The sequence below is a fragment of the Rhineura floridana genome, chromosome 3 (assembly GCF_030035675.1).
Source record: "Rhineura floridana isolate rRhiFlo1 chromosome 3, rRhiFlo1.hap2, whole genome shotgun sequence".
Lineage (NCBI taxonomy): Eukaryota > Metazoa > Chordata > Lepidosauria > Squamata > Rhineuridae > Rhineura > Rhineura floridana.
In genome coordinates, this window is record NC_084482.1 from 85,788,883 (window position 1) to 85,853,468 (window position 64,586).

The 64,586-nt window shown below is 41.6% G+C and overlaps 1 protein-coding gene across 4 annotated transcripts; it reads left to right on the plus strand.

The window, feature by feature from the left end:
• The first annotated feature begins 15,721 nt into the window (after positions 1-15,721).
• On the plus strand, positions 15,722-59,500 carry SPDL1 (spindle apparatus coiled-coil protein 1). Of its 4 annotated transcripts, XM_061616810.1 has the most exons (13): positions 15,724-16,025; positions 26,106-26,211; positions 28,606-28,787; positions 31,048-31,224; positions 37,709-37,903; positions 38,276-38,425; positions 39,323-39,421; positions 41,622-41,732; positions 42,854-42,994; positions 44,099-44,208; positions 45,383-45,570; positions 46,252-46,546; positions 58,822-59,500. In XM_061616810.1, the coding sequence occupies exons 3-13, from the start codon at positions 28,617-28,619 to the stop codon at positions 58,973-58,975; spliced, it is 1,791 nt and encodes a 596-aa protein (XP_061472794.1). In that variant the 5' UTR covers positions 15,724-16,025; positions 26,106-26,211; positions 28,606-28,616; the 3' UTR covers positions 58,976-59,500. The 4 variants fall into 4 exon arrangements, with proteins under 4 accessions (XP_061472790.1, XP_061472794.1, XP_061472792.1 ...); XM_061616806.1 differs by lacking the exon at positions 58,822-59,500 and having other exon boundaries at positions 15,722-16,025; positions 46,252-47,137; XM_061616808.1 differs by lacking the exons at positions 15,724-16,025; positions 58,822-59,500 and adding an exon at positions 16,488-16,512 and having other exon boundaries at positions 46,252-47,137.
• The last annotated feature ends 5,086 nt before the right edge of the window (positions 59,501-64,586 follow it).

The following is a 64,586-nucleotide window of genomic DNA, read 5'->3' on the forward strand; positions in this document are numbered from 1 at the left end:
CCGATTTGTTTCCGGGCCAGATTCAAGGTGCTGGTATTGACCTATAAAGCCTTACACGGTGTGGGCCCGCAATACCTGATGGAACGCCTCTCCCGCTATGAACCTACCCGTGCACTTTGTTCGTCATCTAAGGCCCTCCTCCGAGTACCGATCCATCGAGAAGCTCGGAGGGTAGTGACAAGATCCAGGGCCTTTTCGGTGGTGGCCCCCGAATTGTGGAATAGTCTCCCCGAGGAGGTACGCCTGGCGCCTACGTTGATATCCTGTCGGCGCCAGGTTAAAACCTTCCTATTCTCCCAGGCGTTTTAATGTATTTTAATACGTTTTAATGTTTTGGTCATTCTAATTTATTTTATTGTTGTTATATATTTGTATTTTATATTTTGTGACTGTTGATTTATTGTATTATTTTATGTTGTACACCGCCCAGGGAGCCTTTGGCTAAGGGCGGTTTATAAATTAAATTAAATTAAATAAATAAATAAATAAATTTGAATGTTTTAAAATACATGTCTTTAACTGCTTTTGGCAAGAATTTTATTGTTTTAATTCTTTCTGTAAACCGCTTTGAGATTTTTTACAATAAAGCAGTATATAACTGTTGTAAATAAAATGCATAAATAAATTTTGGAGTCACTGTGGCCGTTGGTTCTCTTTCCACTTTTAGGCACAAAGGAATCTGCCTTATACCGAGTCAGGCTATTTGGTACATCTAGCTCAGTACTGATGACATGGACTAGCATTGGCTTTCCAGGATTCCAGGCAATAGTCTTTTCCAGAAATTGAATTCTGGACCTTTCCATGCAAAGCATATGCCCCAGCAATGAGCTACAACCCTTCCCCTGTTTAAAAAAGTATCTTTTAAAATTGTTCTTTTCCATTCACTCTTGAATGCACATCATACCTCAGGCAGATCCACACCATTCATTTAAAGCACATTCAACACCCAATTGAAGCACATGAACAGGGCTGGTTCTAAAGGGCGGCCAGGTTGGCACTGGCCGGAGGGCCCCGGAGCTACGGGAGCTCCTGAGGGGCCCTCTGCTCCCTTTCTGCGATCCACGGCAGGAGCCGCGGATCGCAGGATAGGAGCCACCCGCCGAGCCACCCACCATCCCCCTGCGTCACCTACCTTGCTCTGCTGTTCTTTGCGGCTGCACGCGTTGCATGCGCAGGGTTGCCATCAATTAAGATGGCAGCTGAGGTTTCAGTAAAGGACTGAAGCCTCTGCTGCCATCTTGGTTGATGGCAGCAATGCGCATGCTGCGTGCCATCAACCAAGATGGTGGTAGAGGCTTCAGTCCCTTAAAATACCTCGGCTGCCATCTTGTTTGATGGTAACCCTGTGCGCACAGTGCGTGCAGCCGCAAAGAACAACAGAGCAAGGTAGGTGAAGGGGGGATGGCGGGCATGGCGGGCAGCTCGGCGGGTGGCTCAAAAGCTTTGGACTGTCTTGCGATCTGTAGCACGGCTCCTGCCACGGATCGCGGAAGGGGAGCGGAGGGGCCCAGGGCAGGCTGATGCCCAGGGGCCCCAGCATTCCTGGAGCCAGCCCTGCACATGAATCCCACCACAGAATCAGAACTGTAACTGTGAGGGAGAAACGACACTTCCCAGGATTCTTTAGGGGAAGTCATGCACTTTAAATGCAAGTTGGATGTGCTTTAAATGTATTATGTGGATCCACTTAATAAATTTTACCTGCATGTAAATTGTTTTAATTAATTTTTCAAAATGCAAATGAGTTATAAAGTGTAGTGGGTGACCATGGGCTACTCACCATCTTTCAGCCTATCTGCCCCTCAGGATGAAAACAATAGAGAACCATGACCACCTCAAGGAAGGCATACAGTTGGGCCCCACTCATACAGCGGGTTACGTTCTCGACCCTCGCTGTAAAGCGGAACCCACTGAATAGAATGGTGCGCAATGCCTGAAAACAGCCGTAAAAGTGGAATAAGTACCGTATGAGTGGGGCTTTAGTCTAATTGCGTCTAATTGAGTGCTGTATTAGCGAATTGCTGTATTGCGAAGCGCTGTAAAGTGGGGCCCTACTGTACTTAAAATGTAGATGAAGTTTTGTACAACCATAGTGTGAAATTGGATACTTATTGGGACACAGTATGAAGAAATATTTACATAAGCATGACTATCAAATATGTTTACTATTTACACAACCTGTAAAGCTATTTATAGTGCAATCCTATGTTCGTTTACTCAGAAGCAAGTCCCAATGTATTCAATGGGGCTTTTTCAACCAGGGAAAACTGCAGCCTCAAGTGACAAGGAACTTGTTCTTTTAACAAGCCTTTTAAGTTGAGACCTTATTCCGGTCTGTGTCTGGGTTGGAATTGCTTTTTAATAATTTTTAAATCTTTTTTTTTAATGTTTTTAAAGCTTTTAAAATGTTTTTAAAGATGTTTTGTTTTAATATATTTTAAAGTCTGTTTTTATGATTTTTAAAGTGTTTTTAGTGCTTTTGTTTGCTGCCCTGGGCTCCTACTGAGAGGAAGGGCGGGCTATAAATCAAATAATAAATAAAAATAAATAAATAAACTTCATTCACCCAAACCAAAATTCAGAATCATGCCACTTTAAGCTGTTTTGCAACTGTTTATATTTGTTTTGTGGTTATTGGTTTTTAAAGGGATTTATTACTTATTGTGAACTGCCTTGGTTTCCAATCACCAACCCTACCTCACAGGGTTGTTGGAAAGACTCCATACACACACACACACACTTGTAAATATACACCCCATATAATAGTTTATTGTCAAACCAGTTGGTCATTGCAGAATATTTTTTTAAAAATCAGTATTAGTTTCCTACATAATAAAAAATGTGGTACCTAGGTAAACCCTGCCTAATTACTTTAAAAATAGGATTGGAGAGAGAGGGAAAGATTTACAACACAAACACAATTCTTTGTTATGTTTACTCAAAAGTCCCATTAATTTACAGCACAATCCTAACCATGTCTACACAAAAGTCAGTCCTAATGAATTCAATGGGGTTTACTCCAGGTACATGGGGTTAGCATTGCTTTACTCCCAGAAAAGCAAGTATTGGATTAAATACTTTCATATTGCCAAGGTTTCCAGAGCACTGCCCTCTCCAACAGTCCAGGCTCTGACTCTTGCACACAGGAGAAAAAAACCTTTAAGCTATATTCTTACTCAAACTGAAGATCTCAAAGCCACTATTTCCTGACGTTGCAATTAAGCCTAGGCACTGCCTGTGTCAACAAATCACAACCCTGGCTTCACTTATTGGCTACAATCCTGAAAGGGCAGGGTTAGAGGAGCTGCTATAACAGATCCTTTAAACAGATTTAACAGTTGCGGGGGCGGATGACGTTTTGGTGTATATCTCGGAAACCAGACCACTTAGAAACTTAATTTTTTAAAAAAATTGATCCTGAGAGTCCAGAGGTTAAGGTGACTTACCTGGAGACCCAGAGGGGACCCCAACAGCCAGAAACCCTAGCTGAAACCCGGATACCTGGTAATCCTAGTTTGGAATGGGAGATCTTCTGGGAAATGTACATATACTACCTTCAGCCCCATCAGAATATAAATGTAATAAAAAAGGGAAGGAAAGCAAAGACATGAGCAATATGAAAGAATCAAAGTGTATGTTCTGGAACAGGCAACCTGAATATTGAATCATTTTTGAACTTCAGAAAACTAGACTATGTACTTAAGAAAACTTGAAGGATTAAAAGTAACTAATAATGGTTCATTCATTAAAATGAAAGCAAACATGAACTTTCAGTTCCATTGGTGAAGTTCACATTCTTTTGAATGAGCTCTTGGCACATTTTTTCAATGCAATGGTACATTATAAAGTGGCTTGTTTTATACTGAAGTACAAAAATGACTAAAAAGCTTGGCTCTTTACACGTACAGTGTTTATTTAGTTTCTGATTGAAAGCCATAAGGATGGGCACTAGAACAGTACTTAAGTGCTTGTGATGTTCAATCATAATGCAGCTTCATCTTGTTAAATCGCAAACTCTGTGCTAGAAAAATTGACTTTTTGTTAAGAAAGTTGGATATCTGCCTAAATGGCACTTGGCTCCTTCTGCTGCTACCCCTTTTAAACTCCTTATTTTATTTTGAGAAAAGATCATGTTAGGTGTCCCAGCCTTCCTCGATCATTGAATAAAATGTGACATAACTACTTTTTTGTTGTGTAGCCATATGGAATATGTGAAATTCCATACCACTATTATTACTGTCTACTTTCAGTGTATTCCCAACATAGCAGAATAAAGGTCTGGAATCAGCTCCACAGCATACTGGGGCATTTGCTGGGGCCCACACGGTTTTGTTAGGAAGCACCCACCACCACCACTTAGGCTTCCAGTTACTGCTGCAGCTGTGGGAGAAAGGAGGGATATACATTTAATAAATAAATAAATAACCCTTGCCTCCATACCTACCAACCTACCTACCGGTGCAGACTTACCCAATGCAGAGGCAGCATGGGCCACACAGCAGCTCAGTTCCTGATATATTGCAGTGCTACAAAGCCCATGCACACATGTGATGAGGAAGGGAATGCTGGTGGTTTTAGCAGTTCCACCTGGAGCACAAAGTGGCAGAGGGTACTGAGAGGAGGAAGATTATGGACATGGGTAAACAAAATCTGTCAAACCCCTTAAAGTCTATAGTTTAGTTAGTAAAGCAATGACACACTACAAGTCCATAACACTAGAAACTGTAGACAGAAGGCTCCAGTCCCAAATTACTAGTGTTTAACTGTATTTGACAGGAAAAAGGAACGCAGAAATCACCCCTTATTGAAGAGAAGACTGCTGGAACTCTTCCAAATATTTGTTGTGACTTTATTTAAAATTGCCACAAGTTAGATTGCTAATTTCCAAAATGAAACAGTTACTTTCCCTCCCTGTACATTTCCCCCTAATGAAATAACATTGAATCCAGTTTCATGAAAGACTACCGTTTTTATTAGTACATTATTTATTTATTTATTTATTTAATTTAATTTATATACCGCCCTAAGCCCGAAGGCTCTCTGGGCGGTGTACAAAAAGATAAAACAAGCACAGTGTATAAATACAATAAATACAATAAATCAAGAAACAAAAACAAACAAACAATAAAAGAACCAAACAACGTCCAAAATACAAATAATAGTGAAATACTGTTAAAATACACTTTAAAATGCCTGGGAGTATAAAAAGGTTTTCACCTGGCACCGAAAAGATAGTAGCGTCGGCGCCAGGCGCACCTCATCGGGGAGACTATTCCACAGTTCGGGGGCCACCACTGAAAAGGCCCTATTTCTAGTCACCACCCTCCGAGCTTCTTGATGGGATGGCACTCGGAGGAGGGCCTTAGATGTTGAGCGCAGTGTACGGGTAGGTTCATATTGGGAGAGGCGTTCCACCAGGTAGTGCGGTCCCATGCCGTGTAGGGCTTTATAGGTCAAAACCAGCACTTTGAATCTAGCCCGGAAACAAACAGGAAGCCAGTGCAGACGGGCCAGAACAGGTGTTATATGAGCGGACCTTGTGGTCCGCGTCAACAATCTGGCCGCTGCATTCTGGACTAGCTGTAGTTTCCGAACAGTCTTCAAGGGCAGCCCTACGTAGAGCGCATTGCAGTAGTCCAATCTAGAAGTTACCAGAGCATGAACAACTGAGGCGAGGTCGTCACTGTCCAGATAACGACGTAGCTGGGCTACCAAGCGAAGATGGTAAAAAGCATTCCGTGCCACTGAGACCACCTGGGCCTCAAGAGACAAGGAAGGATCGAAAAGAACTCCCAAGCTACGAACCTGTTCCTTCAAGGGGAGTGTAACCCCATCAAGAACAGGATGAACATCCACCATCTGGGCAGAGAAGGCACTCACCAACAGCGTCTCAGTCTTGTCTGGATTGAGCTTCAGTCTGTTAGCTCCCATCTAGTCCAGTATCGCGGCCAGGCAACGGTTTAGCACGTTAACAGCCTCACCTGAAGAGGATGAAAAGGAGAAATAGAGCTGCGTGTCATCAGCGTACTGATGACAACGCACCCCAAAACTCCTGATGACCGCACCCAGCGGCTTCATGTAGATGTTGAAAAGCATGGGGGACAATACCAACCCCTGCGGGACTCCACAATGGAGAGTCCAGGGTATTGAGCAATGTTCCCCAAGCACTACCTTCTGGTGGCGACCCACCAAGTAGGAGCGGAGCCACTGCCAAGCTCCATACTGGTAGTAATCTGGAAGGTTACGTGAAGGTGAGGATAGGGGCATTGGGCATGGCCATGTCCCCACTCTCTCTCCCCCACACACGATTGTTAATCATATGCGGGGAATGCTTTAATATGGGGCTCCAGTGACACACAATTTGGGACTTTGTTATGTGCAAAGTGGGCCAAAGCAATAGTTAGAGGAAACACATTAACACCCATACTAAAAAAAATTGTATTAGCTCTGAGGAAGTTTTTGGAGAGAGATGATTACATCTGAACTGGGCTTTTACTGCACTATTCTGCACTAGCTGAAGTTTCTATTCTGAATAGTCTTCAAAGTTAGTCCCATGGAGAGTGCACTATAAAAGGAATAGGCACAACTGGTGAACCAGCTGAAGCTTGCAAAAGGCGTTCCTACATTAGGAGCAGGCATACATAATAATTGAGGACAACAGTTTAGTATTTCATTATTTTCAAATAACAAGAGTCTTTTGTTTTCTTATCATAAGCTTCTCTGCTTTCAGTTCTACTTCATGGACATGAAGCAATTTGAATGCTTTAAAGTCAATTAGTGTTTTGTGCTGAAAAAAAATTGGTTGACTGAGGTGGGTGAAGGATAAACATTCTGGAAGAAGAGCATATCTGATGTTCTTTATGTGTCTGTACATAATATATTACAATTTTGAAACACTACTTCCACTCTTAATACCAAAACAAAACAGAGCAGCAGAAATCGGCACATAAAGTCAGAGGACTTTAAGAGGGTGCATAGAGCTTCATATAGAAAACCAAAAGAAGGAGGAAGACCAAGAGACATAATACCAAGATTTCAACAAACAAAAGTTAAAGAAGTGCTAACTAAGAGACCTGGGAAAGATTGAATGTGAGGGTCAAAAATGTGAAATATTCCAGGACCTAAGCAAAGAAGCTCTGGAACAGAGTAGGGATTTCAAAAATTACACAGAACAACTGCAATCAAAAAAATGAATTATAAATGGGGGTTTCCTTTTCATTTAATAATATGTCATGAAAACATGCAACACTCAGTTTCAACACACAAAGAGGCACAGGATCTAATGAGATATCTAAAACTGGAACCAGGGGAAAGCAACTCATCAGACGCAGAAATGGAGGGTGGTGAAGAGAGGGAGAGAGGGGAAGGGAGGGAATGGTTTACTCGAGGGGAAAAGAACAAATGCTATAGTAAAAGCTGTAAGGGCTCAAGTGGTAAAAATCACTAGCAATGAAAGGAAAGTATCTTTATAATAACAAATACAATGAGCAAATATTTTAATCTAGTTTGTGTAAATATCCTATTTATTCTGTTAATGGGGGAAGATTAAGGGGGAAAAGAAGGGGATTATTATTATTATTATTATTACTTCTTGATTGACTAATCTGAGTTAATGAATTACCCAAATGAATTTACAACAAAAAACACAATGTGTGTGTGTGTGTGTGTGTATGTATGTATGCATGCATGCATGTATGTGTATATATATATATATATATATATATATAAACTCTATCTTGTATCAACATTTTATTGATCCAGTTTTAAAAAGGGAAGGGGGGGAGAATAGAAGGGGAATAGGGAAAAAAAATAAATTACTAAACCTTAATTAATTACCCCAATGAATTATTCCAATACATGGATAAAAATTAAAACTTTTGAGAGGGGAAATAACCAAAAATAATTGTGCAGTCTGATAATCAATATACTAAAGTAATATAATTTGATACCCATCAGTTTAAAGATTTCATATTGTCTTCTGTATAATGAAAGGAATTGTTGAACTGATCTGTATAATTATTCTGCTGCTCAAATATAAGTATTTGAATCAATTAATTCATAAACTGAAACAAACAGACTATATGACTCTGTGTGGGCATGCCACAGTCTAAAGGCTTCACTAGACTGGATGTGATAAAAATGGAACTTGAACATTAAAAATGACTTTCACAGAAACTACCTAAATATGACTTACAGCCTTTAAATATGTGAATTTATTGGAAACTCAGAGAACTCATAAAAATTGAATTGGACATTCTTTAAGTCGATCCCGACTTATGGCGACCCTATGAATAGGGTTTTCATGGTAAGCAGTATTCAGAGGGGGTTTACCATTGCCTTCCTAACAAGAAGAAAATATTACATCGCAAACCTTCAGACTTTGCCAATGACGGAAGAGTTCTGTAGTTGGACTCTTACAAATGATAAGTACCCTGGTTATAGTTATTATTCTGTCCACTAGCATTACGATGATTTAACAATATTATCAAACTATTAGGGAAAATGGAGGGAAATAGTAGATGACAAGAGGGTTAGATGGATACTTTGAAATATTTAAGCTTTGAGATTTGGGGGGGGGAAGGGCTAGGGATACACCTACCTGAGTGGACATCCTACATAATGGAGATGGTGGTCAATCTCCATTGAGGCTTCTTCCTGGTAAAATGTCTAAGGGATGGGTCATTTATTTGCTATTTAGTGTTAAGTTAAGTAAATGATTATTTTTTATTTTACATTTCATTTTTAATTTAATTTCATTTAATTTTATTTGTAAACCCTTTCTGGAGAGAGTTACTGATATTATAATTGCTAAACATTGCCGGTATGGTTACAACGTAATACTTTTACAAAATATTTCTAATAGCTTGGATTTTCTAAACAACAACCGATGGCATGTTCTAAATTGACAGTCACAACATGGAACAGCATGTAAAACAAGGACTAATCTGCAATCTAGTACTTGTGTACTCAGAAGTAAGTCGCATTGGGTTTAATGGGACTTACTCCCAGGCAAATGTGTATTGTGTACACACTTACCTGGGAGTAAGTCCCATTGAACCCAATAAAGCTTACATCTGAGTAGACACGTATTACATTGCAGCCTTAGTTTCCTTTTCCCCATTTTAATTCTGCCTTCTGTATCTTCACAACAGCCCTGTGAGGTAGGTTAGGCTGAAAGTTAGGGACTGGCCCAAGGCAATAAATAAACAAAAACAACGATGAGTAAAAATTTAAAATGTGAAAATGCTCATGCTCAGAGTATTTTTGTCACTCTTTGTCAAGGCTTTGTGTGTGGGTTTCTTCCTTTTGCCTGAAAATGTCATATTTCATACTGTTACAGATGTTTTTTTAAAAAGAAATTGCCCAAATTCTGTGATTGTTGGTTTTTTTACTTAAGTTCTTTGCATGGTTTAGGGGTGGCATTGCAGGAGATCAGGCTCTTATGGACAGCTGTGGGGCAGGTAGAAATTAAATGGAGTAAGCCTTTTTTGAATGAAAATACACTTATAGGGAAAACTTCACCTGTTAATATTCTATCTGTCAGACATCTTATTACTTGCGTGTGCCCCCCTCCCCAGATTTATTTTTGATTTGTGAATGCCATGACCATTGCCATTTCCTCCCCCCATTTATCTTTGCAACAGTCCTGTGAGGTAGCTTAGGCTGAGACGAAATATGTACAAAAGTGGCAGTTGGTAGTTGTAGTTGGCACTTAATAAAGTATAGCCCCTGAAATGCTGAAATGTATTCTGGTGGAGTCCAGTCCTATATATGTCTACTCCAAATTAAGCCTCATTGAGTTAATATTTAATATATTTATTGAGATGTTCTCATTAGTTCGTTGTTTATTATTATTATTGCTACTTATATACTGTGTATATTTATATGTTAAAAATAAAAATGCTACTTATTTGCTGGGAAATTGAAGATTTTTATCTAGGCCTTTTTATAAAGTGTTTGGTTCTCTTATTGTGACACATTTAAATGTTTTTTTCTTTTCTTTTAATAATGTTATTTGTTATTTAATTTTGAGAATTGCATTATTGTATTTATGCTTTATGATGTGTTATATTCATGTTTTTGTAAGCCGCCTTGAGGGCCTTTTGGCCATAAGGCGGGATATAAATTTAATAAATAAATAAATAAATAATAAATAAATGGATTAAGTATATAGGATTGCAGATTAATTTTTACCTCTGAAAGGAACACACTGTCAGACTTAGAATTTAAGAGACATATTTTTCTGGATGTTTTTGAAACAGATGGGTAGGTGGGAAGGGAGTTGTGTTAATCTAATTGGGTCTTCAACATAGTGCCCTCCAGATGTTGTTGGACTACAACTCCCATCAGTCTCAGATAACATAACAAAGCTGAAGTTGGTTTCTAGTTCCCAGATCCTTATTTGCTTGAAAGTTCAAAACACTAAAAAAAGAAAAGTTCACAGCTACAACAACTCCAAGCCAAAGTTAACATGTCTCTGAACCCCAAAATATATGTCAGGGTACCTCATATCATATATCACTGTGATCTGGGGACTCTCCCCATCAAGAATAACAACAAATTTATTCAGTCAAAATTATCAGGCTTCTGAAATGCTCATAAATACATAATGATGTCATAAAATCATAAAAAATAAGTAACTAGGTGTGCCCACCCCACAGTCTGTTCTGTGCCAGGACAACTCATACACCCCAGGGAAGGGGAGGGTGTCCTCTGTGAGATGCCAGTGCATCCCGCCTGGCTCAGAGCTTTTGCTGGGTGCAAGCAGGGTTGCCAGGCTCAGGGTCTGAGAATGATTCTGTATCTTTAACAGAAGAGAAAATTCAGCCAAGTGTAGGTTTTCTTGCAACCCTGTAATGGGAAAAACCACAAGGTGAAATTCTCCCTTCCCCCTGCACAACTTTTAAAGATACAGAAGACCTCTTGATTGCCAGGCCCGGTTTTGTCAGGGTTCAGTATCAGCTTATTCCTTCCCATCCAGCCACTCACCGACTCCAGGCACTTGGACAGGTTTTCTACAGCCAACCTTGGTGAAGATGTAAATGAGAGATAGAGCTGTGTGTCATCCACATATTGGTGACACTGCAGCCCAAATCTTCTGATGATAGCCCCCAGTGGCTTTATATAGATGTTGAATAGCATCGGGGAGAGGATGGAACCCTGCGGCACCCCACAAGTGAGAGGCCAAGGGTCCAAAACTTCATCCCCCAATGCTACTCTTTGGTGCCTATCAGGGAGGAAGGAACGGAACCACTGCAGTACAGTGCCCCCTATGCCTAATCCCTCCAGGCAATCCAAAACGATACCGTGGTCAATGGTATCAAAAGCCACTGAGAGATCCAGGGGGACGAGGAAGGTGCATTCACCCCTATCCAACACTCTCCTTATATCATCCACCAAGGCGACCAAGGCCATTTCAGTCCCATGTCCAGGCCTGAAGCCCAACTGAAATGGATCCAGATAATCCGCTTCCTCCAAGTGCGCTTCCAACTGCTTCGCCACCACCCGCTCCACCACCTTGCCCAAGACTGGTAAATTTGAGACTGGGTGAAAGTTATTCAAATCCTGAGGATCCAAGGAGGGCTTCTTTAAGATTGGTTTTATTACTGCCTCCTTGAGAGCTGATGGCATCACGCCCTCTTCCAAGGACATGTTTACCACCGCCTTGATCCCTTCGCCCAGTCTGTTCTTGCAGCTCATAATGAGCCACGAAGGCCAAGGGTCGAGTAAGCAGGTGGTTGGCCTTAAGGTTGGAAGCACCTTGTCCACTTCCTCGGAAGGGAGAAGCTGGAACCGATCCCACAATACCGGAAAACCATTGGCCGCCTCTGGCTCACTCACTGTATCCACAGCGTGTGGAATCACACTCTTTAGACGATCGATTTTATCCGCAAAGTGTTTTGCAAATTCATCACAGGAGGTCTTGGAATGTCCCATTGGTTCCGAAGCAACTGGACTGACCAGGCTTTGGACCACTTGGAACAGCCTCCTGGGACAGCACTCTGCGGATGTAATAGAGGCAGTGTAGAAAACCTTCTTTGTTGCCCTCATCGCCACGTGGTAGGCCGTTGCAGCTGCTCTAACCCGTATCCGATCGTCATCAGAGTGGGTTTTCTGCCAACGGTGCTCTAACCGTCTCACCTCCCGCCTCAGAGTTCGCAGCTGTGGAGTATACCATGGCACGGTCTGAGTTCTATTCAGGGGGAGAGGGTGTTTCAGAGCCACCCGGTCTAATGCCCCGGTGATCGCCTCATTCCACTCCTCCACCAGGGATTTGACCAAGTGCCCGTCTGCAGGTTCCATAAAATCCCCAAGCGCATTCAGGAATCCATCAGGATCCATCAAATGCCTGGGGCAGATCATCCTAATGGGTCCTTTGCCCCCATGGAGGGTGTGTGGTATCGAAAGGTCTACTCTCACCAAATAGTGATCTGTCCATGACAAGGGGGTAAGAGATAAAGCCCCCACTTTCAGATCACTCCCCTCCTCTCCAGATGCAAATGCAAGGTCAAGTGCATGACCAGCTACATGGGTGGGCCCCATGGAAATAAGGTGCCCCTGTGATGGCGGCCTCAGCATGTACGTTGAAATCCCCCAACACCAGCAATTTGGGGATTGCACCCGTATATCTGAGACCACCTCCAGCACCTTGGCCAGGGAGTCCGCTGTGCAGCGGGGTGGATGGTACACAAGCAGAATTCCTAAGCTGCCCTTTGGGCCCAGCCTCCAGTACATGCAGTCCATAACCCTGGTCACATGGAGAGGAGGTCTGGTGAGAACCAAGGACCCCCGATAGATGACTGCCACTCCCCCTCCCCATCTTCCGACCCTCGGCTGCTGCGCATATAGGAACCCAGCTGGACATATGGCCTCAAGGATGGGAGCCGCGGCCTCATCCAGTCAGGTTTCCGTAACACATGCCAGGTCCAAGCCCTCATCCAATATCATGTCATGGATGAGAGATGTTTTTTGGGCTACGGACCTGGCATTTCACAGCAGCAGCCAAAGGTCAGAGCATGGCGTCCTGCATCCCCCAGCTATCTTGCGGTGTTGCGCAGGCACAGAATAAGGGATAGATATTACGTATCTCTCCCTAGTTCCTCTTTTCTGATGTGGCCTGCCACCAGCATCTGCCGTCCAGCCACCTTATATCTTGGCCTCCCCCCTTCCTGCCAACACTCCCCCCTGATATACACATGCCCCCAGCACTAGGGTCCACAACTCAGGCAGGCCACCCACCCATAAAATCACCCCAAACCGACCCTTAAAACCACCCAAATAATGGCACTGAGTGTTTTGCAGAATAGTTTCCAATGGACGAGGAGTGTCTCAGTTTGCACAAGATAAAACAGTGGGAGGTGAAATGTATTCTAGCAAAATTCTCGGTGTGCTCTATGTTTTTAATGAAGTGGTTTAAACAGAGCAGGCTGAAAACATGTGTCCTCTTTTTTCCAATAGCTAGAGTCATTGCTGAAGTAGCAACATATTGCAATCTGTCTGATTTTGCATTAAACTGCAGCTTCAGATTCAACTGTTAATGCACCAAAAAAAATAGAACATAACCTCCAATTTGAAACACAAAAGGCTGTCTTCACCATCATATGACATTGACCAATAAAATGGCTTTGAAATTAATAAAAATAAATTTGACACAGATTTCTAGGATGAATAATGAGGGAAATAAAAGTTTCTAGATTAGATTCTCTGTAGAAACATTAATAACACAGGAAAGAAGCAAAGTAAGAAGAACACCAACAAACATACAAAAATATAATTCTCCTACCATATGCTCAGAGGCATGTTACCAAATTCTTCCAAGCTACACAGGAAGTGGATTGGATTGTGAAAGACCAATACAAATTGTGTTTGCATTTTGACCAATTTGTAGGGCAGTCCAATATCTCAGAGAGGAGGTCAGGTCTCCTGCTCCCCTGGGGCATTCAGTATAGCTGCCCAATTTCCCTGCTTTTTGAAGTTGGATAGAAATATCTGTGGGCTATAGGTACGTTCTTAGACCGCAAGGTTTTTTGCCTATTAGTGAATCTCTATTGTAAGTATAGATTAGGCTAGTTAGTTTTGTTATTTTTATCTGGGACTGTAACTCTCTGTATTTTACCTAGTCCTCAGGGGTGTGGGTTTTAAGGAACTATTTTGCTGCTATATTTGTGTACTTATATTTTATTTAATAAAAAGCTATTTCTTATTTACCAGTGTTTGTTCATTGCAGGCGAGATTTGGTTAAGTCCAGCACCTTGGCCAATTAGCCATGAACTACAGTATATTTGGGTATTTTGCGTAAAGGCTCCAGGAGAAGGAATGTACCTATGGCTCTTGTATTTGGAATCCTTGGCAGATCTATCTCTGGCACTTTGGGTTTCCCCTTGGTCCGGAGTGGGTGACTAGGATTAAAGGGGTGGTGGCAGTCTACCTACCTTGCAGGGCTGTTGTTGCTTTATTCAGCCCTGGTAAGGGAGGCACACGTTGTGCCTTGCCAGGATCAATTGCCCTGGGTTTTGGAATTGAGTCCTGGGACTGAACTGGCAGCAGTGGTTCATTTTATTTATTTATTTATTATTTAATATGTATCCTGCCCTTCCTCCCAGCAGGAGACCAGGGCGGCAAACAAAGCGCCAAAAACACTTTAAAACATCATAAAAACAGATCTTAAAATACATTAAAACAAAACAGTGTTAAAAACATTTAAAAAAAACAACTTTAAAAAAGGGTTAAAAACATTATTAAAAATCATATTAAGCAGTACTAACACAGATGCAGACTGGGATAGATCTCAACCTAAAAGGCTGGTTGAAAGAAGAAAGTCTTCAAAAGGCACCAAAAAGATAGCAGAGATGGCGCCTGCCTAATATTCAAAGGGAGGGAATTCCACAGGGTAGGTGCTGCCACACTAAAGGTCCATTTCCTATATTGTGCAGAACGAACCTCCTGATAAGATGGTATCTGCAGGAGGCCCTCACCTGCAGAGCGCAGTGATCGACTGGGTATATAAGGGGTAAGACGGTCTTTCAGATATCCCAGTCCCAAGCTTTATAGGGCTTTGTACACCAAAACTAGAACCTTGAACTTGGCCCGGAAGCAAATGGGCAGCCAGTGCAATTCTTTCAGCAGCCGGATGACATGTTGGTGATACCCTGCTCCAGTGAGCAGTCTCACCACTGCGTTTTGCACCAGCTGCAGCTTGCGGACCAACCTCAAGGGCAGCCCCACATAGAGCGCATTACAGTAATCCAGCCTAGGTTACCAGTGCGCAGACAACAGTGGTCAGGCTATTCCAGTCCAGAAACGGCTGCAGCTGTCGCACCAGCCAAACCTGGTAAAAGGCATTTCTAGCCACTGAGATCACCTGGGCCTCTAGCAACAAAGATGGATCCAGGACCACCCAGGCTATGGACCTGCTCTTTCAGACGTAATATGACCCCGTCCAAAGCAGGCAACTGACCAATTATCCAAACTTACTCAATTTCTGAGATTTTCAGATATGCAGGAGAAAGCAGGCTTTCTGACTTGCAAAGGGCTCTAATTACTGCCTTGTGACTCACAACCCTGACTTCACTTATTGGCTACAAACCTGAAAGAGCAGGATTAGAGCAGCCAGCTACAAGCTCATTTACCTGAAGTTGGGGGTGTGTGTGGCTAATATTTTGGTGTATATCTCAGCTGTTGTAGAGCATGCTTAATGTGACTAGCGTACTTTTTGCCAGGGAGTAACGAAATCCCTCCAATGCGTCAGTTGCTCTTACAGAACACCCGCGATCAGTTGAGCTTTGGTAAAGTGTAAATGCGAACAGAAACTTGTCGAGCCAAGCACAGTATCGCTTCGCAGCGCGCGCAGCCTTCCTCCTCCCAAAAAATCTGGGTTCCCCCACAAACGGAAGTAGTAATTATCGCGAGACTTGGCCTATCTCGTGGGGAGACTCGGGACGAAATTTAAACGGAGAGCTGTAGAGAGATACTGAGACGCGTCTTTCTTCGTAGCCTGAAGTGGAAACGTTTCGAAGGAGACGTGGGTGAGCCGGCCGTTAAAGGGGACGAGCGTACTTTGCTTTCTTTTCTGTCTTGCCATTTGCCTTTCCTGTTTGCTGAGGAAAATGGGCAGGGAGGGGGCGTGTGGTGGTGTTTCTTTTTTAAAAAAATGAAAAGTGTGAGTGAGTGAATGAATGACGAGAAGGGGTTGTTTCCTCAAGGGGTTGTATCTTTGTCTCCATTCCTCTTTCTCAAATTGCTTTCCAGCGTTGCTTATTTTCTTGGGTGGGGCTAGAACCACTTGTCTTTCAGTGGCATAGGGAAATTGGGGGCGCGGTTCCAATGATTTGGAGCCATTGCAGGCTTTTCTGGAATGCGGTTAGGATACCTATATGGGATATTTATTTATTTATTTTATTTTATTTAATTTATATACCGCCCTAAGCCCAAGGGCTCTCTGGGCGGTGTACATAAAATAAAGCAATCAGGAATATATAAATACAATAAAACAATAGAATCAAACCAACAAAGGTAAACAAAAATAATCAAACAGTAGCAAAATACAACAATACATATAATAATACGCATTAAAACTTGCTGTTGGAATACCTGTATGGGTTAGGAGAAGTAGAAACTGCATCATTGTTCTGTTTTAAGTTAGGAATATGCCTTTCATCCTTCCTAAACTATTTTCAAGTAACCTGGCCTAGTCATGATGATGTCTGAAGTTTGGAACCATGTTTGTTTTCCTTTGACTTGCTTAAAACTCATTCTGTTCTACAGGAGCTTCTCCTGCTATCTCTTCCATTCTTTCTCTTCCCCTCTATGTATTGTCTTTGCTTTCTGTCATGTTCTTGCTGTCTCTTGTCAGTGCTAGTTGTTGTCTTTTTCAGCCTATGTGAAGAGAAGAGACAAGTGTTCTTTCAGAACTACAGAACTTTATGAATGTTATAAAACTCACTGAGATATAGTGACATTTAGTTTTTGGTCCCACTGGTTTCAGTGGCCATTGATGTATTCATTGCTGTCTGTGGGCAATCAGGTTTGTTTCCACATTTTGGTATGGTTTTTCCAAACAACTTATTGGTGGCTTGCACTAAGTCAGTATTCCAAACTCTTCCGCCCCACCACATGAAAGTTGTTGAGGGTGTTGGCGGACCCCTTAATGATGTCTTGCACCACAGTTTGGAAACTCCTGCGCTAAGTAGTTCTGCACCTATGATTGGTTGAAAAAAGGTTGTGTGTTTTACTGTTGAGGAAGGGGAAGTTGCCATGTGTCAAGATAGACTTATTTTGCTGTTTACTGTTAATATAGCCACTAAAATGGGAAAAAATAGCAGTGTTAAAAATAAATCTTATCTTAATAAAATGCTTATGTAATGATCATAAAAGCTTTGAATTATGTTGTATTTTTCTGACTGATACATTCTTGTGGAAGTTTTCCATTCTGATGGGTGTGTACTAGAAGTATGTGGGAAGAGAGGCTAGTGCAAGAACTGGAAGCAGGTTCTAAAAAACTAGCTATGTGGCAATAAGAAACTGCCTTGTACTGAGCTAGAATAGTGAACCATCTAGTTCAGTATTGTCTGTGTTTTCTGGTATTAACTCTTCAATGTCTTGGGTATTGGTCTGTTCAAGCTTGCTACCTGTGATCTTTTAAACTGAAACAAGGATTTGGATATGGGACCTTGTGTATTAAAGTATGTGATCTACAACTGAATGGTGGTCCTTTGCCTTTCTGGATGCATTACTGTGTTAAGGCTAGGTAAGTACAAATACCTGTTGAAAGTCTGAAATGTGAGGCAGTGGATACTTATAGCCCTGTACCTTTAGCTGCTAGCCTAGTTTGCCTTCCTCCCAGCTTCCTATTCTTCAGTCTTGGTTGGAAGGGTGTGTGTTGGGGAGCCAGTGTAGTTGTTTCTAAGTGCAGGATTATAGCTCGCAAGCATTGGTAGGAAAGGGTTGCTCTCGTTCAATCACCTGCTAAACTAGTTAGAGAAGTAAATCTTCTGCAGTGCAGTGCAAACTTAGAGGACCATCTCTTTTGGCAAGAATGATTAGCTCCAGCTTTTTTCCCACCCCTGGAGCTGGAAAGGGGGAAATTCCCATAGTTGTGATTTGGAAGCTATCAGTGTAACTCCCAGAGTGCATTTGTAAAGAAGATACCCACCCCCTCCTATATCAGTGTTGTAAAGGAAGCTGCTGTTTGGTTTGTCCCTAGTAGCATAGTGCCAAAACAAGCTGCCCTCACCTTCAGTTTGGAGTTGGAGAGGGGCAGGAATTAGCGATGCAATTGCAGTAGGCATCCAAAACCCGCTGTGCATCTCTGCGTCACAACTATGGAAATGATTCCTAACCTCGTCTCCAGCTTTGAGCTGAAAAGGAGGGCTGATGCTATGTGCAGCAGTTTCACCCCCTCTAAAAAAACACCCTGGGAAAGAGCAGGAGATTCTACTTGACAGTATGTATTTTGGCAGTTAAGCACAAGGACAGGAATAAGGTCTTTGCTGTTGGGGGAGGGGCAGGGTTCAGGCAATCACAGATTTTTTTGTTAGCTAGGAAAGCCACCCCAAATTTTTGGATCCCTAAGTGTGTGTCTTGACTCCTGAATTTGTGCTTGCTAGCAGGTTCTAAAGTAATTCTTTCTGGTATCTTAAAGGAGATGTGATGAATATAGCATGCATATGGCTCAAAGCAGATGAAAAGAATCTCCAAATTGTTCCACCATTGACTTCTGGGCAGCTATCCTTAGATGCAATGCCTTGCAAACGTAATCAGACCCCTGACCAATGCTCTCATATTACTGATTTACAAATGGTACATTGTAATTTCGTTCTGTATGATATTTTATTTTGAAACACAATCTCAAAATCAATTACTGTACGGTGACACTGGTTCTATGTTGGGAAATGTTGTAAGAAACACAAAAAACTGAAACATTGCTTGCGTAAGTATTCAACCCCCACAATTAATATTTGGTAGAGCTACCTTTTGCTGCAATAACAGCTTTAAGTCTTTTCTGGTAAGTATGTACCAGCTTTTGCACACAGTGTCGGAAGGATTTTGGCCCATTCTTCCTGGCAGATTTGCTCCAGGTTGTTGAGGTTGGTTGGACGTTGCTTGTGGACCACAATTTTCAAAGAGCGCCACAGATTCTCAATGGGATTGAGATCAGGACTTTGACTGGGCCACTGTAGGACATTCACCTTTTTGTTCTTGAGCCACTCCAATGTTGCTTTGGCCTTGTGCTTGAGATCATTGTCCTGCTGAAAAGTGAATTTCCTCCTAAGCTTCAGTTTTTCACTGGACTGAAGCAGGTTCTTTTGCAGTATTTCCCTGTATTTTGCTCCATCCATTCTTCCTTCAGTTTTAACAGGATGCCCAGTCCCTGCTGATGAGAAGCTTCCCCACAGCATGATGCTGCCACGACCATATTTCACTGCAGGGATGATGTATCTTGAGGCATGGGCAGTGTTAGGTTTGTGTCACACATAGTGCTTTGAGTTTTGGCCAAAAAGTTCTATCTTGGTCTCATCTGATGACAAAACCTTCTCCCACGTCGCAGCTGGGGCACTCTCGTGCTTGCTGGCAAACTCCAGATGTGCTTTCAGATAGTACTCTTTGAGTAACGGCTTCTTTCTTGCCACCCTCCCATACAGGCCACTATTATGCAGAGCTCTTGATATGGTTGACTGGTGCACCATTACTCCACTGCCAGCCACTGAACTCTGTAGCTCCTTCAAGGTGATTGTTGTCCTCTCTGTGGCTTCTCTCACAAGTCTCCTTCTTGTTCAACTGCTGAGTTTTGAGGGACTGCCTTTTCTTGGCAGTGCCTGGGTGGTGTGATGCAGCTTCTACTTTCTGATTATTGATCCAACTGTGCTCACTGGGGTATCCAGACACTTGGATAATATTTTGTACCCTTTTCCTAATCTGTGCATTTGTATTACATTATCTCTCACTTCTGTAGAATGCTCTTTGGTCTTCATTTTCCTTCAGATCCACAGCCTGACTAATGATCCTTCAACAGTGGGGGTTTTATCCTGTCATTGTGACAGCAACTTTAATGGTTCACAGGTGGAGGGCAATGATAAGGTCATTGTGTCCTTGATAGAGCAATTTCTTTCATCTGTGTCAACTGGGAGCTTCCACAGCACAGGGGTTGAATACTTATGCAAGCAACATGTTTCAGTTTTTTGTTTCTTACAAACATTTCCCAACATAAAACCAATGTCACCTTACAATAATTGATTTTGTTTCAATTCAGTGTTGTAAAATAAACAGAACAAAATTACAAGGTACCATTTGTAACTTAGTAATATGTGAGCATTGATCGGGGGAATGATTATGTTTGCAAGGCACTGTATATGAAAGCCTGGAAAAAAATTGAACTCCCCTGGGGCTTTTCCATTTTTTTCTGAAGCTTTCTTGTTTTTTTTCCTGAAAAATTGGGAAAAAAATGGGAAAATACCATCCCTCCCCCCAATCTTCCCATTTTTTTCTGGGCCTTCACATCTGTAGCTATCCCATGCTTTTATATGTGGTCCCAGCTATGACTTGCAGAGTAATTGCACCTTCAACACAGTGTTTTGTCACCTAGCAGGATGACAGGAGGGATCATGCGAATTACATGTAATTATGGAGTGGTATCTTCCTCTCATAGATAGATATTCTGGGTTTGAATGAAAGGGATCTCTACTGAACAGCAAGGGATCAAAAAGTTTTAATTTCCCACAGGAAGAAAATAACTGCATGGATTGTTCTGCTGCCTGGTTGTTACAAACATAAACCATAAATAATTGTACAAGAGAGATCAAGAAGTTTACTTGCTCTTTATGTAAGAATTTCCCCCTTGAAAAACATTGAAGATTAAAAAAACCTACAAAGCTGCCTACTTTCCCTTCCGTATCTGCAAGCATCATCTGAGCTGCTGCAATAAAAGTGAGAGACAGACTGCATAGGGACCTTGTGTTGCTGTTGACCATTTTGGAGGTTAAGAGCTGAGTAAAATGGACATTCTTAGTTGAGTGGCAAAAACAGTGGGAGGTGGGCTCTACAGATAGGATTTTTTCCTTTCACCCATTAATGGAGGATTTTTGAATGTTTAAATTGAAAGGGCAGTAGAGGCAGGCTAGTTTGTCCAGACTGGGCATTGTGCTCTCAGGAGTGGTTTGTGCAGGGCTGGGAGGATCGATTCTGGGTGCTGTGAGGTTTGTGGGGTAGAAGAAACAGTTGATCATGTACTATGGGACTGTTTGCGGTATGTGGCACATGGAGAGCCGCTCCTCTGTAGGTTTAGTGATTTGGGGCTTACAGACTTGTCAGTGTGGCCTGTTCTTCATGACAAGAATTCCTAGAGTGTGATGTTTGAGGTTTTATGACAGTTTGTGAAGGCTATGAGGCTTTATGAAACTCTGTAAATGAAGAAAGGTAATCCTGTTTGCCAGTAATGGCAGTAATAGAGCCTTTCTTTGGCTATGCATCACCATTAAACTCAAGGAGGCGGCTAAGAGAGACAGATTGGCTTTACCAAGCTCCTTCCCATTCCTATTGTGATGGCGGCAGCAGGTTAGGTGGAAGTTGAATGTTTTATCGTGATAACTTGTATAATAAGTCTACATTCTGAAGCACTAGGGAATAAGTAGAATTTATTCATTTTATTAGATTTATATCCTGCCCTTCCTCCCAGTAGGAGCCCAGGACAGCAAACAAAATAACTAAATATAATCTAAAACATCATAAAAACTGACTTTAAAATATATTACAAAACATTCTTAAAAACATATTAAAGCAAAACATCTTTTTTAAAAAAGCAATTCCAACACAGGCTGGGATAAGGTCTTCACTTAAAAGGCTTCTTGAAAGAGGAAGGTCTTCAGTAGGCGCTGAAAAGATAACAAAGATGGTGCCTGTCTAATATTTAAGGAGAGGGAATTCTAAAGGGTAGGTGCCAGTACACTAAAGGTCCACTTTCTATGTTGTGCGGAACGGACCTCCTGATAAGATGATATCCGCAGGAGGCCCTCACTGGCAGAGCACAGTGATCGACTGGGTATATAAGGGGTAAGACGGTCTTTCAGGTATCCTGTTCCCAAACTGTATAGGGCTTGTACACCAAAACCAGAACCTTCAACTTAGCCTGGTAGCTAATTTGTAGCCAGTGCAACTCTTTCAGCAGTGGGGTGACATGATGGCAATACCCTGCCCCATCAAGCAGTCTCGCTGCCACATTTTGCACCAGCTGGACCAACCTCAAGGGTAGCCCCACATAGAATGTGTTACCAGCGTATGGATAACAGTAGCTAGGCTATCCCGGTCCAGAAACAGCCACACCTGTCTTACCAGACGAAGCTGGTAAAAGGCACTCCTAGCCACTGAGGTCACTCTTCCTGCTAGGAACAAAGCTGGATCCAGAAGCACCCCTGGACTAAGGACCTGCTCTTTCAAGGGAATATGTCCCCATCCAAAGCAGGTAACTGACTAATTATCAAAACTTGGGAACTGCCAACCCACAGCTCCTCTGTCTTGCTTGGATTCAGACTCAGTTTATTGATCCTCATCCAGCGCACCACAAGGTCCAGGCATGGGTCCAGGGCTTGCATGGCCTCTCAAGATTCAGACGTTACAGAGAAATAGAGCTGGGTATTGTCAGTATATTGCTGACACCATACCCCAAATCTCCTGATGACCGCTCCCAAGGGCTTCATATAGAGGTTAAACAGCATGGAGGACAAGATAGTATCCTGCAGCACCCCACAGCACAACTGCCAGGGGGATGAAAGACAAATCACCCAATGCTATTCTCTGAAAGCAGCCCTGGAGATAGGATTGGAACCGCAGTAAAATAGTGCCTCTGATATCCATCTCACCAAATTGGCCCAGAAGGATACCATGATCAACTATCAGGGTGACCAAGGCAGATACAGTCCCATAACCAGGCCTGAACCGAGACTGGAATGGGTCAAGATAATCTGTTTCATCCAAGGGTACGTGCAACTGCTGTGTCACAACCCTCTTAATCACCTTCCCTGAAAAGGGGCTGTTTGCGACTGGGTGGTAGTTGTCGCAAACCAATGGGTCTAGGATGGCCTTTTTCAGGAGCAGTCGAATCACCGCCTTTTTCAGGGTGGCTGGAACCACTCTTTCCTGCAATGACACATTGATCACACCCTGGATCCACTTGGTCAAGCTTTAATAAGCCAAGAAGAGCAAGGGTTGAGAGGACTACACTGTTGCAAGCACCTTGTCCACATAATCAGGCCACATCAACTGGAACCGATCCCAATAAAATGTAGCAGATGTTGCACTGGACACCTCACTGGCAACTATAGTAGATGCAGACAGGGCATCAAGATTGCTACGGAGGTGATAAACTTTACCCTCAAAGTGCCTTGCAAACAATGCACAGTGGGCCTTCGAAGAGTCTAAAATGCTATTTCCTGGACTTGATGTCAACAGACCCATGACAATACAGAAAAGTTCCACTGGACAGCTACTTGAGGATGCGATGGTGGCAAAGAAGTGGGCCTCCTTCAGTGAGGGTGGTCTCACCACCACATAATAGGCAAGGTTATGATGCTTTACTTGTGCCTGATCAGCCTCGCAGAAGGTCTTTTGCCACTTGCGCTCTAGCTATCATCCAGCCTGTTTTATTGTCCTTAGTTCACTGGTGTACCAAGGTGTAAACTGGGCTCCACAATGCAGGAGAGGGCGCTCATGGGCAACTATGTTATGAACCCGACACGCCTCGCTGTTCTACAGTATGACAAGGGCTTCAACGGGGTCACCTGCTCTATGTACTGGGAACTCCCCCCAGGGCATTCAGGATTCCTGTGGATTCCATTAGTCTCCGGGGGTGGACCATCTTAATCTGTCCACCACCCTTGCAGGGAAGGATTGGAGTTGTAAGGAAGTGGTCTGACCATGACAATGGGGTGACATCCACCCCCTATCTCCAGACCACACCAGGGTGTGCCCTGCTCTATGTGTCAGGCTGGTGAGAACTTGAGACAACCCCATGGTCGTCATGGAGGCCATGAAGTCCTGAGCCAGAACATTAGAGGCAGCCTCAGCATGGACATTGAAATCACCCAGGACTATCGTTCTGGGCTCCTCCAATACCACAGCTGAAATGGACTCCGCTGGCTCGGTCGGAGAAACTGCTGGGCAGCAGGGTGGATGGTACACCGGCAGCAAACCGAGTTTACTGACTCCTTGGCACTACACCAGGTGCAAGCCCTCACAGCCTGCTCCAAGACAGAGAGGTTTCCTGGTGACAGAGATGGAAGTTCTGTAGACCACAGCAACTCCTCTCCTCCGTCCCTGTAGCCTGTGCTATGTTGCACTGAGTATCCAGGTGGGCAACTGATTATCCAGATCAACTCCTCCTAGCTCACCCACCCAGGTCTCAGTAATTCACACCAAATCGGCACTTTGATCCATGATCAATCACTGATGAGTGTGGTCTTACTGTGTGCCAATCTGGTGTTAAACAAGAGCGCACATAGGCTAGTGGGCACAGCAGATGAGCAACGAGGAACCTGTCTGTGAGAGGAGTGGGAGTGAGGAACAAGGTGTAGATAGCCTTGCCCTTGTCTTGTATGGTAGCTCACCACCTCCATATGGCTATACCTCCCTCTACCCATGATCAGTGAAATTGGGGTGGCATCACCCATGTTCCTCCTTACTAAGGCTCCTCCTCAACTCCTGATATGGACTCAGCAAGAGCCTACCAACAAAAGCTGTCTGAACCAGTTATCCCATTAGGCCTCTGCAGGAATTGGGAACAGTCAGACCCGCTCAATATCTTCTACACAGAGCACATATACTCCCCCCATCTTGCACCCAGTGAGGGCCAGCCTTCTGCCAGTTGCAGAGTGTCACTCTGATGACTTTCTCCTGCTGTTTATTTCACTGCACAGGCCCTCACCCTGCTCAAGAACTACACATGCGCCATACGCCCTCCGCACTACCACTCTCCTCTAGATTGGTTTAAATTGGTTTAGAATTGAGATTAATGGGGCTTACTTCTCAGAAAACATGGTTGATCTGTAAATGTTATTTGCTGAATATTGCTATCCCACTCTTCTATCAACAAGTACCCAGAGCACATTAGCATCTCCCTTTTAACTAGGGGAAACCATAATGTGCAGTCAGATGAAACTTAATTGCTATTTTACCCTTTTATATAGTGTTCCAATAGTGTTTAGAAATGCAGAAGAACATCTACCTTGTATACCTTCCTTTATTCCTGTCTCCTCTTTGAAGTATAAAATAGAAGGATGCTTTGGCACCTCTCTGAAGTGGTCCAAGTGATCAGTTGTTGGACAGTATGTACAGTAAATGTCAGTCAAAATGTTGTGTTAGTATAGTTACCACAGGGTTTTTTAAAATGTTAATTTTACATAATGGAATTGGGTGCAAACTATTCAAGGATCTAATGTGCTGAGCCCCAAAGTTCATTACAGTTTATTAAACAATGATGGAAAAAGTTGCTTAATTATTATTGTGTTGGAATGTGGTGGAAGGGAAAGAGGCAAGGACTATGTTGGCCTTGGTTACAGAGAGCCACTGTTCTTTGACAGAAGCCTGGTAGACTTCGGCAGCCATGGAAATAGTGAACAGCTGCTCCAAGTAGATTGAAAAGGATTTGCATTTCAATTATCTTACCATGTGATTTTACCTATTCTGGGAGGCAGCAGTGAATGTGATTGAAAAAGCTGAAGATTTTTGGAGCAGAAAGAAGCAGATTATTTAGTAATTCAAAGTTACAGAGTGTTAAAGTTTATAGTATTGTGAGATGGAATGCACTTGAAGATGAGTTACTAGTTTTTCATCTACAAGAAATTGAGACTGAAAATATTGTTTTTTTCTTTTTAGCTTTGAGGACTGTATTCTGTTGAGTGTGCTGTTAATGTATAGTACTATAGTGGATGTCTAAAACTAGGATTTTGTGTTCCAGCTCCAGTTTAAATAAGAAGCTTTACATTGATGTTACATCACACTGAGTTTTAAAAATCCACTGCAAAATTCTTAATTTTGTATTAATGCAAGATTTCTTCTTTAATGCTACTTTAGGATCCTCAATGAAAATACTAATGAGTTTCTTTTTTTAAAATGCATAGGAGTTGCTGGTGGCTCAAAATGAAGATTATCATGCAGATTACAGTACAGACGGAAGCTACATAGTCTAATCGGGTCAGAGAGGATAACAACACTTGAAGTCAATATGTAAGTAACAACTAATATTGACTTACTTCATTTACTATTTAGTGTTAGAATTCACAAAACCAAAATTGCAGACTGAACATAATTTACAATTCAGGTCATACATTTATAGATTACCTCTGTTGTCACTTGTTAGCAGTGAAATCATTGATATGTGTGGCATACTTCTAGTACCTCTTAGAGAGCTATGTGTGCAATTCCAGTAGCAGAGAAAGTTTTTAAAGATGTACTCACAATTTTTGAGATGCTGGTATAGTTGTGGGATGTCCAAGTTGTTCTGCTGTTCTATTTGTTGGTTGTGGTGGGGAGCATTAGTATAGTTGGAATTACCCAAGCTGTATATCTACAAGCCAAGGTCATATCCATCATCCTCTGTGGAATCAACTATCAGTTTGGACACACACCCAAACTTGAAAGTGACACAACTTGAGAGCCCACCTGTTGCTTTTATCTGCCCAATGTTCTAAACGGAAGAACTTGAAAAATTCTCAATAAATGTTTCCTTATTCTATGCCCCGTGATTAAAGAGGCTTTCCTTTTGTGGTTAGCAACTATAACTGTATTCATTTTTGTTTAAATACTAGGCATGGGTGGGGAGGGGGGAATGGAAGCCTTTTTTTCTAATGCTAATGGTAGTGGGGTGATTGACATTCATTGGGATTGTGGCTGGGATGCAAGAGTTAAATTTGCTGTACGCTGTAGTCCCACTGAGAAGTGCCTAGTATTAAAATTAAAAATGCAGGTGGTGTTGCTAACAATGAAGTAAAAGTAATGTTGTGAGTTTGGGAGTTGGAATGGATGATTCCTGTGGGTCCCCTTCCAGCCTCTGATTTGGAACCCTGTACCTTGGGGTGAGGGGCTAGATCTGCTGGCCAGATGGGTTTCTTTTGTTAAGCTAATAGAGTGGCCAGATTGTTAATGGGTCTATCAGGTGCCCAGCAACTAGTGAATGGGCCAGGAAGATCCTTTTGTCATTGAAACTCTTCAGGAGAGCCTTCCCCCCCCCCCGCTCCTGGCGGCTAGGAGAGGCTTGTGTTTTTAGTGTGTGTTGAGAGTGTGAGTTGATCCTCCGTGGTGCAGAGTGGTAAGCGGCGGTAATGTAGCCGAAGCTCTACTCATGGCCGGGGTTTGATTCCAACGGAAGGAGGAAGTCGAATCTCTGGTAAAAGGAGTCAAGGTCCACTCAGCCTTCCATCCATCTGTGGTCGGTAAAATGAGTACTCGGCATATGCTGGGGGTTATAGAAAGGCCAGGGATGGAACTGGCAATCCCACCCCATATATATGGCCTGCCTAGTAAACGTTGCAAGACGTCACCCTAAGAGTCGGAAACGACTCGCACTGCAAGCGCGGGGACACCTTTACCTTTTTGAGTGTGTGGAAGAGAATGGTTGGGAACTGGAGACAGACAGAGAGTCTGGCTCTTTGCACCATGGCTTTAGGATGCCTCCTGTAACACAGATGGAAAAGCTGGATATTGGACTGCTGATACCTTGAATCCCTCCATCCTAAACTCAGGTTGGAATGTGTGTAAACAAACAAACCATATTTCATAAAGACACCACAGTCTCTGCTGACCTTCTTCCCAAAGGAAACCAAACCCTGGACAAGCGCAGGGACCCCTGGAATCTCACTGCTCGGAGATTGGGGAGGCACACAACAGTAACATCTAATTTGGCTATGAGTCTGAAAGTTTAGCTTTGCATTTGTCCTTGTACTCATCCCTGATTGGAACTTTCTGCTTTGAAGTTACAAATAGTGCCACACAAAAAGAGTTGAACATGTGCAAGCTACATTATTGTTCTTCTAGGCTGAGCAAAGATTTGCCCCATTATGTCGTCTATTCTATATGCAATTGCTAGAAAAATACTTGGGAGCAGTTGCCCTGCCCATCTGTCTTGTAATCATGCCTTTGTGCTCCTCCTGTCATTCCAGTGTCTTGCTCCCTCTCTTAAAAATTAAAGGCCCACTGATAGTTTAACAATAGAAGATAAATGTCCCTCCCACTTTCCCACTTAAAGGTCCAGTAGCTATTTAATGTGATTGCATATATTATCAGTGACTTGGCGCCAAACTATGAGTATGGAACCCATGGCTGTCACTTCTCCCCCCCAACTCCCCCTCCCAATCATTAAAGGTCTTCTGGCTCTTGACAAAACACTTATGCATGTATCCCCACATCCAGAGACCATTTACCTTTAATGCTAGGCAGGGAAAGAGCTTGGAAAACGTTGGTTGCTCAAGTCTGTTTTATGTTGTATACAGCAAGGCACATGCAATCTCCGTGTCTTGGCTCTTTAACAAAACCACAAGTATATCATAGCTCTTATCAGTAAAAACTGAACAACTTAACACAGTAAGTTTAATTTTTTAAATTATATCTTTCATTTATGTGCAGTGTAAGTGTTAATGAAAATGGAGTCGGATCAAGAAACAATTTCACGTCTTCGATGTCAGCTCAAAGAAGCAGAGGAAGAAAGAAGAAAGGCAGCACAATATGGTTTAAAGCTGGTAGAGAGCGAGAACTTGTTGCAGAATCAGCTAGATGAACTGCAAAATGAAATAGTTACTTTAACAGAGGTGAAATTTTAAACATTCAACAGAGGTGTTTTTCCTACATTGATTCCACTATTTACTTATAGAAGCATGAATGCCATAGCTGTAACCATTAAATTTAATATGTATAACATATAAGAAAAGTGGTTAACAAACTGTGCCAGAACTTGGTAGCCAACCATAAATTTAATCTTACCACAGTGCTACTGTAACAATAAGATAATTGCAAGAGCAGATCGCTACAGATGAGGAAACCCCATTAAACCTAGTGTGACTTATTTCTGAGTAAATATGTATAGGACAGAATACTTATTGCATAAACTTCCAGCCGTTGGGTTTGGAGAAGCTTTTTAGTAGTAACTCAGCAACAAATCGGACTTCAGTTTTTTTTAAGAATAAGCCTCTACCTTTATCTGCTTGTTAGCACAAAAGTGTGTACAAAATATGGTGTTGGATGGGAAACATTAGCACCCTATTGGGAGCTGTCTGGAGTCCCAAGTGATATGCTCAGGGTGGCTCACTGGGTCATCTGTCTCTGCCTGAAACTGGTTAAGAGCATCCACGGGATATAGTCCTATGCATACTAAACTAAACAAAAAAGAAGTTTTATTAAATTGCAGCAACTGAAATTGTCAACTTATACAAAAGACTCATTCTCGTGGAAAGAATTGGCTGCAGTTCTGTACATACTTGGGAGTATCACTGAAGAAGCCAGTGAGAGTCGCTTCTGAGTCCACATGCATAGGAAGGCTTATATGCTATTGGGGAGGGGCAGAGAAAGAGATGGAACATCTCTTCTGGATTTTGATCATTATCTCATCGTCGTGTGCAGGATTAAGCGAATTTGTTAAGGACACAGCAACTCTTTGACAATTTTCTGTCTGCTAAACCTAAACACATCACATGCTTGTGAAGTGATAGACAGCCTCAGATGTTTGTGACAGTCTAGTTTTTAAAGTTCCTCTTCTGTTATCTGTTGTTGTTGGTAAACAGCACAACCTCCCTTTCAGCCCATCTCCTGTGTGTGTGTCTCTTCCCACCAATCTGTGATACTTCCTGCCCTAATCTCAGATGCAACAACATTCAGATCTTCACTGCTGCTGCTGCTTGAGATGTGCTATAAAGGAGTAGAATTTCAACTGTTGTGTGTGGGGTTTTGGTTGTAAAGTGGTTGTGTCTTTTTGCTGTAAAGCAGGGGTGGCTAACCTGTGAACCCCCAAATGTTGCTGGACTATAACTCCCATAATCCCTAACTATTGGCCATGTTGGCTGGGGTTGATGGGATTTAGAATCCAACAACATTTGGAGGGTCACAGGTTCACTACCCCGCTTTAAAGGCTCTCAAGTGTAGGAGGGTGAAATCTTCACAGGAAGATGAACCTGGCAATTAAAGGACAAACATAAACTTAAACAAGACTTTTCTCTACTTCTAATTAGCTAAAAGGTTGGGAGGTGGAGTGAAAATAATGTGTATAAAACAGGGTTGAGTCAGTTAGTTGTGAAGTCAGAAGCTTGAAGAGCTGTAAGAGAGAAACAGTCCTGAAATGCTTAGAGAACTACAAGGTTTGAAAGTGTTAAGAGTGCAATTGGGTGTGTAGGAGAAAGGAAGCAGGGCAGGACCATAAAGGAACCTAGATGCTGAACTAAGGGATGTAATTTGAAAATTATTAGCTTGGCTAGGAAAACAGTCTAGAATAAAAACAGGAATAGTTGGATCAGTTTACCTTTATTATCATTTTTTAAATAATTTGGTCTTATGGGTAACTTCTCATACTGTAAAATGAGGCTTTCTCCCCCTAAAATCACTTTCTCAAAAATTGTTTGTTGCCGTACTGAAACCTTAAGCAAAAGCTTTCGCTATGGAAAAATTGGTCTGAAGCCTTGTTAGTCACATAAAGTTTAATTGCCTTACCATTCTACCCAGTATTGGGAATAGGTTGGGGCAATTAAAGTTCAAAGGGTTAAAGAGCTATTCAGTGAAAACAGAACATGGATAGCATTCTTAACTGCTTCCAAGTTAACATTTATATATAAAGGTTGAATTTGCCTGCATTTGCTAAGCACTTGGGTGCACATAGTGTACGTAGGGCTGTGTGCATACTGCCTGACCTTGGGTGGTCTCTTTTGGTGTGGACAATAGCAAAGAAGGCTGGGAAAATGCAAGTGTGTATGGGGACCTTTCTATCCTTGCCAAGGCCTATACTTTGGACCAAACACTTAATAGTATGTCTTCTAAGAACAGTCTTCTATCCTGCATTGTAACTCTGAGATGCTTATTTTCCAGAATTTTGAACAAGAAAAATATACCCTCCAGAGAGAAGTAGAACTAAAGAATAGAATGTTAGGAAGTCTGAATCTTGAATGTGAGACTCTTAAGCAACAGCAAAGTATACAGTTCGATACATTACGTGAACAACTGGGAAGGCTGCATGGTCAAGAAATGAATGAATTTAAGAATAAGGTTGGTAATCCAATACGTATTACGCAAGCGATAAAGTAATTATTTCATGTCTGTCTTTAAAATATTCTAGATGTAATTCAGTTGCGGACAAAGCTGTTTTGAATTGAAATATTTTTCTTTATTACATCACCAAATGAGTGATGATGAGCCACTTATTAAGATTGATCAGGTGGTTTATGATGGAATTACAGTATAAGGTTTACTTTGTTTGAGATCTTAAACATTTTTTTTAATTGTTTTTATTGATTTCATAGTAATTTAACATGAATAATATAATGATACAAAAAGACATCAATTTAACTTTAATACCCTCCCCCTTCCCCCCTCCCCCCACTTTAGAGCCAATTCATGTTTTGATTCGGTTTATGTGCTATGTTATGGAAAGTATATTGGTAAGTATTGGTATACAGGTGATTATTGTAGTGAATGAAAATTAAATACAATATTAACATGAGATGGTTTAAAATTGTAGGAGTATTATTATTCGTTTAGGAAAACCAGATAGTTTTTGCAGATGAAGAAAGCTGGGTATGTAGGTCTCGTTGTGAGGTGTATTCCATGTAGTTCCACCATACTGACGTGAACAATTCCGGTTTTGCAGCACCTCTTAGAAATCGAAGATGCAGCGTGATTTTGTCCAATATAGCTATCGTCCATATTTTGTTGAACCAAATCTGCAAGTTAAGTCCATCTTGATTTTTCCAGTATTGTAATATTGTTAGTCTCGCTGCTATGAGTAGTTTACATAGCAGATGTTTTGATTTTAATGTTTTGTTTTCATCTTTGAATAAAGATAATAAAAATAGTTCCGGTGTTAAGTGTATTTTTTCTTTCTTAATGTTGTTAAGTTCGGTATGTACTGAAGTCCAAAATTTTTTGATCTGTGGGCAACTCCACCATAGGTGGAAGTATGTTCCTTTTTGATTGCATCCTCTCCAACATAAGGGAGATGTTGATGAAGATATATGAGAGAGTTGTACTGGTGTATAATACCATCTGTGAATTGTTTTCAGCATAGTTTCTTTATGTGCTGCAGAAATTGTTTTGCTGTGTTTAGAATGAAAGATTGAAGACCATTCAGATGTTTCTAGCTGATATCCCAGCTCTTTTTCCCATTGGTTTTTCAGACCTGTCAGTTTTCCCATATCAATTTCTAGTAATATTTTATATAGGTTAGAGACTATTCCTTTACCAGAGCGACCACTATCTAGTAATATTTTTTCAAATTGTGTGATATTTTTAGTAGCGTATGTTTTGATTTGAGGGTCCTTTAGGGTAGTTTGTAATTGGTATGTATGTAACCAATCTAAGTTCCAAGATGGAATATCAATTTTTAGTTGTTGAATAGTGATTGGGTTACCTTGTGGGAAAAAATCTCTCAATCTAAAATAATTTTTCTCCTCTCCTATTTCTATATATTTTTTCAAGAAGTCATCTCCTGCTTTCGGGTAAGCAGGTAAGAGAGTTAAAGGGGAGTATATTGAAGATAATTTTAATTGCCATTGTTTCCAGATGGAGAATGTGGATTTTGTATATGGATTATTAATATTTTTAATCCATGTGTGGGTGACTGGTAAGAAGGGTAGATTCCAAATCTTGCCTTTCGATAACATATTTTCTTCTAATCTAATCCAAGATTTTTTTGATTTCATTATGATGAAGCTAAGTTGGCGAAGTTGAAATGCTATGTAATATAAATGTAAATTCGGAAGACCCCAACCTCCAGAACTTGTGTGTGTGTAAAAGGATGTCATTGCTAGTCTTGGTCTTTTATTTTGAAAGATGAAGTTATTTATCATGGTTTGCCATTTGCGAATAGTGGTATGTGTAATAAGAAGAGGGAGTACTTGAAATAAATAAAGAAATCTGGGGATTATTTTCATGCGAACGGTCGCTATTCGGCCTAATATGGTTATATTGAGTTTTTTCCATTTATTGAGATCTAGTTTCATTTTTCGTATTAAAGGGTAATAATTAATATAAAACAGTTTTGATGTATTTTTGGGAATTAAAACTCCCAGGTATCTAAAAGCAGAGTTACATATATTAATTCCCAGTATTTTGTGGGTGGTCAATTGGTCTTGAGGACCAATATGAAAAAACATTATAGAGGATTCGTTGAAATTTATTTTAAGACCAGATATTTCTGTAAATGTTTCAAGCATCAGTTTAAGTGCTGAGGCTGATTGTGATGGGTTTCCTAACATTAATGTCATGTCATCTGCATATTAATTTAATAGATGTTCTTCGTCAGTCGTATTAATTTTATATCCCTGTATTTGAGCATGTGAGCGTAATTTCATGGCTAGAGGTTCCAGAGCCAGAGCAAATAGTAATGGAGAGAGAGGACATCCTTGTTTCGTGCCTCTTTGTATTATTATGGGGTCAGAATCCAGATTATTAGTGCGAATTACTGCAGTGGTGATGTCATATAATCGATTAATCATGTTTAGTATCCTATTTCCTAATTTATATTTATCTAGTACTTTAATTAGGTAGTTCCAGTTTAAACAATCAAAGGCCTTGTATATATCTAAGGATAAGATACCTAATGGTTTTTTGTTTGTTTTGGCGTGATATATGATGTTAAGCAGTCTTCTGATGGGATCAGATATATGTCTTCCTTTAATGAATCCTGTTTGATCTACATGAACAAGATCAGTTATCATTGACTTGATTCTATTTGCTAATATAGAAGTAAATAATTTTTGATCTTGGTTTAGAAGATTTATTGGGCGGTAGGATTCCACTTTTGATTTATCTTTATTTGGTTTGGGTATAACTATTATACGGGATGTTTTCCAGGTGTCTGGGATAATTCCACCTGACCAAATATAATTAAATAATTGTGTGAGGTGTGGAGTTAATATATCTTTGAAGATTTTATAAAATGTGCTATTAAAGCCATCTGGTCCAGGTGCCTTATTGTGTTTGAGGTTTATGATTGCCGTAGAAACCTCTTCTGTTGTTATATCTTGGTTTAGAAGTGTTTTTTGAGCATCTGAAGGAGTGGGTGGGGAAAAGTCAAGGAGAAAATTTTGGAGTTCCTCTGTTTTAATAGGTGTGGTATTATATAGTTTCTTATAAAAATCCATGAAGCATTTATTAATTTCTTTAATATCACAGGTTATGTTCTCTTGATGTGAAATTGTTGTAATTGTAGTAGCTGTATATTGTGATTTTAGAGCATGAGCTAGTAATCTGGAATGTTTATTTCCCCATTCATAGTATTTTTGTTTAGTATACCAGAGAGATTTGGCTATTTTCATAGAATCTATAGCTTCTAATTCTTTTTTTTTCTGTTGTAGTTCTCCTAATGTGGTGTCTGAATTATTTTGTTTATGCTGAGATTCTAATTTGTCCACTTCTTTTAATAATTGGGTTTTAATTGGGTCGGTGTGACGTTTCTTTTTGGCCATTTTATTTATGCAGTGACCTCTCATTGTTGCTTTAATTGCGTCCCATAAAATGTTCATTGTAATGTCAGGGGTAGTGTTGAATTCAAAATATTCTTTTAATTTTTCTTGTAGAATGTTAGTGACTGATCGATCAGTAGTAAGGGAAGAATCAAATCTCCATATTGAGTTGTATGGAGTGTATTTTAGGGTGTTTAAATTTACTCCTACTGCAGCATGATCTGATACCAATCTGGGGTATATTTCTGCTTTGGTGATATTAGTGAGGAGTGTTGAAGATACTAGGATGTAATCTAGTCTCGAGAAAGTTTTAAATCTGGGTGATTGATATGTGTAATCTTTGATATTAGTATTCATGTGGCGCCATGCATCTATTAACCAGTGTTTTTGTAGTAGAGACTGTATGGGAGATGATGTTTTTGCAAGCGATTTTGGTAGTCGTATGCTTTTGTCTAGTATAGGGTCACTGCATATGTTTAAATCCCCGCCTATAAGAACTTCACCTGAGGCGAATTTCTGAAGTTTTTTGAGTGTTTTAGATAGAAAATTTAGCTGATTAGTATTAGGAGAGTAAATTGAAGCTAGGGTGTAATTACGATTTTGTAGTGATCCTGAAAGGAATATATATCTGCCCTCTGGGTCTATTTGTTGTTTTTGAACCTGAAAATCTAATGTTTTAGCAAAAATAATTCCTACTCCTCTTGAGTGATTTCCTCCCGTAGCTAAGAATTGCTTACCAAAATATTTATGTGGAAGAAGATGATAGTTAGGTTTTGGTTTATATATTTCTTGAAGAAATATAATTGAGGGTTGTTGACTTTTGATGTAGTCTGAAACTCTCCGTCTTTTGATTATGTCTCCCATGCCCCTTACATTTAGAGTTAGTATTTTAAGTTCAACCATTAGAGATAAGTACATTGATTATTTTGATCACCTGAATATACCAATATCCTTTATCTTTGTACCATTTCCATCTTAACATTTCTGTATTTAACCATATATTATAACATATATTGAATGTGTAGCTCTGAAAACCCCAAATAAAACATAACTTCCCCCCCAACATGTAACCCCCGTACCTGACTAATAAAAGACAGAGTAAGCTTACTCTGCTTACAGGTGTTGTCATTGACAGCCCTGCATTAGTCGGTTGAATTTCTGAGGTTTATTACCTCTGAGAAGAATAAGATAGTATAAATTTGAATAGTAGCAAATAGATAAAACTTTTAACTAAATAGCTCATTATGTTTCTGCTAACCCTGGCCTGTGATAAATTGCACCAACTTAGCCTTTGTGCATGTTAGAAATTTGTGATTCAGTCCTTGAGAAATCTGTTTGTATGTTGATTCTTATAGTGATCCATCCGTGAATGTTCATTTCTTTCTTGTAGATGTGGATCTTAGTGCTCTTTGAGTAGTCATTGAGTTGCTGACTGTGTCCACTCTTGGACGTCTTCTGCGTCTCATGGTATGAGGGAAGGATTTCCAGTTGTCACAGTCAAGTAACTTGTTGAACAGCTCATCTGATTCTGTTTCTTCTTTGTCCCACGGAGAGTTGATGTTGAATAGTGCCAGTAAATTTAGCATGTCTTTTTTAGTTGATGCTTTATGTTGAATGCCATCCATTTCTGTTATTAGCGCAAATGGGAAGCCCCACCGATATTTGATGCCTTCTTTTCTTAGTAGTTCTGTAGCAGGGCGAATTGCTTTACATTTTTGCAGTGTTGCAGTGCTCAGGTCCTGTAGAAATAAGACGGGGCTGCCTTCGAATTCGATTTGGTTTTTTGTATGTGCAATTTTAAGCAGTTCTTCTTTTTTTGCAAAATTATAAAATGCAATTATAATGTCTCTAGGAGGGGCATTATTTTTTGGGCGAGGACCCAGACTTCTGTGTGCGCATTCTATGTCTGATGCAATAATGCCTGCTTCTGGCATGGTTGCTGACCACCAAGATATTAAAACCTGAATAATATTTTTATTATCAGTCCATTCCTTAATCCCACACACTCTTAAATTCCGGCAACGACTTCGATTTTCCTGGTCATCGACGCGGGTTAATATTTCTTTTTGATTGCGAATAATGTGTTTGATCACCTCTGTGTGTTGAGTGCCTAAATCTAAGGCCTCATCTGCAGTTTTAGCAACGTCGGCCATTTTGGTTGCCAGGGATGAGATTTTTTCATCTAAGATCTTAAAGCTATCGTCCCATTTTTGAAACAGTGAACTTTGTAAGGAGGCAATTTGCGTAGAGAGGAGGCTTGTAGCTGGGTCTTGCTCTGAATCGGGGATTAAGGGCTGCATTAACTCACTTTTCGATGATGTTGATGTTTTCGCTGCCATTTTAATGTTTTCGGGTTGCTTTGATTCACGATGTGTCCAGTGAGAGGTTGTTTTGTCAAGATGAGAAGTACTGCTGTTGATCTAACTCTGCAGGAGGTATTCCTGGTTCCGTCAGATATTTTTAAGAGGAGTTTTGTAATTTGTGTCAAGGCTTTTTTCGAAGAAAAGGCTGCAGGGTTAGCAGAGCTCACAGCTTACCCTGTTGCTCCGATGGTCGCCACCTGGTGGATCCAGATCCTAAACAATTTTGTTTCTAACGGCAGTAGAGCCATGATGGCTGTGCTTGGTATGCTTCTGAATACTAGTTGCTGGAAAGCGCAGGAGGGGCGCAGGAGGGGAGAGTGCTCTTTTGCTCAGGTCCTGCTTGCAGGCTTCCTTCCAATTGGCCACTGTGAGAACAGGATGCTGAACCAGATGGACCATTAGCCTCATCCGGCAGGCTCTTCTTATGTTCTTTAAAATCATATATAGTTCAGATGTGCTTGAGTTAGGCTAAAATTGAGGAAGGATGGCTTCAGTCAGCATGTACTGACCCCATATAGGTGAGTATAGGAAACCTGGGAAACCTGTGTGTGCTTCCTTAAGTTCCATGATGGATGAGAGTGGATATAAATGTAATAAATAATGGATTCTAAAGCTATATGGAAAAATCAGATGGTAAATATGAAAAGGTGTGTGTTTAAAGGGCTCTAAACTAACAATGTGTTTTCTCTGGAAAATATTTTCAAGGTGGAGAAACTGAAATCTGAGCTAAATGAAACTCTTCTTAGTGAGAAACAGTTGAAGCACAAAGTGGACCATCTGAAGGAAGTCATTGCATCTAAGTCGGAAGAACTACGCATAACGTCAGAGCGTGTACATGAAACCATGTCTTCAGAAGTGCTCAATCTTCAGCTTGAGCTGCTGGCACTTGAACAGGCAAAGGTATGCAGTAAATTAGTCTGAACACAGAGTTTAATAAAAAAAATCTGTTTGGTATTCTTTCAGATATGAAAGCTAAGGAGATCAATCTTCTTGCTACAGAGATAAAGCTATAGCCTTACCCTAACCTACAATTCAGGCGTGGGGTACCTTTTTGGGTCTGGTATTCTGCCTACCTGTCAAAATCACTTGCATAGGGTTCAATGGCCCAAGGGGCATTGCCAGCCCTATGCTTCCCCCACCTCACTATAGCTGGTAGTGCTTTAGTATCCCTGAAAGCACTAGAACTAATATTAAGCTCAAAAGACAAAGTAGTTTTCTAGAATATACAACTGTTAGGTAAATTGTTCACAGAGTACTTTCCTTTTTTGACAGGCAGATCTTGAGGACAAATTACATGATCTCCAATACAGCAAGGAGCAGCTAGAACTTGGAAATAGCAATCTGACTAATCGTGTGGCACATCTTGAAGAGGAGAAAGAAGAGAGGGAGAAAGATCTTGTTTCATATTGTAATGCATTAGAGGTGATATAATGTTTCCTACTGATAGCAGTACTACCCATTTTAATGATAAAAGAGTAGGGCTTATTTTCTCAGGAAGGGTGGATGAAATTCAGCTAAATGCATGTGTGCAATGGGAGTGTCCTCCTTCTCTCACCGCGCATGCCCCGTGCAGTCTCCAAATCATCTCTAGAAGTTTGGGGGAACCTCCAGAACAGATTTAGGAGGTGCATGGAGGGAGAAAAAGGGGAGAATGTTCCGCTGCAGTAGAAGAAATCCTTGTGCTGACAATGTTTGGCTTAGTGCTACATTGAATACAACCCAATGTTTTCATATTTTAGTTGAAATATTCTCCGGCAGCAAATGGAATATTTTATTTATTTATAAAAGTATTTCTGTATTGCCTTATCATAAAATATCCGGGTGATGTACAATGATAAAACATACACCATTAAAAACTATATAAATAATCCTTAAAGTCTCTGACTGGTAATAAAAAAAAATAAACAGCTGCAAAGGCTTGTTGGCATAAAAAGGTCTTCAAGAGACATCTGACAGTCAGTGTTTCATATTATATCAATAGGGTGCCATTCAACAAGGCTGTTTTGAGTGGTGAGTGGCCTAGTATGGCTGGGCGCTGTAGAAGATAGGGTAGCTGCATCAGTTCTCCTTAGACACAACTTCCCAGCAGGCTCTTTGGATATGCCTTCTTCTGGTATTGTATTAGGGTTAAGTTTCAGCTTGAGGTTATGGATAAGATGCTACGAGGTGTGAAGCCAATTATTTGTCCTTTAACCTGTATGGTGTTACTATTGTTAAAGAAGGTTTTTAGATTCACCATCCTAACCAGCTACTGGCTTGCCTCCAATTGTTCTTTGTGACAATGTAACATATGTCTAATCTTCTTTGACTCAAATTTAGAAAGCTCGTGAAGAGAATAGAGACCTTCACGTTCAACTTGACCATGCACTGCAACAAGCCTTGGATCCTTCCAGTAAAGGCAATTCTTTGTTTGCTGAGGTACTGATCTTATTGTGGTTTATATAAAATATATGTGCCAATCATTTTAGCAAAGGTCATTTTAGTTATAAAGGCCTCTTGCATTTGGTCACTTCAGAAACTGATCTGCTTACTTGACATTTGTACTTTTTAAAGTCAGTAATATTAGAACAAATATCTTGTCTCTACTTTATAATGTATTTCCTTTCCTAACTGAGATACTTCAGGAAGCACAATATCATTGTAAAATGCTCTGGACTCTGAAGCTGAACCCCGACAAAACCGAGGTGTTGCTGGTGGGGGATAAGAGAAGGTTGGGAAATTTAGACCTGGTGCTTAATGGGGTGAGATTGCCCCTGAAGGACCAGGTCCGCAGTCTCGGGGTCATTTTGGACTCCCAGCTGTCTATGGAGGCGCAGATTTCTGCAGTGAGCCGGGCAGCCTGGTACCAACTTCATCTGGTACAGAGGCTGCGACCCTATCTTCCTATACATCTGCTCCCACGAGTAATACATGCCCTGGTCTCCTCTCGATTAGACTACTGTAATGCACTCTACGTGGGGTTACCCTTGAAGACGGTCCGGAAACTCCAGCTGGTACAAAATGCGGCGGCACGCTTAATAAAGCAGACCCGTCGCCGGGACCATATCACCCCAGTGCTGATTGAGTTGCACTGGTTGCCAGTTGTATACCGGGCCCAATTCAAGGTGTTGGTATTAACCTTTAAAACCCTATACGGTTCCGGCCCAGTTTATCTGAAGGAACGCCTCCAGTATCACCAAATATCCCGCCAAACGAGATCAGCCTCACAAGACCTTCTCTCGGTCCCACTGGTGAAAACAGCTAGGCTGGTGCGGACCAGGGAGAGGGCTTTTTCGATCGTGGCCCCCACCCTCTGGAACTTGCTTCCCTTTGACCTTCGGCATGCCCCCTCCCTGATGATCTTTCGCCGCGCCTTAAAAACCTGGCTTTTCAGGCAGGCCTATGGGATCTCTGGGGTGGGTTAGGTTTTATACTGTATCAGTGTAGGATGGTTTTTTAGATGATATGATATTAATACTGTGATTGTTATGAATATGTTGATATTGTATTTTATATTGTGTACGTCGCCCAGAGTGTCCGTTAAGTCGGACAGATGGGCGACTAATAAATAAAATTTTATTATTATTATTATTATGAGGTAGTTTCAGATCAAGTGTTTGCGAAAGTTGATGTGTCAGGTTCCCATAAACTGGACAGGAACTGTGCTTTTGTCATGCTGATTCCTGTTAGTCTAAACAGTCCAGGAGTATCAATACAGGTAGCACAGCAATGGTCATGCCTGATCAGCTAACATCAGAACACAAGTGTAAGGAAACACCTCTTTTAGCTATCTCATAGGAAGCTACCTTTATACTGAGTCAGACCCATTGGTCCATCTAGCTCAGTTATATCTACACTGCATGGCAGCAGCTGTCTAGGATTTCAGACTGAGGTCTCTCCCAGTCTTACCTGGAGATGCCAGAGATTGAATCTGGGACCTGCATGCAAGGCAGATGCTCTACCATTGAGCTATAGCCCTTCCCTTGTGTCCAACTTCCAGAGTTAGATCTGAAGGAGTCACTGTCCGACATGAAAACACTCTTTTAAACTCTTGCTAGGAATAAGCATATCAGACATGCACAAATAATATTTTTTTGCTGAAGAATGAATCAATGTGAACTGCCCTAACAAATATTGGTGCTTAGTTGATGGGTTGCATTTTATGCATGGGTGTATGTTTTTTAGAGAACACAAATAAATCTGCTCAGTGGTGGTGATATGTAACCACTACATGACCTAGCATATATTGAATCCAAAGTATCCCTCCAAATACTTGTGAAATCAGTTCTGCCAGGTTTCCTGGCAATTAATTCTTTTGGTAGTAATCTGGCAAGTACTTCATGCAAATAGAACAGAAGCATCTATTGATAAGATGGTTAATAAAGCAAAGAAATTAATGATGCCGCATATGTGTATAAAAGATAAATTATCGCATACGTTTTATCTGTGGTTCTTCAGACAAATTGTTTCATTTGTTATTAGTTTCTAAAGTAGTAAATCTTAGTCTGCAATCCAATACACATTTAGGATTAAGTCCCATTGAACCCAATGGAGTTTACTTCTGAGTAGACATGTATTGGATTGCACTGTTAAGTGATATGTGCACCAACTTTAACACTTCTTTCTTAATGTGTCATAGGTGGAGGACCGTAGAGCAGAAATGGAGCGTCAGTTGATCAGTATGAAAGTGAAATACCAGTTGCTACAAAAACAACATTCTTTCACTAGAGAACAGCTGCAAAGAATGAAGGTATGATTAATTTGCCATTTTCGTAGAGGAAGAATGAGTATAGAAAAGGAATTGATAGGATAAGGATTAAGTGTGTGTGCTAATTAAGAATTAAGTTTGTACTGCCTATTATATATTTAATAGAACAACATAGATTTGTTATTCTTGAAGTAATGAAAGTTATTTGGAATGTTTTAAAAAGCACAACTTGGAGAAATAAGCAGTGCTTTTAAGAAACTGCTGAGAAATACACTCCTTTTATCTTTTTGTAGAATTTGTGATTGTAAACAAGATTTCTCTTGAGGAGTTTGCATGCTGCTCATGTACAAATTGCCACCCTGGGCTCCTGCTGGGAGGAATATAAATCAAATAATAAATAAAAATCCAAAAAGTTTGTGTACAGAGCAGCTGACAACAATGACAAGTGCATGAAATCTCATTTTACTCAAAGTTACAATAAATGATTGAGTCATGGGGCTAGCAAGACTGCTGCTTGTAGGGCTCTTACAAATGCCACAGTAAGCTCAGTAGCATTCTGATATGTCTGTCTGGATTACTACTGGTGTAAATAAGTTTATAACATGGTGTGTTGGGAAATTAACAAGAAACTACTGGTAAGGAGCTCGCAGGAGGCAGAGGCAGCATGCTTCTGAAAACCAGTTGCCGGAAGCCTCAGGACGGGAGAGTGTTCTTGCACTTGGGTCCTGTTTGCGGGCTTCTCCCAGGCACCTGGTTGGCCACTGTGAGAACAGGATGCTGGACTAGATGGGCCACTGGCCTGATTCAGCAGGCTCTTCTTATGTTCTTAGGATATGAAATGAGGTGTGGCTTGGTTGTGGATAGATGGAGGAGGCTGGATGAAAATCAAGGTATCCTGAGCATGAATGAATTTTCGATGACTTTGAACAGCTGAACCTGATGCTATATTAATTGATGCTTTTGAACCTACAATTAGTTTCAAAAGCAGTTAGATATGTGACATGCGTTTAGGGGAAAACAACTTCAAAACTTGTTGGGTTTAGACAACTAGTTCCTCAGTTCTTTGAATCCTGGTCATCCTGTTCAGAGACTTGAATTGGCTTATTGTATGCTGTAACAAAAGAAATGTAGAAGTGCTAACCCAAAATATGTTTGGCTTGTAGTTACAGATGGCTACACTCCTACGAATGAAAGGTTCACAAGGGGAGCATGATCAGCTGGAACGTTTGCAAAGCATGCTTCAACAAAAGAATGGAGAAATAGAAGAACTTCTCATGAAAGTGAAGCAATTGGAAAAGTCCACGGTATATGCGTGAAGAATAAAATTACATTTTGTCAAATCATTATTAACAATTGGGTAAGGAAGCACATAGAAATGTGCTGGAAAGTGTTGCACTGTAAGGACAGAAATGGGTAATCTGTATAACTGTCTTGATAATTGGAAGTATTTCAAATCTGATGTGCAACTGATTGAAAGAGAATAGTACTAATTGGAGGGCAAGTCTTTATGCTAGGAAGTAAATGAAAAATGACATTTACAGCATTATATAGAGATGACTGAAATTGCTGGGTTGATCTCGCTTCCTGGAGTATTATTTGGAGCCCCAGACTGTGTACCATGAGCACTTAGAGCCTACAGTCACAACTGGTGAAAAGAGACCCTATTTACAAGTGCATGCACATTTCAGATGTGTTTCAATAGACTGATTAGCGTGAAGGATGTGTAGAATATTCTCTTCTCAGGTATACTCCTCCTTTTGTGTTCCAGGGCATAATGTTTACTAAAAAAGATTAGGGGCTAAGTCCTGGTTTTAAATGAAGGCATGCAGCCTACTCTTGTATGCTTGGTTATGCTGGATGTTGCATATTCCTTGCTAGAGAACAAGTCTGGCTCTCTCAACTTTTTTTGTTTAAGCAATGAGAGATAGATCACACTGTCCAATATAAAATTTAAGATCCGTCCCTATATTTGGATACGTTGGATTGTTGGGTTGTTGCCTTCTATTACTTTGGTTTTGCCCTTGGTAGATATCACTTTCAGTAATTGTTCCAAGAAATGCTGAACAGAGGAAAGTGCTTATGATGGGATAGATGTGCTCCAGTGTTCTACCAGGTGCTGCAGAGCTAACCTGTCTTTACTGTACAGGGGCTTAGGCAAGGAGCAGCCGAAGTTGGGGTGAGAACTTGGTATAACAGTTTCCTCTGAGATGCAGCATAATTTCTTTTATTACATTTGAATGAGATGTACTTCTCTCAATGTTAACTCTATGATATTTCTTTTTTGCCGTTAATATTTATTTAAAAGCATTTATATATTGTTTAAAATTTCAAAAATCTAATATTTCAAACCCAGATGACTGAATGGCCAAAGGCAAACAGCTCATTTTTTATTGTGATTGTCTCTCTAGAAGGTATCTGAAAACTCAAGAGAGCTTAAACTTTCTAACACTTCAGAATATGCAGAATTTGAAGATGGATATTACACTGATTTGCTTCAGATGAAACTTGAAAATTCAGAGTAAGTCTTGTGAATTAGGGAAACTGACAACCTGACTAGGTATTTTTATTTTCAATCAAGTATTGGTTCGCTAATAATAGTCTGAATTTTGGAATTTCAGGATAGTCTAATATCTTAGGTTTTATCATTGGCTAGTCAGGGCCCCATGCTCTCCCAGAAAGGAAGTAAAAAACATAAGAATAGCTTTAGAAACAGTACAAAGTGACAGCTGTGGACCCTTTCCACAGTGTCCTTGTAACTCTGTCACAACCATCATATCATGATATTGTGCACTGATGTTGGAGAATTTTCTATTTCTCCTGTGGGATCTTTGCTGGGGGTCCTTTAAATAATATATGACACAGGCTTAAAGCAAAAAGGTAGGCCTTTATTTGGTATACAAGCATATGCAAGGACAGTCCCCCAGAAATCTAAGAGGGACTGTAAAGAAGTATGGTGTGCACAGATCTTTATAGAGTACAGTTACAGCATGTGACAATGATTTAACCAATCCCCCAAGTTCTTTCCTATGTAACATTACAGTTTCTTCCCTCTTGAAAGCCCCGTTTCTAAGATCACATAGTAAAAAAAAAAATTCATTAAGAGATTGTACACATTTGTTCAAACAATACCAGATTAACGATCTGCGGTCATGCATTAGCCATTTGGCACCGAAAGATGCTCAGGAATTTTGTAGCAAGGTTAGCTCAACCTTTTTTCTGCTTTCCGCACCCACAGGCCTGCTTTAAATGCCTGCTGTGTGTGACATAGGGAAAGAAATCCATTTCTCTTATCAGTTTTCAAGGGCCGGGATGCCTGGGGGGGATCCTCCATCACTGATGTTCTCGCATCCATGCAAGGAAGGCACCAATCAAACAGCGCAACAGCAGGAACCTATTGCTGTTCAGATTTGCCACTCTCCATACCTTGTCTTGGGTGATTCATAGCTTGAGCTAATTCTGTGTTGAATTCTAGTTGCTAGTCATCAATTTTTCAAACTTTTACTGCTAATCAATATGCTACTTAATCTATTAATGCCTTGCACTTGCACTCTCAGGATAAATGGGATAGGAGGATTTATTCACTAGAATGAAAAGTACTGAGTTCGGGCCTGGGATGATAAGGACACTGAGAACTTAATACTACTAATGCAGTTGTATGTCTTTCAATATTCATTCAGATATTTATTTTTCAGAAAGGAGACAGAAAATTTGAAAAGTGAATTGTCTCTACAGCGGATGAAGGCTCTGTTTGAAAGTCAACGGGTCTTGGAGATGGAGCGGAAGCTTTTTGCAAATGAAAGACAACTTGAGGCTTGTCAAAGTGAAAACATAAATTTGCATGTGCTGCTGGATGAATTGAAAATAAAGTATGATCCTGAAGGTAACAATTTCTAGTCCCTGGTCAATCAGAAGCTTCCTTTGTATGCATCCTTTCATGTGGGAGTATCTGCTTTGCAATAACAATTACACAGGTAAATGGGGAATGCCCTGCGACAATCTGAGCTTTGTAGGTATCCTGAATAAAGCCTGCTGTTTGGTAACTTCCCCCCTCCCCCCAGTGTAATGTTCTGGTGTGATGAGGTGACATAGCAATTTTGTAGGGTTTTTTTGCTTCCAGTAAAGCTAAACTCTTTCGTCTGGATAATCAATCATTCCTTGCTGTGTACCAGCTCTTTGGGGTTACGTTTTTATACAACTGCTTTCTGAATGTAATTTAGCATATTGATTATGCTTTCTCTACATAAGCTGGATAGTGATGCTCCAATACAGACTGAGGCACTGTGCATATGTAAATTTTTACAGAAAATGCTTTTCTTCCTCTAATTCTGAAATATCCCTCCTTACAATTGCTCTTAGCAAATGCAACCCAAATATAGCTTCACTGTGAGACCTGGTTTCTAATAACTCGTTGATATAGAGTTCAGTTCACAGTGGTTCAAAAAGCTTTTCATTGAATGAAAAATGAATGAATATGGATAAGGGCCACGTGTGTATTTTTTTTAGGCAGCTAAATTTCTTTGACCAAAACAATTCTGTTCTTGTTTTGTGTTTTTCACTCTAGAGTTAATGACAGACACAGTCAATCTGGGGAAGATTCCAGGGGATATGATTTCACAAAACCTAAGTAGGAGTGGGTATTCTGTGTGCGAGACCTCTTGTGTGCTGTCTCAAAACAAGAAACAGACAAAACTACGTGAGGATGCTCTGAAAGCCACACTTCAGGCCATGTCAGTTAAAGTGGAACAGAGAAGTGACCAACCTGAAAAGAAGAAAGTTAAAATCAAGGAGGAAGAATTTGATAGGACAGCTACAAATACGAAATATAGGAATAAAATTGGACCGTCTCCTGCTATCAGGTCAGTGTCTTCTAATGTGTATGAGCAAGGCAATCGGCACAGACCTGCATCTCTCTTCTTTCGCTGCATGAACTATGCTATACACTTCTTCATTTACTTTCTCAGTGTTGCATGCAGTGTTATTCCCCAGTTCCAGCTACCTAGTTTGAAATTTTCAAAATACTTTAAAAAGATCAAAATAACAGAGAAGGAAAAGGACTCTTAAATCGTGGACTTAAACTTTCCTTAAAGCTGAAATGTTCTTTCATTTTTTAAAAATCACTGTAATAATCTAGTGCATGCACTATATTTTCAATCTGCATTAGTAATTGTATTAGTAATTTACTGTACTGTGCTTTCCAGCTCATTTTTAAGTTAACAAAAATTTGCAGTATTGACTTCATGATAAAAATGACCAGAAACCCATTTTTAGCTTTCATGATAAACATAAAAGCACCAAGGTTATAAGAAGTGAATGTAGCACATAGTAACAGAAACTTAATGTTGAAATAAGTGGAGGAACATGGTAACTATGTGAGCTTTGTCTTAAATAGAAGGCTGTTGTAACTATATGAATGTTAAACTCCCAGGAGTAAAAAATTACTCTTTTTATTTTTCTGTTAATGTATTACTGTTTATATTTTTCCTTGTGTTCCCCCCCTTCCTTGAGTTATATCTTTTAATTGGTATAAGATCATGTTTTTAAGGTCTTGGGAGGATTAATATTAAAAGTTTGAACTGTCCAGATACAATAAGTAACTTTTCTCAATGTACAGATACAAGACTCCTTAGAACAGGGGTGACTTTTTAGTCCTGAGGATTGGCCACTCCTCCAAGGGATGTATGCCAGCTAGCAGTAGGCATGGCCAATGTACACTTGTGTGCATACAACACACAGACCACCACCCCCAACTCAGGACACCCTCCTATCTCAGTGCTACGATGAGGAGGAAAGCCCAAAATCAGGCACCTCTTTTTAACTTTTGAGAAGTGGCACTTCTCCCTTTGGTATGGTGCTATTGTTAGAAGGTCTTAGGGGCTCTAAGGTCTTCTTCCTGTTTCCTGAGCCTCTCTTAAGGCCTTCTAAAAATGGCATCACATCAGAGCCTCAAGTGCTACATTTCTAGAGTAAAGTGGTGGCTGATTTGGAAGAGTGTGATAAGCTACTAAAAACAGCTTCCTGGGCCTGGTCTGGCTTGCAGACTGCAGCTTTGCCACCCCTGGTTTAGGCAATCTTCAATTCTCAGGGTTTTTTTTATTGCTAGGTGGGATGATTTATTTGGATAGGTTTGTAGTATAATCAGTGTGTTAACAATCAATGTGGCAAAGGTGTGGTGTATAACTTAATCACTGCCTTTTGAAATTGACTAATAGTGCAATCTATGCATTTCTGCTCAGAAATACTCCACACTGACTTCAGTGGGACTTATTCCCAAGTATGTGTGAATCCAGTACACACAGTCTTTACACACACAATAATACTAAGAGAAGTAAAGTTAAGTATTGCATCATAGCAATTTAGAAAAAAGGAAAGAAAAACAGTTTTATATTAGTGGCTTTGAATGATGGGAGAAGTATGGCTTGCCAAAAAGAATTGTTTTTGTAGAAAATGAAGTGGTTGGGTGGGAGCTAGAAATGGAGGCTGTCTCATAGTGTTAGTACAAGAATTTTAGGGCATTGGTACTCCTTGATCAATTGCATTTGCTAGGTCAGTGTGGAAAAACCTGTGGCAGCTTTTCTTTTAGTGGATTTGACTTGGTATGAGTGGTCTTGTGCACTTGAATAATTATGCTCTTCTTAGACTACACTACTTCAGAAGATTTTCCCCCCCTGTGGATCAGGAAAGTGGCTACCAGCAAATCCAGATCAGACAAAAAAGCCAGATGTACCATGGAATTAAATGAGTGCAATACTGAGGCTGATACACAACTGGTACCATTGTGGGAGGTGTTGTTGCACCTGCAAGTACAGTCAGAGTCAAGAATGCACTGGCTTACTTTGGATGTGCAAATAGCTGATTGGTTTTTGTGTAAATTATACAGCTACAAGAGTGGCTGTATACTATAGCCAGCATGGATTTTTCACATTCCGCAATGTTAAATGGAAATTACCCCTGCATGCCATTCTGATGCTTCCCATAAGCTCGTTTCAAAACAAAACCTTACAAAACTTATAGTTCTGAACTCAGAAACGCTTGCTTAACAACCCTGTCAATTTTCATGGCGATACACAAAACAGTCAGAGAGAATCGAGAGTTCAAAGTCTAGAAAGAGAGAGAAAAACCTCAGAGCCCGTTTGGATTTTTTTCTGCCAGGGTTCTCATAATCTGTTGAAATTCATTAAAAATCAGCCATGTTCACAGAGTACCTGTAATCCTAATACTGACCTTGCCCCATACTCTGACCTTCATCTACTGCAGTTTAAAAGTAAAAAAAAAATGCCTGGTTGATTTTTAATTAATTTAAGAAATTTTGGCTGGAAGCCTATTATAACACGGGACATGCTCAGTAAGGACCAACTGTCAGTGTTCTAAAAGCCTCACAGCTGCTGGGGTTGGCTAATCAGAGGGCCACACCCACACAAGACTTGATTTCACTTGAGACAGTCATGGGTTCCCTCAAAGAATCCTGGGAAGTGTAGTTTGTGAAGGGTGCTGAGAGGAGACTCCTATTCCCCTGAGAGAATGGTTAACAGTCAGCCACTCTGATTGAAGGTCTGTGAAGGAACAGGGCGTCTCCTAGCAACTCTCAGCACCCTTCACTAACTACACTTCCCAGGATTCTTTGAGAGAAGCCATGATTGGCTTTGAGCCATGGCTTTGAGAGAAGGCATGATAAATTCTTTTAAATTGTTTTTAAAAGGTGTGTTTTTAAATTTGTATATTTGTTTTTAATGTTTTTAGTTATTGTAAACCGCCCAGAGAGCTTTGGCTATGGGGCGATATATAAATAGACTAAATAAATAGATAAATAGATGATTGTCCAAAGTGTAATAGAGGCCTGGTGTGGATGTGGCCAGGGACAGCTTTGTTTTAAATTTGGGTGGGAGGTAGGGTTGCCAGGTTCAGGGCCTGAGACTGATCCTGTATCTTTAGTAGAAGAGAAAGTCAGCCAAGTGCAGGTGTTCTTGCAACATTGTAATGGGAAAAACCACAAGGTGGAATTCTCCCTTCCCCCTGCACAGCTTTTAAAGATACAGAAGGCGTCTTGGTTGGCAGGCCCAGCCTGGTCAGTTTTACTTATCCTAATCATGATTGCATAGGAGTATATCCGATTCAACTCAATAATCATACAAATGATCAGACCTACCTTTTTCCTCCTTCCCCTTTCCTCTCCCTGCCTCCTCCCCTCCCCTCTTCCTTCTGCCTCCTCCCCTGTTCACTTCAGGCTTCCCTCCCCATGGTCAGTTTTACCTATCCTAAGCATGATTGCACGGGAGTAAATCCCACTGAACTCAATAAACATGCAAATGACCACATCTGTCCTTCTCCCCTCCCCCTCCTGCCTGCTCCCATCCCAGTCCTCCCCTCTGCCTTTCCACCCCTCCCTCCTCCTCCGCCTCCCTTCCCCATCCCCTGTGGTCAGTTTCACCTATCCTAAGCATGATTGCCGTGTGTGTGTGTGTAAATCCCACTTAACTCAATAAGCATGCAAATGATCAATCCATTCTCAGCAAACTTGCGCAGGATCCCATTTCTTACCTCCCGGATTAAAAAGCAAGGAAATTCACTAATACTCAAAAAACCTTGCAGTTTAAGAATGTACCTATAGCCCACAGATGTTTCTACTAAACTTTAAAAAGCAGGGAAATTGGGCAGCTATAGTGAATGCACCAGGGGAGCAGGACACCTGGCCTCCTCTCTGAGATATTGTACTGCCCTACAGAGTTGTCAAAATGCAAACACAATTTGGGTTGGTCTTTGACAGTCCAATCCACTTGCTGTGTAGCTTGGAAGAATTTGGTAACACAAGCAGTTAATTTATGATGCTCGTGGAGAGAGTTCAGGAGCAATGCTTTTTGCATCTCTTCCTCGATTTCCCTCCCACTTCTTTGAAGTTCTCGGAGCAGAGTTGTGAATTTTTCTAGATGTGTATTCAGAGTGTCTGCTTCTCTCTCTTTCAGAGTAAACAATTCCTTGTAAAGGAACATTACATGATTTTTAGGCTTTCTGTCATATATTTCTTCTAGCTTCTGCCACATTTCTTTCACATTCTTACATCCTATGCAAACATTTAGTGCCTCATCTGATAATGCAGAAATAAGAGATTTCACTTTTGCATGCTTACGTCTCCAGGATGCTGTAGCAGTTTCATCCTCTGCCGAGGGTTCAGGATCAGTCAGGATTCCATACAAATCCTCTCCTTCCAGGAGTGCAGTCATTTGAAGACTCCAAACCACATAATTGTCCTTCTCCAGCCTTGGGGTGCTTCTCTTAAATGTTGATTCTTCAGCCATAATTTCCTATCTTTTATTCTGCTTTTCTTTCTCTAACTTACTCTCCTTTTGTTGATCTCTTTGTAAATCACACACAGTATTTAGCCTTTTTAGCTTTTTAGGCTTGCAACTGGCAATTCAGCTTACCTTACTGGGCCAGCCATAACCCTTTGTTGTGTAAATTTGTATAGATATTAGTAGAAATTGTGAACGGTCTGAGATCCATGTGTGCATTTACCTAAGTGGCAGGCTTTTACCCTGCATTTAGATCACTGAGACGTAATACTTTGTAAAATAAGCTGCTTTATTTATAGAAATACATAGTAGATAGCAAGGCATACCTAGTTCTAACTAAGTTGGAAGCGCAACGCCCAGGGTTAGGAGTTGTCCTTATGGCTCAGGAGAGAGAGAGCAGAGACAAAGGTGTCTCCTCTCAGTCAAAGAAAGAGAAGAGGAAGGGAAAGGGCGGAAGGAGGAGGGGCAGATAAACTTCCCTAAGACATATCAGTCTAACGATGGAAGAAAATCAGTCAGAGCATCACAGGTAAAGATAGTCAAGCCTAGCCATCTGTAGGACCCTAACTATCTCCCTTCTGGAACATAAGCAAAAGAACAAAACAGAGGTTGCTCTTGCCCCACTTCCAACATTGGTTTGGGCAGTTAAAACTAGAAAAATAATCCTTAGTGTTTTTCTTTCAAATGGAAGTTTCTTCACCTCTTTCTTTCAAACGTTATAGAGAAAGTCCTGAAAATATGAGTGCCTTGTGTAATTGAGTAGCATTTCCTAAATGAAACCCCCCTAATGGCAGATACCTGCATGGGGCCACTTAGATAGTCTCATGGCTACATAAGTAGAATCATACATTTTAAAGAACTCTATATCAAAGATGATAAAGAACCTAGAACTGCTCAAAATGTTGAAGCAGGTAGGCACAGAGTTGGGTTATGATAAGTTTAAGATGTGAATCAGATGGATGTTAGTCATATGTCAAGAGAATAGTTGGGTGTGGAAGGCTTGGCCCATGAAACAGAAGGGACGTTTGGTCAGAGGAGAGAATAAATAGGGGGATTACTAAGGAGGGATGTAACTTTAAAGGGGGGACGTTGAATAGCATATAGTGGTGTCTGACAGTTTAGATGTCAAGTTGGGGTAGAACCTCTGAAAATGTGGGGCCAAACCTGCATGTAGTTGTACACATGTACATGTAGCTGGTTTTTTATTTAAAGGAGGACTTTGCTTGACTTGGTTTTATTCCAGTCTATCTTTTGAGTTTCCAGTTAAGAATTCAGTATTGCACTCTTGAATCTAGATAGCCTTTTCTTTAGCTGTTTGTGCATTGTGTTGGTGGACTTTTTGAGAGAGAAAAAGACACAAATACAGTTAAGAATTTGAAAGTTGGTCATACTACTGGTTTTGGGGGACTTCAACGTACACACCGAGGCAGCCCTCACTGGAGCCCCTCGGGATTTCATGGAAACCATGACTTCCTGGGAACTGCACCTTAGTAATATAGGGTCCACCCATGTAGCCGGTCATGCTCTTGACCTTGTGTTTGTCTCAGGAGGGGAGGGAAGTGTTCTGAAAACGGGGGCTGTTTTTTCCAAACCCGTGTCATGGTCAGATCACTATCTGGTGAATATAGACCTCTCAATGCCACACACCCTCTGCAGGGGACAAGGACCTATTAGGATGGTCCGCCCCAGACGCCTGATGGATCCTAAAGGATTCCTGAATGCGCTGGGAGATCTGGAGCTGGCTGAAGGCTGCCCGGTCGAAACCTTGGTGATGGAGTGGAACAGGGAGATCACTACGGCAGTAGACCGGGTGGCTCCAAAACGCCCTCTCCCCCTGAATAGAACTCAGATAGCACCCTGGTATACACCACGGTTGCGGGGTCTGAGACAGGAGGTGAGACGACTAGAGCGCCGATGGCGGAAATCGTGCTCTGAAGACGATCGGACACTGGTTAGAGCAGCAATAGCGGCCTACCAGGTGGCAACAAAGGCAACAAAGAGGGAATTCTTTGCTGCCTCTATTGCGTCCGCAGAGTGCTGTCCCAGGAGGTTGTTCCAAGTGGTCCGAAGCCTGGTCAGTCCAGTTGCTCAGGAACCCATGGAGCACTCTAAAGCCTCCTGTGACATGTTTGCTAAACACTTTGCCGATAAAATTGAACGCCTGAAGAACATGATTCCGTACGTCGTGGATACAGGAAGTGACCCAGAGTCGGCCAGTTGCATTCCGGTCCAGTGGGATCGGTTTCAGCCTCTTCCCTCTGAGGAAGTGGACAAGGTGCTCTCTACTGTGAAGCCAACCACCTGTCTATTGGACCCTTGCCCCTCGTGGCTCATTATGAGCTGCAAAGAGAAACTGAGTGAAGGGATCAAGGCAATGGTAAATGCATCATTGGAAGAGGGTGCAATGCCACTAGCCCTCAAGGAGGCAGTAATAAAACCTATCTTGAAAAAGTCCTCCTTGGATCCCCAAGAGTTGAATAACTTTTGCCCAGTTTCTAATTTACCATTCTTGGGCAAGGTGATTGAGCGAGTGGTGGCCAAACAGTTACAGACACACTTGGATGAAGCAGATTATCTAGATCCATTCCAATCGGGCTTCAGGACTGGACATGGAACTGAAACAGCCTTGGTCGCCCTGGTGGATGATATGAGGAGGGCGTTGGATAGGGGAGAATATACGCTCCTCGTCCTCCTGGACCTCTCAGCGGCTTTCGATACTGTCGACCACGGTATCCTTTTAGGTTGCCTGGAGGGATTAGGAATAGGGGGCACTGTTTTATGTTGGCTCCGTTCCTATCTTTCAGACCGGCGCCAGCGGGTGGCATTGGGGGATGAGGTTTCAGACCCTTGGCCTCTCACTTGTGGAGTGCCACAGGGTTCTATCCTCTCCCCCATGCTATTCAACATCTATGTAAAGCCGCTGGGGGCCATCATCAGGAGATTTGGGCTGCAGTGCCACCAATATGCGGATGACACTCAGCTCTATCTCTTGTTTAAATCCTCACCAGAGTTGGCTGTGGATACCATGTCCAAGTGCCTGGACTCCGTAAGTGAATGGATGGGAAGGAATAGGCTGAAACTAAACCCCGACAAGACCGAAGTGTTGCTAGTGGGCGACAAGGGAAGATTGGGAGATATAGACCTGGTGTTCAATGGGTTAAGTTTGCCCCTGAAAGACCAGGTCCGTAGCCTTGGGGTCCCAGCTGTCTATGGAGGCTCAGATTTCGGCTGTGAGCCGGGCAGCCTGGTATCAATTACATTTGATACGAAGGCTACAACCCTACCTCCAGCCCATCTGCTCCCACAGGTGATACATGCTCTGGTCTCCTCTCGCTTAGACTACTGCAATGCGCTCTACGTGGGGCTACCCTTGAAAACGGTCCGGAAATTACAACTGATACAGAATGCGGTGGCTCGGTTGCTCATGAATAGCCGTCGCTGTGATCATATTACTCCGGTGTTAGTAGATCTACACTGGCTACCAGTTATTTACCGGGCCCAATTCAGGGTGTTGGTGTTGACCTTTAAAGCCCTATACGGTTTCGGCCCAGTTTATCTGAAGGAGCGCCTCCAGCATCACCAATTATGCCGCCTGACGAGATCAGCCACACAAGACCTTCTCTCGGTTCCACCAGTTAAACAGCGAGACTGGTGCGGACCAGAGAGAGGGCATTTTCGATTGTGGCCCCCACCCTCTGGAATTCCCTTCCTTTCGATCTTCGCCATGCCCCCTCCCTAATAGGTTTCCGCCGGGCCTTGAAAACCTGGCTATTCAGGCAGGCCTATGGGATCTCTGGGGCGGGTTAATTATTACTGTTATTAATTGGTAGAGTGGTGCTTAGACAATTGATGGTCTTATTAATTGTATATTGTATTTTATTGTATTAATGTACGTCGCCTAGAGTGGCTGTTAATTCGGCCAGATAGGCGACTCATAAATAAAATTATTATTATTATTATTATTATTATTATTATTATTATTATTATTATTATTATTATTATTATACTGGAATCAATAAGAACCCATTTCCACCTAACCACACATTACATCAGTAGCATTAATAGCTCAGTTTTGCAAAGTGATAAGTTAGTTGAAATTTAATAGGTTAAATATGCTGTGATTAAACTTTTATAATTCTTTACACATCTGTAACTCTGTCACTGTTCTCCTTCTTGCCCTTCACTAGTTCATCAGCTGGGGTTGAAATAGTATTGTCTGAAAGCATGAATGGGTCAAACCACTTAGCTTTATGACAACATATTATTATTATTATTTCCATTTATAGACCGCTTACTATCTAAAAGATCTCAAAGTGGTTTACAATAGAATACACAAGGTACAATAAAAAATCAAATTAATTTACAAAGCAAAATACATAAATATCCATATACATAAACGTAGTATAAAAGTCAGAGTTCACCAAGGGAAGCCCATAAGCCACCCTCCCCACTCTATGAAAGTGTCAGAAAACTGAAATTAGTGTTGCGCGCCTCCCCAATCTCCAAGTGGTGAGATCTCAGGGGTCCCTGCGCTCATACAGGGTTTGGTTTCCTTTGGGAATAAGGTCAGTGGAGACTGCGGTGTCCTTATGAAATATGGTTTATTTACACACATTCCAACCTGAGCTTAGGATGGAGGGGTTCAAGGTGTCAGCAGTCCAATATCCAGCTTTTCCATCTGGGTTGCAGGAGGCATCCTAAAGCCATGGTGCAGAGGGATAGCCTCTCTGCTTGCCTCCAGCCCCAGCCATTCTCTAGACACAACTGAAAACACAAGCCTCTCCTAGCAGCCAGGAGGGGGTGGGGAGGCTCTCCTGAAGAGTTTCAATGACAAAAGGCTCTTCCAGGCCCATTCACCAGTGGCTGGGCAACTGATAGACCCATTATCCTACCTGGCCACTCTATTTGTTTAACAAAAGAAATTCATCTGGCCAGCAGATCCAGCCCCAAGGCACAAGATTCCAAATTAGAGGCTGGAGGGGGACCCACAGGGATAATCCATTCTAACCCCCATGCTCATAACATTATGTTAACCATGGAGGAGGGTGACAAGCAGGTAAAAGGTTGTCGCTCCCCTGGTGCGGTCTGCTGCCATTTCTCTTGCCTCTCCTTCCTCTGGGGGGGGCAGTGGGAGTGCCCAGCGGCTGCAAAGCTCCAGGACTCAAGTCTCGGTGGGCCTGTCAGTGGGAGGCCCGCACTGCCGCAGCATCCCCCCCCATGAGGCTGAAGCAGACGCAGGCCCTGCTCTTGTTCTCTGCAAAGGTGAAGCAGTTGAGCAGGTTGAAGTGGCCCATGCAGGACCAATACGAGTCCTGGTGCTGGTTCACCAGCCACTCCCAGTGGCCTGTCCTTTCTGCCCGAGTCCATCCTCTGGCATGTTCTGCATTTCCCATTTAGTTTCAGTGGAAGCATGAAACAAGGACTAACACAGATATGCATAGCAATGAATGAGAAGACAAAGCCCTCTGCCTGAGCAAGAGGCGAGATACATAGAACGCCCTGTTTGAAAACCCCTCCCACTTGCAGCAGCTGCATGGCGTGGGTGCAGGAAGGGTCCAGGCTGTTCGTCTCAGCCATGAGTTCAGGCAGGTACTTGGGCTTGGCTTTGGCCGCGGACCCGGTGCCAATGCCGGGCAGTAACCTGCTCTCACTTGATCTTTGCTGTCCTGGGGTCTTCTTTCCCGTTTCTGCCTAAGGTCCACTTGCCTGAGCACACCATGGCTTGGCTGGAGTTGCTCCAGGCTGAGGAATCATTCAGTTGGAACTATCTTGGACTCTTAGGCACTTTGGTTTTTCCTGCAGGTGTCATACATAGTTGACAGTTGTTTTGTACTCGCTTTTGACGCTCCTTGCACAGTGCAGCTAGCAGCATCTGAGCCACTTCTGCATAATGCAGTCCCATGCCACAAGGAAATGCATGAATAATGAGACTAGTTACTGTATACTCTCCTGCATGTGTGCACACAGCACACTGTGGTAGATGAAAGTTCCAGTTAGATTGGAAAGATCTACACCAGGGACCCCCAACCTTTCTGGGTCTGAGAGCACATTTGTAAATGTAAGCAATTTTCATGGGCACCACAAAATACCTATTTCACAGAACAAAAACTGGTGATGTTCTAAAACAACCCCCCCCCCGCAAACAACAAAATGCAAACCAGAAAAGAAGAGAGAATGCTACTCCCCTAAGCAAACAAAAAATAATAAAACATGTAAAATATCCCCCGAATAAAAAGGCAAAGTACCCCACCCTAAAAACAAAAAAGCAGGCAGAACACATACACCCTCAAAATTAAAAAAAAACCCATCAGGAAAACACTGCCCCCCAAGTCTAACATTCCCCAGTTGTTCCCGTGTCCAAAAGTTAACAGGCAGCAAAGGGACTCTTTTCCTTCAGAGCAGGTGTGAGAAACCTTTGGCTCTCCAGATGGTGTTGAACTCCAGCTCCCCACAGCATCAGCCAGCATGGCCAATAGTCAGGGATGATGGCAGTTGTAGCTCAGCAGCATTGAGAGGGCCCAAGGTTCCTCACACCTGCTTTAGAAGGAAGTTGGAAGGCAAAGCAGTAGCCTCCAGTTGTCATGCTCTCTTCCATGTGGGATCAGGAAGTAGTCTGGAGAAAAGGAGAGAAGAAGGTGGGATGATTGGATGTCTGTACAGCCAGCCAGCCCAGTGCCATGGAAACGTAAAAAAAAAAAACACTCTAAAACTTCCATTAAAAATTAGATGGGTTAGGGCTTCTTGACAGCTTCCAAGAGTAGAGGGGTCTGTTGGTGTCATGGCACCTGCAGCAACCACATTGGGGACCCCAGATAGATGTAAATCAGCCGTAGTCTGCACATGGAATATGGGATCACACCATATGGACCCCATATCCCACAATGATAGCTGTATACGTCAAGGGGGCCTGAAGGCAGATGCATTTGTATTGTATTGCCCAATGGCAGTCTCTTTCCAAGAGGAGGAGAAAATCATCACTTCTCAGGATATTGATAGAATGATTTTCAAGATCCCCAATTCATCCTGTCTACTCTGAAGCAGAGAAAATCCCATTCTGCTTCAAGTGTAGCAGAACAAGAGCTTGATTTGTCTCTTTCTCCCTCCTTCTCTCTTCTGGCACAGAGAAGAGTGCTCCCAAGTGCTTGCATTATAGCTCTTGGCTTGTTACATTTGCAGGTGCTGCTTGGGGGTATGTTGTTGACAGTTGAAAACCTAGACTGAAGCTATGGCAGAGCTTTCTTACAGTTATGCATGTTTTCAATTTAGTAAAGCTGTGCAAATAGTCCAGTGTCATTAAAATTATGCTTTTTTTAGCCTGCTTGTCCACACTTGCCTAGGTTAACAGAACAGTAATGGCCTGAAATGAAAGTGGCACTTTCCTTCCACTTTGGGAAAGCTTTCTTGTCTGTTCACCTAGAGTCAATTCGTATATCCCAAAGATGAGTGGCTGGTTTAACCATGCTGCAGAGGTTCTTGTGCTATTTTGAAAAAGTTTAATCTCCCGTTTCTGTACTACCCGAATTAGAACAGATTTCTTGCTTGTGTACAAACAGTACAGTCTGAGATGCTTGCCCCAGCAGCTGATAGCAAATTAACACTAAGCTTCCAGTTGCACCTCCATGTAATGAAATGTGTTTATTTAAGCAAACTTGCTTTGTCTTTATAGCTTCTTGTATGTCTGCTTTTCATGTTTTTGGCATGGCTTCATGTAAAAGGTATTGAAAGGCTAATAGTGCAAGTGAAATATGAGATTGGAGCCTGACATTATGCTTTGAGTAGCACTTTGTCAATTTCAGTGTTTTGCTATTTTTTCCAAGTGAAAACTAGAGTGGTTGCTTTACCTATAGGTTAACAACTGATCCTGGAACAAAGACAGAAGAAAACTATGCTGCTACAGCTGGAGATACAAGTAAACGTGAGAAGAAAAGCCAAAAGAAAACATATCCCATAACATACATGCCTTCCAAACAAGGTCCTGAAACTCAGTGTACTCAACAATAATTGCTTGTTTGTTACTGAGGGCCTTTAGGTATTTAAGTGTAGAGCAATGTACTGGAGCATACAATTTGACCTAGGCTCTTTGGTGCCTTTTCTTAATGCTCGGACTTTATATAGGCAGTCCTTTAATGGTGGCCTTAGCTGAGTAGATATATAACACTGAAACTAAATTCCTCAACGCTATTGCTACAGGAGCTGTGCAGTATACCTCAAAAGCTATTAATCTATAGGGAAAAAATAAGCATGTAACTACGGTTAACAAAGCAGAAATACTGCAGTGGTTTCAGATACCTTTTAAAAGTGATATTAATTGCACACTGGAGTGTGCAATGATTAGGTGCTAAGTCTATTGACAATAAGGCAAAGTTGATTCCTCGCACCCCTTCCCCCCAGCTTGCCTCCCTAAATGTATTTCTGCTCTTTTCAAATGTACTAATGTAGTAAAAGTTTTATCATGTTTGAGTTAATGCTTTTCGGTTATTGTATTCAATTTGCAATCTTCTTAATAAAGACAACCCTTTTTTAAAATCCCACAGTTAATGGTGAAATGGAAGTCCTGCTCTCTCTCTATATTTTTGGTTCTTTTGATATAATTTTGGAAACACAATGTTTTCAGTTTCTCATCAAGTTGTAGTAGCTGGGTTGTTATCCTGGGGAAAGGGTGTTTTTCTGTTTTTTCTGTATCTGACATTTTTCAATAAAAATTACTTTTTTTAAAAAAAAGTGACATTCAAAACATACTTCTGGTGGCTTCCTCAGTCAGGAACAGAAGAGACAGCTTCCCATAGACATAAATGGAGAAATTAAGTAACTTTAGGCAACAAGAGTAGCCATACCCTGAAATCCCCAAAATAGAGTGTCAGCTCTTCACTGAGACAGGAGTGTCGGTGGGGGTGCAGGCAGGGCTGGAGATTCCTTGGTAATTGCCAGGCCGTAAGTCCTCAGCCGGCAGCTTGGCTATAAATCTGCCAGGCTAGCAAGGAGGAAGCAAGATAAGGGCAGAGGCCGTTCGAAGCTTACGTGCCAAGCCAGAAATCCAGAAGAGACGTCAGTGAAGGTCCGGGTCTAGTTTGCCGAGAGATCAGTCCAAGTCAAGGTTCAGGGGATAGGAAGACACACAGTGGTCACGCCTGACGTTGTAGTCAGCAACAAGCTGAAGCCAAGGTTTGACTTTTAAGGAGCAGGTTTGTCAGCAGGTGTGAGCCATCAGCGTTTTGGCCTTAAGTGGACAGGTCTGCCCCTCTTCTGCCTGACCTTCTGTTGTCTATGTTCTGCAGGTGAGGGGGGAGTATCCTGTTCACTGGCTGTGTCTGGCTGAAGGGCTTCAGCTGTGTCTGGGGTGCTCTGCAGCTGAGGGGGAGAAGGAGCTGGGTTCTCAGGAGTTTCCTCAGTTTCTCCTTCTGTGTCTGCTGCTTCTGGGTCTGCTGCTGTTACTCCCGAGTCATCCTCGTCTGATGAGTCCTCTGACGGGGCCATGACATAAAGGATGGAAGGGTGACCAAAACGTCCAGTCAGAAATAAGCTTGCTTGGTGGGGACAGAATGCTCACTGAGGCAGGGAAGAAGGGATATTCTGGCAGTGGGCCTGAAACCCTCAACAGAAGCTGCCCATACTGTAGCATGGGTGAAATGGAGTGATCTGTAACCACATCAGGCTCTCTCTGTCTTAGAATAGATACTATTGTTAAGAGTTTGGGATGCTGTAGCATTAATAGTGACTATGTTTTTCTGGTGCCTATGAAGCCAAATCTATCGCCCACAAACAAGAGCAAGGTATTGCCACACTCATGGGTAAGCCGAGGTATGCATAAGGCAAAAAATCCTAAAGGGTAGTAGGGGAAATCCTAAAAATCATCCCTTATGAGCTAAGTAGCACTGAATGTTTGTTTGTGTAGAAAATCTCTTAATTATTTTATATTCAAGAGAAGCTTAAAGTAATATACAAAACAAGATACAATACATTAATAATCAGATTTAATCCTATTAAAATAACATACTGTTCTACAGGGGCTAGGCCAGATTTATTCTTATAAGAAGGCCTGTTGTAAAAATGCATTCAATAGGTACCGCATTTCCCCAAACGTTGGTGCTTGTCTGATAACCACTGAAAGGAATTTGTAAAACTGGGTCTGCTACACTAAAAGCCTTACTTTTGTGTCACCATCTGGTGAACCTCAGACAAGTGGCACTATAAAGTCTAGCATATTTTAATGGGTCAAACAATATACACTGTTATATCAATTGGTGATGACTGAATGCATTGTAAAGCAATGAGACTATAAAAAGTGTGGGACAATAAAGCAAAGAGGCCCTGAAGATTCCATTGCTGAAACAAAGTGATGAAATCTGCTTGAGGAATTATTCACAGTAAATGGGACTGAAGAAGTATAGGTGTGCACCAGTGGTCTTGGAGCATGCAAACAGATCAGGGGCACACATATCAATGTAATTGTGACAGGATCTGTAGTTCTTCCCCATCTCAAGTGTCAGTCAAGGGCAGAATGGGGACATTCTGGAGTGGTTGTTCTTCCCTTGGCAGAAGAAAAAGAGATGCTACACCAGCAACCAGAGAACTTTTTATTATTATTATTATTTATTTAATTTATATCCCGCCCTTCCTCCCAGCAGGAGCCCAAGGTGGCAAACAAGGCACTAAAAACACTTTAAAACATCATAAAAACAAATCTTAAAATACATTAAGACAAAACAGCGTTAAAAACATTTTAAAAGCTTTTTAAAAAGGGTTAAAATATTATTAAAAAACATATTAAGCAATTCTGACACAGACACATATTGGGATAGCTCTCAACTTAAAAGGCTTGTTGAAAAAGAAAAGTCTTCAAAAGGCGCCGAAAAGATGCCTGCCTAATATTCAAACTTTAATTGGTTCCATGGTGGAGCTCTTTATCATTCTAAAGAAAATCAAATCTGAAAATTTCAAAAGTGGCTTGTTAACTAGCTGAGACAGAAAAGGACCTAGTGAAGTGAATAGTAAAAAATAGTAAAGAATCATTCTAGGATGCTGTAGAAAACTAACTGAAGGAACAATAGAATTTTGAGACATTGCTTAACATGGCTAAATATTACTAGAAATTGCAAGTAGTTGAGCCAGCCACAGTGTTAGAACATCTTTGTTTTTTAAATGGAAAGTTTGTTTCATTTACTCTTTTTATTTAAATCCACAATCATGAAACACGTATCTCAGACCTAGGTATGTGTAAATATATTTCCACACAAGAAATAACCTATAATGAAACAGTTGTGTTAGCACTAAAGATAGCATTAAATAACAATATTGGCTAATGCTGATCACAAAAATATTGACAGTCCTGAGAATGGATTGGGTCATTTTGCTGTGTAGGGGGAGCTATATTTTCATTAATATTTAAATATTGAACAGTTATAGAAAACAAAACCCAAAGATCTTTGAATGGGTAATTTAATTTTATGTATTCTTTGTGATGAGAGCACTGTTTTTAAAGATACTAAAATTGTATAAAACATTTCTGTTTTAAATAGGTACTTTATAAAATACTATTTTATAAAAGTACTATTATGTATCAGATTTACATCCCACCCTTTCTTCCAACAGGAGCCCAGGGCGGCAAACAAAAGCACTAAAAGCACTTTAACACATCATAAAAACAGACTTTAAAATATATTAAAACAAAACAACCATTAAAAACATAACAACCATTAAAAACATATTAAAACAAAATATTTTTTTAAAAGCCTTAACATTAAAAAGCAATTCTAACGCAGACAGGGATAAGGTCTCTACTTAAAAGGCTTGTTGAAAGAGGACGGTCTTCAGTAGGTACCAAAAAGATAAGGGATGGAACCTATCCATCTCTTAAGGGGATGGCAATTCTAAAGGGTAGGTGCCACTGCACTAAAGGTCTGCTTCCTATGTTGTGCGGAATGGACCTCCTTAATAGATGGTATTTGCAGGTGACCCTCATCTGCAGAGCGTAGTGATCAACTGGGTATATAAGGGATAAGATGGTCTTTCAGGTATCCTGGTCCTAAGCTGTATAGGGCTTTGTACACCACAACTAGAACCTTGAACTTACCCCGTAGCTCAGCCTTTCCCAACCAGTGTGCCTCCAGATGTTGTTGGACCACAACTCACATCAGCCTCCGCCAGCATTGCCAATGGTCAGGAAAGATGGGAATTGTGGTCCAACAACATCTGGAGGCACACTGGTTGGGAAAGGCTGCCGTAGCTAAAAGGTAACCAGTGCAACTCTTTGAGCAGCAGGGTGACATGTTGGCAATACTCTGCCCCAGTGAGCAGTCTCGTCACTACATTTTGCACCAGCAGCAGCTTCTGGACCACTTTACACTAATCCATCCTGGAGGTTACCAGTGTGTGGACAACAGTGGTCAGGCTATCCCAGTTCAGAAACAGCAGAAGCTGGTAAAAGGCACTCCTATCCACTGAGGTCACCCTTGCCTCTAGCAACAAAGATGGATCCAGGAGCACTCCCAGGCTATGGACCTGCTCTCTCAGAGGGAGTACGACCCCATCCAAAGCAAGCAACTTACCAATTAATTATTTATTTTTATTTATTTATTGCACTTATATCCCGCCTTTTTCATGTTAGAAACCCAAGGCGGTTTACATATGGTTCCCAGGTGGTCTTCCATCCAGGCACTGACCAGACCTGACCCTGCTTAGCTTCAGCAGGGTACTAGCCTCATGTGCCTTCAGACCATAGCCTGGGACCCGAACTCAGGAACCATCAACCCAAAGTGTCTCCGTCTTGCTTGGATTCAGATTCAGTTTATTGATCCTCATCCAGCCCACCCCTGAGTCCAGGCAGTGGTTCAGGGCTTGCTTGGCCTCTCCCAGTTCAGATGTTACAGAGAAATAGAACTGGGTATTGTCAGCCTACTGCTGACACCTTGCCCCAAATCTCCTGATGACCGCTCCCAAGGGCTTCATATAGATGTTGAACAGCATTGGGGACAAGATGGTACCCTGCGGCACCCCACAGCACAACTGCCATGGGGCCGAAAGACAATTGCCCAATGCTATTATCTGAAAACGACCTTGGAGATGGGATCGGAAACACTGTTGAACAGTACCTCCAATATCCATCTCACCAAGTCGGCCCAGAAGGATACCATGGTGAATGGTATCAAAATTTGCTGAGAGATCAACTAAACAGTTCATCCACCATGGACTTGCTCTTAGCAGATGTCTCCATGAACAGCCATCCTCACTCCTGAGCCAGTGCTTGGCCTTCTGCTGACAAAGCTTCCCTTTCTGACTCCAAATCAACTTTATTCCCCACCAGGATGAGAGGAACATTTTTGTATCACTTCATACGGACAATCTGGTGCCTCATTGGCTTGATGTCCTGGAAAGACTGTTGGTTTACCAAGCTGTACTCTAGGAAGAACCCTTGGCCATTTTTAATATAGAGATCTTGCATAGAAGCAAACTGTTCCATTCCTGAGGTGGGCTTTTTCAGGAGCTGTCAGATCACTGCATCTTTCAGGACAGCTGGAACTACTCCCTCCCACAACAATACATTGACCACACCTTGGATCCATTTGGTCAAATCTCCTTGGCAAGCTTTAATAAGCCAAGAAGGGCAAGGGTGGAG

Excerpts from the sequence above, each read along its gene's own strand:
- SPDL1 (XM_061616806.1), top strand. The coding sequence starts at position 28,617 with ATGAAAATGGAGTCGGATCAAGAAACAATTTCACGTCTTCGATGTCAG. Across the intron at positions 31,225-37,708 it reads TGAATGAATTTAAGAATAAG|GTGGAGAAACTGAAATCTGA; the intron begins GTTGGTAATCCA and ends AATATTTTCAAG. Across the intron at positions 39,422-41,621 it reads GCAATTCTTTGTTTGCTGAG|GTGGAGGACCGTAGAGCAGA; the intron begins GTACTGATCTTA and ends AATGTGTCATAG.